This window comes from Juglans microcarpa x Juglans regia, chromosome 5S, assembly GCF_004785595.1.
Source record: "Juglans microcarpa x Juglans regia isolate MS1-56 chromosome 5S, Jm3101_v1.0, whole genome shotgun sequence".
In the NCBI taxonomy this organism is placed as follows: Eukaryota; Viridiplantae; Streptophyta; class Magnoliopsida; order Fagales; family Juglandaceae; genus Juglans; species Juglans microcarpa x Juglans regia.
In genome coordinates, this window is record NC_054603.1 from 6596708 (window position 1) to 6667347 (window position 70640).

Genomic DNA, 70640 nt, shown 5'->3' on the forward strand with positions numbered 1-70640 from the left:
AAGCTGAGAATTCTTGATCAATAAGAGTATGGCCCACAGCACCTAAAGAGGAGAAAAGAGGTTTGGCTTTATTGTAGTAGTCGGTAATGGATTCAGATCCTTTACGCAGAGTTGAAGTTGGTATTGTGCATGAAACACATGGGTATTAGATTTGGGAACAAGTTTTGAAGGGTAGTCCAGACTTCATGGGACGTGCTACAATCTAGAACCTGGGCAAGGACCAAGTCTGAAAGGGAAGAGTTGAGAATGGAGATGCGCAACTGGTCTTGTAAGACCCACTTGTTGTGCTCAGGATTCGGGTTTCCATCAATAAAGGTTGTGGAAGAGGGAATGGAACCATCAACATATCCGTATAGTTGATGACCTTTCAAGAATGAAACAATTTGTGCTTTCCAGAGCAAGAAATTTTCAATGGTAAGTTTAATATTTTCAGACTGTGTGGCAGAGGAGATGAGTAAGGGTAGATGGGAATTTTTTTCTGGTGTTGCCTTGTATTCATAGAAGACGCTAGTCACGGGCTCTAGATACCATATTGAGAAAACTGATATGCAAAGATGGAGAAGAGGTGTTTAAGAATATGCTCGAAACAGAGTCAGACAATAGTTTCGAATTCTCCTTTTATTTTCTGTCTTACTTACAATAGTTACTACAGTAACCTTTTTATAATAATTACAAATAACAACTTTTGATTCCTTCACCATTATGTAATGATAGCTATCCCTATGGAGAGTACAGTTTGTTACAACATATTATTCCTCTAGCATCTTGGTTGTGTTGTGCGCATAGGTTTGCTATGTAAGACTGCAGTGAGTGAGGGACACATCTTGGCTGTGCGCATAGGTCTGCTGTAGTAAGTGAGGGGCTGTGCTCAGTGCGGCAACAGACAGGAAAGAAGGAGATGCCTTAATTAATATGCATTGATCGATCAAACTATGTTTACGCGCTTGTAACCATGCAATTAAAGGTCACAACCACTCTTGATCGTCGTGCATGTGACTTTTTTTAAATATCAAATATCTAGATCGAATCATCTGTAATATCATAGAAGTATCAAATATCTCAGTTGTGCTCGAAATTACAACTCTTGTAAAATACCAACGAGGATAGCTAGAAAACAATAATTGAGTCCTCATGCATCTGTTGAAGCTTCGACAGAGGTGCCTCGATCTACATCTCGACAGAGGTGCCTCGATCTACATCTCTCATTTGACGTATGTACGTACGTCTCAATTAAGCCCGTACGAACATACATAGCAAATAACTACAAGCTACAAATGAACAAATATTCATCGATCTTCTTTTCCAAAGACATGATCGATCAAGGATTAGCGAGGATATGGATCAGTCATTGAAGCCTCATTTTCTGAAGCTTGGAATGATCGGTCTGAAGACATGTCTGATTCAACGATGCTGTGCATTAAGAATGCAGGTCGTGAGGGTACGGACAGAGCCATGGAGTAACTGTTAAGCATTAGGAGGACTGAAGCCATTGTTGGTCTCTCAGCTATGTTCTCTTGAACACATAGTAATCCTATGTGGATGCATTGCATTATTTCGGTCGTTGAACCAACCCTCAATGTTGAATCAATAAGATTTGAAGCTGTTCCTTCTCTCCAGTTTTTCCATGCCTGTAAGATATATGATATTACAGAGGCAGAGACAATATATATTACAGAGAAAATCGGTTTATTGCAAAAGGGAAATATACTTAAAAAAAATACATTGTAGCACTTACATGGCTAAGAAGATTCTCCATATTCTCCCCATTTTGGAAATAATTGTTCTTTCGCCCACACACCATCTCCAAAACTAACACGCCATAGCTGAAGACATCGGACTTCACTGAAAAGTGTCCGTGCATTGCATACTCCGGAGCCATATATCCACTGCATGAGGACGTATATACATCAGTAATGTTGATATTGATTGAAAATCTTCGTGAATGATCCTTTTATTAATTTATAGGGGACAGAAATATTTACAAGATATTAGCATATATACTTACTAGGTCCCGACAATTCTCCTTGTATTAGCCTGAGTTTGATCTAGTGTAAACAATCTTGCCATACCGAAATCTGAAATTTTTGGGTTCATCTCTTCATCTAACAAAACATTACTAGTTTTGAGATCACGATGAATAATGCGAAATTGAGAATCTTCATGAAGATATTGAAGCCCTCGAGCAATGCCAACTATAATTTTGTATCGAATTGTCCAATCCAAATGTAAACGCTTGCTTGGATCTACACATTCAATTAAGCATATATATGGGGTTATAGGACAAATATATATACATATAAATATATATACATATAAATATGTACATATAAATATATATACATATAAATATATATACATATAAATATATATATATATATATATATATATATATACAAGTGTGTTGGAACATACATGCAACTTGAAAAAATGTAATCGTACCAAATATGAAGTGGTCAAGGCTTGCATTCGGCATAAACTCATAGACAAGAAGCCTTTCATTTCCTTCAAAGCAGAAACCTAGGAGCCTTACTAAATTCCTGTGTTGAAGCCTGGCAACTAATAAGATCTCGTTCTTAAATTCTTGATCACCTTGTTCCGAACTCCTAGAAAGCCTTTTCACAGCTATTTCTTGTCCATTTGGAAACTTTCCCTGAATAGAGATGTATTCATGTAAAATGAATCTTGTCCTCCAGTAATTCAAGTTACAGATTCATGACATAGCAAGTTTATCATATGATCATATTGTTCATGAATTACCTTGTAAACAGTACCGAATCCACCTTGCCCAAGTTTGTTTACGTCGGAAAAGTTGTCTGTAGCAACTCTAATCGTGCTGAAGTCGAATTGCAAGGATTCAGCCCCGCTGTTAATTTCATCCACTGTGGAAAGATAAGTCCATAGCTTAAAGATCAGTGAGCAATTTATGTGCATAAAACATCAGCTTCATTCTTCGTTACAACAAAGAATTTGATGTCATTCTTGTTCTCGCCAGCAGTACTGCCTAGAACTAAACCAGCATATATATGCCAAAAAGTGAAACATAATGTCTGAGTTTCCACAGTGTCTCAGTTTTCTTATGATTTCCATATTTAAGATAAACCAAATCCTTAACAGTTAGGAAACAATGAACCAACTTTCAACTTACTTTCAACTTTCTTCCTTTGCTTCCTCATCCTTAGATAGATACAGGTGCAGATGCAGAAGATTAAGACAGCAGAAACAACAGCCGCCACGACTATAATGATAGTTCGAGAAGAGTTACTCCCCTTTCCTGCAGAAACCAAAATTCGATCAGTTCTGAAGCAATGATTCCGAGGCTGAATTGTGAAAACAAACAAAAAATATAATTTTGGAATGTAAGAAGCTGTGCTCCTCCTCGGGGGGCGTCTGGACTAGGTGCATGGGTGATGAAGGATGATAGAAGCGGATGAAATGAAGAGAGAAAATGCATGCTTAATTTGTAATTAAAAATTATGTAAGTTTTTAGATTTTTTTTTTAAATGGAAATATAATTGATATTGATGTTTGTTAAAATGAATAATTAGAGTTGAAATTTTTATTATTTTGTTTAATTAATGTATGTTGTATATTGGGATTTGAAAAAAATGAACAAGTACAAATCGAAATTAGATGGGTTTTTGAAAAATATTGAATTAGAAAATTCATCGAGAATAATAATATAAATAGTATAAGTTATATAGAATAAAAAACTGTAGCCAATTAATTCTTTTGTTGATGTAATTAATAAAAATCATCGAAAAATGATGCACATGATTGACGACAGGGTCAAGTTTGTTCTGGGCAAGTCGGTAAGTCCAGTTAATGTCTCGTTTAAAAAGACCAAATCTAGTCAACAATTCAAACGGAGCGACTTTATCAATTTTTCCCCGTTCCACGTGGAGTATTCCTCCAAATTCTAATCTATCTCATTATTATATTTTTTTTAAAATTTCGTATAGAATAAAATAAATAATTAAATTTTTTTTAATTTCAATTAAATTTTTTTTAATTTTAATATAATAATAATATTAAAATATTAAAATATAATATTTTAAATTTTTAAATAAAATATAAAATTCTCATCTTACCCCTCAAATCTTCCCTTAATCTACATTTTTTTCTTCTAAACTTGAATGATATTTTTTTCCATTTTTCTTTTACTCTTTTTTGTTTTTAATTTTTTAATTTTTTATTTAATATAATTGCTGACATGGTGAGAGGAGTTCGCACACGGGCACATAATTGTGCCTGTCTCTGGCAGTACTGATCTTTGTAATGTTTTTTAAATTTAGAATATCATATAACATATTTTATAATATATTTTATAAAATATTTTATAAAAATACATCTCTTTTTAAAATATTATCATGTAAAATATTATAAAAAATAACCTGTATTTATTATTTTTCTTAATTATTAATATCTTTTTAGAATATAAGTTACGTTGCTTGCCCCTCCTATTGGGGGTTATAATATATTAGTCTCGTACATTTATCTTATTAATTATTAATTATATTATATAATTTATAAATTTATAAATTAATATAATTTAATAATTTATAAATTAATATAATTTAATAATTTATAAATTAATATAATTTAATAATTTATAAATTAATATAATTTAATGTGATACATCAAATTATAAAATTAATTTTATGATAATCAAATATAACGTATGAAATAAAATTATGTTATTTTATAAATTTATTTTTATAAAATATATTAATTGTCATAGTAGTTATCTCTTTTTAAGTAGAAAGGATTCAAAGGAAGAAACTTTCCAGGTAATGAATTTAGAAAACCGTGCAGGATAGAACCTAATTGCATTAGAATATATATAAGCCTATACCCAACTACGACTTACCTTGTATGATATAAATTAACTAGCACGGGTGTCGGAAATACATTTGGACAATATAGGATCAAAGTGGGACACAGCTGGAGTTTCGAACAGATATCTTAAAGAAATCATTGCATGGCAGACTAATTTTTATAAAAATAAATTTATAAATTCATCTAATTTGATATAATATATTAAATTATAAACTTAATTTTAATATAAAATAAATTCAAAATATGATATGCAACACGAAAATTTAGCTGTTTAATTGCAAAACCCACCAGAGAAGGACAAGAATGCTATTAATTCGGGCATATGGCTCAAATGATTTAGCTACAAAAATGTAAATAACTCAAACAGGCGAAATCCACTGACTTTTTTTTTTTTTTTTTTAAAGAAAATATTCTAAATTAAACCAAAAAGATCTATCCACTAACTTGCAGCATTCAAACTTTCGCCCTCCCAACTAAAGGGCACTGGCTAAAAAGATCAAACTTTCTTCGATCCCTTCATTCAAGCTTGCATATAATCTTCCTAGAAGAAAATAGATAGAGGACGACGTACAGAGATATATGGGAAGAGCCGTACCTTCTGCAGGCGGAGGAAGATCAGTACTTGACGATGGCGGCGGGGCCTCGAGAGTGGAACCATAGAAATGGTTGTTCTCATACCTTAAGTTGCAGCTGGGTGTAAGAACTCTCACTCCTAGCGCTGGACCACAACAAGTTGGAACTTCTGCGATGCTCTGATTTAGGCAATCGCTGCATTCCTGCTGATTCAAATCGGGAGTGCACTGCAAAAGAGCATATATATCGAAGTATGGGGAGCTCGCTTTTCCAGTTGCAAACTTGCGAAGAGTCGAAGCGCTAGCTGCAGCCTCACTTCTCAGTCTATCCAGCAACGTCTCTCGCACCTGGTCGAACGTCCCAGTCGGGTCCGTGACATTTACAGAGGCGTAAAGATGTCGCACAGGTTCAAATTGCATGACACCAAATATAGAGTTGTTCGAGTATCGTACTGTACAATTCATGTACCACATGATACCCTCCTTTTGGTTTGGGCATAGAAGTAAGAGCTCGTAAGCAGACATATTGACACAACTCCGGCAGTTGGTCGGCGTAAGGTCTGCTCTACAAAGTGCAACTGCGTTAACTCTGTCGGAGTTTTCTCCGGTGGAGAAATTGTAGAACCCATAATCGATTTGGGTGTTAGAAGAGAGGGAGGAAAGGAGGGTATTGACGTTTTTTCTGTAGGCACTGTTACTGCTAACGTTACCAGTATTGGAACAATCATAGAGCACGTAGGGATCTCGCTGCGCGAAGGCGAGCTTTACAAGGTGTGTGCATATGGCACAGAAAAGGAAAAGCAGTAGTCCTGAAGCTCGCATTCTTATTTTTTCCTCTGTAATCTGTGTACTACTCTTTGTAATTATGTAGCATTCTGCATTCCTTAGGAGGAAGTGATGACGAAGCCGCTTGTGCTGCCACTTGCAAGTCCATGGTATTGTCACATGGTAAACAAGGAATCCAATAATGCTGACCATCCGACTACTGTTCTCTTTCTTTATGCATTTTGTTTTTTTGCATTTTTTTTTTTAGGTGGGCATGTTGATAGGTTTGTGCGGTAGGTTGGGGTAACCACATTGTATTCATATTATTATTTTTCTGGCCTCATTTGCTTATGCTGTTAGGATGAAATGAAATATTTTATTGAATGTTAAATAAATTTTTTAATATAATTTTTATTTTAGAAATTGAAATTTTTGAATTGTTTATTATTATATTTTGTGTAAGAGTTTAAAAAAAATTATAATAGTCCCTCCTAAATCATTTACCTAAATTTGTGATATGTCGGAAAATTCTCAATAACCTCGTAAATTTAGGAACATTCATCCTCGTTTGACAGAGATTTATGGTTCGAAAAAGAGATCGATGTATGTTTTAGTAAAGAACTAACTTTTATATAGATTATTTACAAAGAAAAAAAAGTTGGGATAGAATGAATTTCTGAGCAAGCTGATCATGGTGAGCTCGGAAAACGACAAAACAGGAGCCTCTAATGGCTGCTGCGGCCTGCAGAAACATTTCCCGTTTCCGGTCAATTTTGTTTACATTTGACCGGAAACAAATGTGCGAATTAAGAATGCGTGGCAACTGGAGTGGCGACTGCTGATGGAAAGATGAACCAAAAGACTCAAAAATGATCAAAAAAAAAAACAAGCAGGGTCAAAATCGAAAAGTGGAGGTCCATTAATGGAAAGGGCATGAACCAAATGTGTTATCATTATAATTTTTTTAAATTTGTATATAAAATAAAATAAATAATTTAATTTTTTAAAATTTTTAAAATAAAAATAATATTAAAAAATATATTCTAACAATTTTTTATTTAATTTTTTATCTTTAATTTCAACTCATCTCATTTTATCTCATCTCTAAAAATAAACGAGATCTATTATTTTGACTTACAACTTGTGCATAATTTATGTACAATTTCAAATATAATAATATTTTTATTATATTCGAACTTTTAAATTAAAAATAATATTTAAAATAATATTATTTTATTATATATAATGTAAACAAATTGTCATAGAATAATATTTCTATATTTCCTTAATTTCTCCTCGGCAAATACTAGTTTTTAAAGACATCATGATCATGACCGAACAACTCCTCTACCATTTATTTACAACTTACCAATAAAATAATACTATGGTAGAAAAATAGTAAAGTAGTTGTTGTTTTATCATTTCTCTTTGAAAATTGGCTACTTTTTTATACTTCTTTGAATGATTGCCGTATTTCACTTTTTCCAATTTCCATACTCGGAATACTTTTGGATTGATCAGACGTACTGAGTGGTGGATGGATAAATGTCATGTGTGAACAATATTTATTGGAGAGTTTGGAAGACTTTCATAGATAATGACCCGACACAAACACCTTTATAAAAGTGATAAAATACATTGTTTAATAACTTAGACAAATTTTAATCTTAGAAGATTTTACAAAAAGAAAATATTTTAATTATAAAGAGATTTTATAAAAAATAAATTTACAAACTAACATATTTTAATATGATACGTAAAATTATAAAATTATTTTTATGATAAAATAAATTTCTAGATAAGATTTCTCTTTATATTATCTCTATGTAGTTGAAACGCTTATTTTTTAAGAAAATGATATATATAAAAAAATAAAAAAATAAAAAATCATGGCAATGACTATCCAAAAAACATGAAAATGAATTTATGCATTTACACATGCACCATGAAAAATAAATAAAAAATTCTGATCCTTCAAGTTTTGGTGAATGTGTACGTAGTTTCGCCCCTGATTTTGCTTATATACGTGCTTCTAGAAAACCAAGGCGTGAAAAAAGGGACATAATAATTCGTATTTGCGAAGCCATTATGAGTGTCGCTAATTCCAAGCTGGAATTCAAGGCTAGCTCTCTGTAGTCTGTACTCCTACTCGTTCAAAAGATAGTCAGATCAATTGATTGCATTTGCTTAGCTCTAATTTTTCAAGTACAGAAAAACTAGCAAATAGATCTTGAAAAACTTTGTCTGTCATGAATCTCAAAGCCTCAACCAAAGGGCAGCCAGAGATCAGATTCCTGGTTGTCCTGATCAATGAGGACTTGTCGCATATAAAGTTTTTGCAGATGTGGAAGCTTTATATAACCGCAAGATTTCAACTTACACCCATATAAACCTTAATCCGTTAATGTCTTTGCAGCAAAAACAGATTGGGACAAAGTGTAATGTATGTTTTTCTCGACAACAAAGTGGAGATCTAGCTCTTTCAGGTGGTTTTCGACTGCCAAATTAATCCACTGATCAATATGAAGGGCCAGTTCTAAATCATAGGAGGTAATACGTAGAACCAGTTTACGTATACTTAAATCCAGTTTTTGCTCGAGGTGTCTCTTCAGAGAATTGTCAATGAAGTCCATAAAAGTTCTCATCCCTCAAATCCAGATTTCTCTTTTCTTGAATCTTGTGTTGGTCAAATTTCAAAATGGCGAATGAAGTCCATAGCTCTCTCCACCTTTTGGACAAGACATTGGTTCGAGCTGCATCTTTTGTATTACGAAGGAGAGAGGATGTAACGGATGATGTGATCAGGAACTGGGTGATTAGATTCATGGATTCAACTCTTTGGTGTAGGTTTTCTGCGAACAAGAAGGATCAGAACAATTTCTATCAAAATGTTTCACGTCTTATTGCAGGGGCGCTGAGTAGAGAAAGAAATGGAGAAGGGGAGAGGAAATGGTTGGCTGAGGAAAGGAGAAAGGAGAGGAGCTACTGCGCGAGGGAGGGGGGGGGGGGGGGGGAGAGATGAATCTTTTTTTTTTATCATGCATGCTAGAATGGAGTTTCCTACACCTCCTACGTGGCAGCGCATCATTGGCGGGTGTAAAAGTAAGTAGGGATCATAACCTTTATAAAGATCAGCCCATTATCACAAGAGGGTTGTATTATGTAATAATAATTTTATTTAGATATATATAAAGAAATTTTACAAAAGTAAACTTGCAAACTAATATAGTTCAATGTAAGATGTCAGATCTAGTTTACAATCAGACATGCCATATCAAGTCACGTTAGTTTATAAGTTTATTTTTGTAGAATTTCTTTGTAGACTAAGCATTTTTTGTTTAGTGTTAGAATCATACATAACCCTATTCGGGAAACAAAAAAAAGCATAGAGAGGAGAAGAGAGAGTAATAAGAAAGAGAGAAGATGATAGGAGTGATCTTACACCCAAAAATTAAATTTTCTGAAGGGTAAGAATTGCAATTCATACATCCCTAGTTTCTAGTTTGTACTGATATTAGAACTAAATAGCAAGGAACTTATCAGTGAGATTGATTATTGACTATCCCATCAACAAACAAGAGCTATATGCAAACTAGAGCACATGGAACTTGATCAGTGAGATTGATTATTGACTATCCAAACAACAAAACAAGAGCTATATTCAAATTAGAGCACAAGTTCCGCTACTCACTATCGTGTACTGATTTTGGAGAACACCTTGTCCAGTCTCACATTATCGAGGGTGTATTTCAGTGAATGATGCTTCATTTATTGATTGACTTGGAGATTGATCAGACTCCAGCTCCTGTGTTAGCCTGTTTGGCTTTGCTCTGCTTCGATGTAAAAATGCTGGCTGCTGAGGTAATGGAAGCGTAACAGAGTAACTGTCGAGCATGAGAGCTATTGTTGCCATTGTAGGTCGGTTTGCAGGATCTTCCTGAACGCATAATAAGCCCATATGGATGCACCTAATCACTTCATTTCTTGAATAAGAATGTCTCACTGTGGGATCCAGCAATTCCAAGGGTGTTCTGTTTGTCCATTGCTTCCAAGCCTGCATTAATTCATTCAAAACAGTTGATTCCCTTTTCCTTGTTTCCAAGGCCTCCACCTTAATATGATTATTTGTCTGACGGCAATTCAAAATTAAAACATTAATCCAATACTCACAAAACTCAAGAGGTCCTCAGCATGTTCGGATTGATAGAAACCACTGTTCTTCTTGCCACTTATGATCTCTAGAACCAAGACTCCGAAGCTAAAAATGTCAGACTTCACAGAATATCGTCCATGCATAGCATACTCTGGAGACATGTAACCACTACAAAGGGCAGTACCATCAAGATAGCAATTAAGTAAGGAGAATAGCAGAAATTTCGATAGTCCATTATGGTATCATATATGTAGAACCTAGTAATCAATAAGATGAGATATGTTATGCACATAGCATCTCCAGTTACACTAGTCAGAGAATGAATAGGCAATCTTACAGTAACCATGGTGTATTTTGTTTTTGAGCAGTTCTGAGATGCAATAAAATAAATATATTTGTTGTAAATGATAAGGCAAGGGTAAAGATAGTGACCAAATACTTACTAAGTTCCAACAATTTTACTTGTATTTCCTTGAGTTTGATCCATGACAAATATCCTTGCCATTCCAAAATCCGAAATCTTTGGGTTCATATTATTGTCTAACAAAACATTGCTAGCTTTGAGATCACGATGAATAATTCTAAGGCGAGAATCTTCATGAAGATAAAGGATCCCTCGAGCAATTCCTCCTATAATCTTGTAACGCATCGACCAATCCAATTGTTGTTGCTTTGTAGTGTCTGTACAATTAAATACTCAAGTTAGAAATGCATGACATTCAAATGAATAGGGAAATGTTGTTATTTCTAAGAATCTCAGTCCTTATAGGTGGTTCAATTTACGATAAGCTCAAGACAAATAGAACATTGAAGGATTTGCAAGCGATCAATATCAGCTACTCTTAAAGGGAGGCTAATCAGGCATTCCCTTAGACATGAAATGGGGGCACAAAATATAATTAGACATAAGTTCAGATGGGCCAGACCAAATAGAAAGTAATCAAGGCTTTTCTTGGGCACATATTCGTAGACAAGTAACTTCTCTACTCCTTCCAAGCAAAATCCCAATAGTCTCACAAGATTCCTATGTTGAAGCTTGGCCACCAACACAATCTCATTCTTAAACTCTTCTGCACCCTGTCCAGATCCTCCAGATAGCCTCTTCACAGCAATTTGTTGTCCATTAGTAAGGATACCCTGAAAAATATAAGGGTTAAAATAGTAGTTTTAGTGCATATGAACCTTACCAAAGTTTTGCCTAAACATAATTTTGTACCTTGTAAACTGGACCAAATCCTCCTTCACCTAACTTGTTATCCTCAGAGAACTTGTTTGTGGCAGTTTCTAATATATCCAAGTCAAATTGCAAGGACTCGACTGTTGCAATTTCAACTTCAGCTAAACAAAAAAACAGTGAACGCAATAATTCTTAAATTGAAAAATTCCCTATCACAAATTGCTTGGACCACAAAGACAAAATTAATAATTAGATGTCTGCATCAAACAATCTTGTTTTCTTCACCTTTTTCTTCTGGTAAGGTATTGTATTTCTTCCTTGCTCTTCTCCGAATGAAGCAATATGCCACAAAGAAAAGAACCATAGAAACAGCAATTGGAATGGCAATGGCAAGAATTTTGAGCGATGAAGTTTTGCTTCCTCCTGGAAACAGCAGAAGTATGCATCATTGAAATGCTACATTCATTGTCAGAACTACTTCTTTCCTACATACATTAGATAAAATGTAATGATATACTAGACATAAAGTATGAATCAGTGGCCACCCAGCTTTTAAAGATACGTGCAAGAACCATGATAGATCACATTATAGCTTTTCCAGGTCATGTAGTTTTCTCAGTTCATGCTCGAAGTTAGCGATTAGCCACAAGGAACAATATTTACATGGATATCTGAGAACTTAGTGAAAAGGGGTCGAGTATAAAACTACAACACCGATGCAAGTGGCACAGTGCCTGCGTGATTCGGGATTCTTTTGAAGGATAGCAGATCTTTTATTTCAGTAATGTCTCCATGCCAGCTCTAAAAAAAAAAAAATTGGCGAAGGACAAAGATTCTTCTACTTTGTGCCTTTTAACTACAACTGCGCAAAAGCCAAGGAGTTGGACATGACTCTCTTTCAACTAAAAGAAGTAATAGCCACACCGCATAAGTACTCGGGGGAAAAAAACAGAGAAGAAAAATTGGCAAATCAGAGATCGGGGAAAAAAAAAACCAATGTTTAGGAAAAAAACAACAAACCATATTATCAATGGGGTTATTGAGAATAGTCTTTTTTTAAGGTACCTGGAGCAAGAGGAGGACGTGTAGGCGAAGCAGCAGTGATGGTGTAAAATGGGCTCATGTCATATCTAACAACACAACTGGGGAGCAGAACACCTCCGCGTTGTTTTCTATCGCAGCACATAGGAAGAGTACCGATGGCGCTTTGGAAACATCTAAAGCAATCGGAGTCGGTCAGGTCGGGCGTACACTGCAGCAGGCTATATAGCGTCTGTGAATCGGTGAATTCCACTTCCCCCGTCGCAAATTTCTTGCCCGATTGAGAGTCCGCAGCCCGCCTCGCCAACAAATTCAGCGTGCTGGCCAACAAGTCATTGAACCGATCCCCCTCTGTCCCTCCGATATTCTGCGTGCTGTTTATCTCTACCCCGGGCACTTCGTTAATGGTGGCGAAGATGGATAGATTGGAGTACCGTAAGAAGCACTCGTCGTACCATAATAAAGCCACTTTATCCAACGGGCAGAGTTGTCGTACCTCTTTGGTTGCAGTGGCAACGCAGTCCTGACAGACGGTGGTGTTGACGTCGCCACGGCAGAGAAAGAGCCCGGAGACCACCTCGGCTGGATTTTCACCGGCGGAGGCGTTGTAGAACCCAGTAGTGGCACGGGTGGCGTTAGAGGAAAGAGAAGAGAGGACGATCTTGAGGTTGGATTCGTAGGTGCTGTTGGCGGCGAAAAGGGTCCTGTTGGCGGTGGCGATGGTCGTCACCGAGCAGTAGTGACCGCGGTAAGTGGGTGCTGCTTCACCGGTAAGGCTTAGCAAGGGAATTACGAAGAGAGACAAAAGGAATTTGGAAAATTCGAAGCAAGGCATTGCTGGAGAGCGGTAATCACTAAACTTTGTTTGTGTCAAACGTTCTTCACTTCAGTTGCATGCCTGTTTCAAATTTCTGTGAGCGTGCTTGTCTTTGTTCTTTTGATCTGAGACGAGGTAACTGGATAAGTTCTTCATGATGCAGATACCACGATGAGGACATTGGAAGTAGGTGCTGCATCTGGTGCCTCTTTACGCAGGTCAACAAATGCAACTTTGATTTTTCTGCTTGCCCGAAGGTGGAGAAAATATCTTTTTTCAAGGAAGTTCTCAACTTTTCCAAACCTAATCCACTGTTTTTCCTCTTAGAAATTTATGGGTTATGGAAAATCACGAATTCGGAAAAGACACGACGGCGATTCAGGGGGGACCGTGAGGAATTCGTTGCGTTGGAAGATTGGTGTTGGATTGGTTATTTTATTCTTTAAATGTAATTAATATATAATTTTTTATTTTTAATTAATAATTCAAAATTTAAAATTTATATTGAATTAGTCATCACTCTCTATAATAATAAAATATTATTATTTTTTATTTTTATATTTTTATAATTAATTAATTCTATTTTCATAACCTCTTATAATCTTTAATAATCATATTCATTTTTATTTTCACAATTTAATAAACAAAATTTCAACACACGATATTAAGGAAAAGAGGCGCAGGAGAGAGAAAGAGTTGAAATATAATAAATAATGGGTTTAGACTTGTTATAAAACTTTTCATCTTTAAAAAGAAAAATAAAATTACTGTAACTCATATTTAAGATGAAAAATCTTTGACTAATTCAATGTGGGCCAGTTATTGTTAAAGTTAGTCAAATATAAAAATGAAAAGGCATTTGACCAATCTAATACCAATGCTCTTAGGAGCTTTCTTTTTTCTTAGCAGCCAGAAGACTACGCTCTGTTTAGACGTTGAACTTAACTCACTTGAGTTGAATTCTTTTTCAATGAGTTGAATAGTAGAAAAAATTATGTGGCATCCATCTAAATTAAGTTTAAAATATATTTAAATATTAAGATAAATTTAGTACTTTTTACGTGTAGGAAGATTTTGAATTAAGATGAATTTAATAATTTGAGAATTGAGTGTTTAGATGTTAAACTTAACTTAAAATTAGATTGAACTCAGTTGAGCTCAGCTGAGTACTAGTTTGAATATTCAGAATATCTTATTATTATTTATTATTTTTTTATTATTTTTTATTTACTTTTTACTATTATTTAATATTTTATCATTAATTTTTCACTATTATTTACAGAATACCTGAGAATATCTCACTACTCAAAAGTAATCTAATGTCCCGTTTGGATAATGAGATGAGATGAAATAGTTTTAGAAGTTAAAAATTGAATAAAATATTAATTTTTAATATTATTATTATTTTGAGATTTAAAAAAAATAAATTATTTATTATATTTTATATAAGAATTTAAAATAATTATAATGGTTTCTATATCTAAACGGGGCTAAAAAGAAAGAGAAATGCTGTAAATGTTGAGGAAGTTGAATCTACCCGTAATCAAGTCCAAGGTACAAAATGAATCTAGAAACGATGGTGAAACGAAAATCCAAGATGCAAATTGAGGATGAATTCCATACAAGCCTATCTTGTAATTGTAATTGTATGACTTTGTTAACATCTCTCACAATTATATTCGTTTATAATCTTATCATTTGCTGTCCAAACATATTCGAAAATTCTTCTTATGACATTGAAAGTGTTTTGTAAATGTTTTGTGAGATGCTTTTAGGGGGAGGAAATCTTAAAAAAAAAAAAAAAAGAAAAAAAAAACTTTGAAATAAAAATTAAAAGATTAAAATGTATCATGTCAGCGCATGGCAAGGGATCATGGTATTGGCGATGTTCCAAGTAAGCCATATTCCCATTTCTCAAATCTTCCAATCTGCATTTGCTCATTAGAACAGAAAAAGTTCTCATACATCAATTACAGAAGCCGGCCCCATTTATTTATGCTCGAGAACATATATCATTAGTCACCAAGCATTCGAAGGGTTTGAATACTGCTTGAGATGGAACACTTGTTGGAATCTGAAACAAATAACAAATTGTCTTTGAGTTTCTATTCCTTAAACAAAAGTCATATGCAACTATAGGTTGAGGTTGAGGTTGAGGTTGAGGTTGTGGTATTAGCGAGGGTGTAGTTCAGTAATGGATGCTTCGTTAACAGACCATGGCATTAAATTGCTTGTTGATTGATCAGGCTTCAGATCCTTTGTTGACATGTCTGTTTTGCGAATGAAAAATGCAGGCTGTTGAGGTGCTGCCAGTGTAACAGAGTAGCTGTTTAGTGTGAGAACTATGAATCCCATGGTTGGTCTCTCTGCTGGATCTTCCTGAACACATAATAACCCAATATGGATGCATCTCATGACTTCATCTCTCGAATAAGAATCTCCCAAAACTGGATCCAACAAATCCAACGCTGTACCATCCCTCCAATGCATCCAAGCCTGCATTAATATCTCAATTAGTTCTTCTCTGCACCTAAAAAAGACTAGTTCAATCCTATATATATATAGATGGATAGTTCATACTCACATAGCTCAAGAGGTCCTCAGCACCATCTGATTCATAGAAAGTACTGTTCTTCTTGCCACTAATAATCTCTAGAATTAAGACACCAAAACTATAGACATCCGATTTCACAGAAAATTCTCCACGCATTGCGTACTCCGGAGACATGTAGCCACTGCAAGCCGAAACCACAATGTCAAAGACAATGGGGAATCTTTTTAAGTTTATTCAAATAATTGTAAATGCAACAGTTCAGTCCATATCCTACTGTTTTCAAAGATGATATGATATAAATGGCATTTATGATCAGGGTAATCAAAACACACATTTTGTTACCTGTGTTTGTTTGATTTCAGAAATTTATATGGTAAGAAAAACAATGAATTCACTTGTTAGTTCTAATCATGGGAAACAAAAGAAAAACATTCAGAACTTACTAAGTTCCCACAATTCTATTTGTGTTTCCCTGAGTTTGATCAACACCAAAGATCCTTGCCATGCCAAAATCTGAAATTTTTGGATTCATATCGGCATCTAGCAATATATTGCTGGCTTTGAGATCACGATGTATAATTCTAAGTCGAGAATCTTGGTGAAGATATTGAGTTCCTCGAGCAATCCCGGCTATTATCTTGTAACGCGTTGACCAATTCAGTTGTCCATGTTTTGTAGGGTCTACAAAAGTTAATCAGAATAATTACTCATGTTAGGAACCAAAGACTAGATAAAAAATGAATACAGATTAGAAATTACTATTATTTAAGCACGATGGGAAAGGATTATTGGACATATATTCAGTTGGACAGACCATATAGAAAATTGTCGAGGCTTTTGTTGGGCACAAATTCATAGACGAGTATCTTTTCTTGTCCTTCCAAGCAAAATCCCAATAGCCTTGTTAAATTTCTGTGTTGAAGCTTAGCTACCAATACAACCTCATTCTTGAATTGTTCTGCACCTTGTCTAGAGCTCTTTGATAGTCTCTTCACGGCTATTTCTTGACCATTAGGAAGTGTACCCTGAACATGTACTTCAACCAATCCTTAGAACAATTTCCTCAGCAAAACATGCAGAATTCCAATAAAAAATGCCTTTGCACTTCGAATTACAGATTCAAATATAGCTCAGGAAATATTTCCATATCAAATTAAGACCTTTTATAATAATGATAATAAAACGAAAGAGAGGAAGCCCCATCAGCAATTTCATACCTTGTAAACCTCACCAAATCCACCTGCACCAAGCTTGCTATCATCTGAGAACTTTTTTGTGGCAGCTTCGATTGTACTAAAATCAAATTGCAAGGACTCTACAGTTGTAATATCATTTACAGCTACAAATGCAAACGAGAAATGTAAGAAATTCCACTACACAGAGCAGCATATATATGGTGCAGACATAAGAACATAAAAGCTCCTTTTTATTCTTTACCATTTTCTCCTTTTGCACCATTGTATTTCTTTCTTCTCCTAATCAGGCAACAGCAGCCCAAAATGAACAGCACCGCAGTGACAGAAATTGGAACAACAATGGCGACTATAGTTGTTGTTGAGATTTTGCTTTTTCCTGCATAAACATCATGGTTCTTATTTCAGGACATGCTAGAAATCTATTTATGAACTAAGATCACGTAAATATTGTACTAGTACAAGGAACTTCAATTCATGAAAAATACTCGAACACTAATTAATTTGAGGTTCCCGAAAATTAAAAGTCATATATAGACCGGTGTCCAGAATCCAGAAAGAACCTATGATCTTCTACTGTACTGTATATTTGTTTATTTTTATGGTTTATTGTTTATGGACATAATTCTATCACTCCAATGGCATCCCACTTCACCAGGTATTACTAATGAAAATTGGGGTACGTGCTCTTTGGAAGAAACAAAAAAGACAGAACAATAAAGAATTAAAAGCAGCCAAATTGGTTGTCCACTTCACCTTTTGATCCAGTTGTGGAGCCTGGAGGTGGAGGTAGAGATGGAGCAGGCGTGGGGGCCGTAGCTGTACCTCTATAAAAAGGATACAATTCGTACCTAAAATTACAACTTGGAAAAATTACTCTTCCCCCTTGCTTTCCGTCACAACATCTGGGTAGAAGATTGATCGCTGCCAGAAGACAACTATTGCAGTCGGTGCTCGACAAGTCCGGTGTGCACTGTACAAGGCTGTACAGATTTTGAAACCCGGACATTTTCACTTCCTTGGTCCCATATTTTTTTACACCGATTGGAAAGTTCGAGGCCTGCCTTGCCAATTCGATCAACGTCGTATTCAACAGCCTGTTAAACCCGTCCGGATCCGAGATGTTCTGTTCGTTATACAGCATAAATCCGGGCCTGATGGCCACGGTGGAGATGATAGACTGATTGGAGTAGCGAATCATGCACTCGTCGTACCAAATAACGGCCACCCTTTCCCGGGAACACTTACTGGCGATGTCTCTGGTCGCCGTGGCCACGCATGTCCGGCACATATCGGCGGTGACATCACCACGGCAGAGAAAGAGGCCGTAGACGGGGTCGGAGGTGTTTTGCCCAGAGGTGGCGTTGTAGAACTCGAGGTAGCGGGTGGCGTTGGAAGAGAGGGAAGAGAAGAGGGAATTGAGACTGGAATTGTAGAAGCTATTTTGAGGGAAAGTTGTGTTTTTACAGAAGTGGGAGAGGTAAACTGGGTCGGCTGCATGAGTGGTCAGGCAGAGGAAGCTGACCATGGAAAGGAACAAGATGGGAAGAGAGAGAGAATTCATTTTGATGAACTCTCTTCGTCTCTACGACCATGCAAGATTATTCAGTAAAGTAATTTATGCTGTTTCAGCGAGATACGAGAAGCTTGAGCAGTCAGGACGAGGTAATTCCAACCTTAGCGATGATTTATTATGGTAGCTGAGATCGACAAACGGACAAAGAAAGAAGGTGATGGGAGTGGGAGACAGGCTAGCTAGGTTCTTCACCTGCTTCTGTCATTGTAGATTTCCGTGCCATGTGAACCCATATCCATGACAAATATAGGGAAAGGGTCTGCTAGAGGCAAGTCAAACAAGCAGATCAAAGTCATCAAACAACTTCTTGATGTTTCTCTGTCGCAGTCCGACCGCTGCAGGAAAAAAAAAACTTTGAAAAAAACAAGCAGATCAGGTTTTCTCACGGGAATAGGATCGGAGGAACACCATTGCATTACATCAGCCGTGGTCGTAAGAGTCGCCTTTGGTGATGGAAATTCTGCAATTGATGATATTTAAATTTTTAAGGTTTGTAAGTAGGCACCCTTACCACGCTATACTACCGGTCTACTACTACTGTATCACTTTCCTTTCTAATTTTTTTTCGTCTGCAGGTCATCATAAGCCCAATTCATCCTGCTCAGATCACACTCTGACCGAGGCTCAGAGAAAAGTGTCAGCTTCTGAAAAAAAACTATGAAATTCCTTTATGTCATCATACAAAGAAGAATGGTAGCCCACGAATTTACTTTCTCATTTTCACCGTTATTCTATTTAATTTAAATTTTTAATTTATTTATTTTTATTTAATAATTAAAAATTAACTTTTAATGTATTAATATATTTTTATTTGTTAAAAATATTTAAAGATATTTAAAAATATAAAAAAATTAAAATATAAAATTTTATACTCATAGACACACCTAACCGTTAAAGCTGGCGGCATACTAATACTACTCAAATTCAAATCAATCTCATTTTTATTTTTGCTCAAAACACCTGCAGTTTTATCCTCTTTACATCACCTCTGATGGCCGACTAGTAATCTGAACTCTCTTTTCTGCTCCCTCTCTCTTGCGGGGAAAAGAAAGCTAACAAAAAAAATTGACAATTAAATTAAGAGTAATGTTACAAGTAATTATAAAATGTGTAAATATAGTATAATTATTTTAAAAAATAGTAAAATTTATTATTAAAAAATTATTTTTTATGTAGATTTACTGTCTATTTAATTTTTTTAAAAAAAATTATGCGATACTTATAGACTTTACAATACAAATATCATTTATCTTTAATCAAATGTTGAGACAGTAGATAAATATTGTGGCTGCAATATGCGAATAATTAATTATAAAAATAAAATTAGAAAAAAAAAAAAGAGTTTAAGCCATTTATTTATGTCAACTCTTACCGAAAATGTGTAGACAGAAGAAATGATATAACTGACAGCAAATTTTGAAGTGAAGTGAGCGTGTGCAGAGGCGAAAGAAAATAAAAAAATAAACGGGTAGTAGATCGGCGTAGCAAGGCTATCATTTTTCTTGTAAATATTTAATTTTATCTAATTTTATCGTTATAATTTTTTTAAATTTTATATAAAATATTATAAATAATTTAATTGTTTTAAATTTTAAAATAATAATAATATTAAAAAATAATATTTTATTTAATTATTATCTTTCGTCTAAAACATCTCATCTCACAATTCAAACCGTACTTAAAAGAGCTAAATACCTAATAATAATCTATGCCTCGTGTCAGACTCAACAAACCCTGAAAAGTCTAAATAAGCAAATATTAGATTTTGAGATGCTTAGAGAGTGAGATGAAATGAGATGAAATGAGAGTTTTATAAATAAAAATAAGATAATTTGTGAATAATTGTGAGATAATTTGAGTTAGACTACGTCTAGATGTTGAGATGAGTTAAGTTGTGAATAATAGTATGTTGTGAGTCCTATTGAGATGGGTTTAACTTTGTTAAGTTGAGATGAGTTTAACTTTTTATGTTGAAATGTATGAAATAGATTAAAATGAGTTTAATTTTTTATGAGAAGTTGAAAAAGTAACGAGTTCTATTTATGATTGGTTTGATATGAGTTGAGATGAAATAAGTTTGACTCAACAACCAAATACAACCTTAACATTTTATAGAGTTTTGGCAAATGAGAAAAAAAAATTGGATAAAAAATATTATAAAATTAAAATATTGTTAGAATATAATTTTTTAATATTTTTTATTCGAAAAAACTAAATTGTTTGAAAATTTGAAAAACTTATAATGATGAGTTTGAAAATGTTTATGTTTGAGTGATATTTGAGAATGAAATGAGATAAAATGAAATGAAATAAGATTGGATGAAATAAGATAAGATGAAAGCTACTTCCAAACATCCCTCTTGTACTCATTTGTTTTCACAACCATTCTCATCTCATCTCATCTAATTATTATAAATTTATCAAATTCTCATACAAAATAAAATAAACAATTTAACTTTTTCAAATCTCAAAACAAAAATAATATTAAAATATATGTTCTAACAATATTTTATTCCATTTTCAACTTTTATCTCAACTCATCTCATCTCATCTCATCTGCGAAAACAAACGAAGCCGAATTATGACATGTACAAACTCTAAAGATATAAGTTTTGCACAAGTTTTTGTAAAGATGTAGATTCATCTTGAAAAAGTGTAAAAATAAATTATGAAAAATTCTGGGGAGAAGCCACTGTAGTGGGTGCAGCCGCTGCACACCTTACGTGGCATAAGTCAAATGATGAAAACACCCTATAATATTTATCTCTAAAATTTGAAATTACTGTAGACTGAGAGAGTTGATGAGAGAGAGAAACCGACGATGAGAGAGAGAGCGGAGATGAGAGAGAGAGAGAGTGACGATGAGAGAGATCGAGATGAGTGAGAGAGCTCGAGATGAGAGAGAGAGAGTCGAGGAGAGAGAGACCGAGATGAGTGAGAGAGCTCGAGATGAGAGAGAGAGTGCAGAGATGAGAGAGAGAGAGTCGAGGAGAGAGAGAGCCCGAGATGAGAGAGAGTCAATCTGATGAGAGAGAGTCAAGAAGAGAGAGAGCCCAAGATGAGAGAGAAAGTCGTTCTGATGAGAGAGAGTCGAGGAGAGACAGAGAGGATGAGAGAGATCTGATGAGAGAGAGCACCGAGATGAGAGAGAGAAATGATGAGAGAGACGATGGGAGGGATGAGAGAGACGAGAGAAGTCGTCTAGTAAAAAAAAAAATACATGAACCAAAAACATCCACGTAGTGACACACGGTGGATGCTATATAGCAACTCTCATAAATTATTTCCTTTTAGTGAGACTCATTTTTCTATAAAAACATTTACGTATAACATGTATATTTAAAACTTCTACCTAGCATGTATCCATCTCTAACCCACACTAGTCCAAATAATCCGTATTGTCAGACGGTTCATGATTGATCTAATAATATCATCCTCCTCGATGATGTAGGTACATTGAAGCAAATAGGTTCATTCAAAACACTAGCTAGGACTTATCCCTTGAAACAACTTAATTACAACTCATGTTACGTGTTATACCTAAATTGGACAGTCATCAGGGTTACGCATTCTAACCAACAAGTCTCTGCAATTTCTCTTTCAATTTAATGACCTTGTAGTCCTAGAATCTTTTAGCTAAGCTCCTAGACTTGCATACAACCTCTCAAATGCATCTCAACTCTACTTTCTCCATTATTCTTATTGGATTCCATCCCAATTGCAAGAAGTCAATCAAGATATTTGTTTACAACCTTTTGAGGTTCACAATTGTAATACAAGCCCTTTCCAAGTTTTCTTTTCTCGAAGTAATTCAAAGAATGGATTAATTACACTTTATCTTTCTAAACTTTCACTCAACTCATAATATATATCTGAAACTAATAATTACCTCAAAGTGGACCCTTAAACTTTTAAAACTCACTAATCCCTCCTTCCGTCTACCAGCAGCGTCAAATCTAACAAAAATTTACTACACGTGTTATTCATGTGCATAACATTCACTGTAAAGATGTAATTTCATTTAATTTATTATTATTAACCATATAAAATAATATATGCTATCAATTAATAATAAATCATTAATCATTAAATAATTTATTTATTAATTTATATATGATTAATGAATATCAAATAATTTCATTGTGTACATGGATTATTCATACTTGCTTGCAACTTAAGTATCAAATAATTTTATATATGGTATATGATTTATTATTAATTGATAACATATATTATTTTATATTTTATATAGTTAAATATAATAAATTAGATGAAAATTACATATTTACAGTGAATTTCTGTTAAATTTAATGTTACTGGTAGATGGAAGGGGATTGGTCAGTTTTGAAAGTTTGAAGGTCCACTTTGATGCAATTATTAATTTCAGAGGCACATTGTGAATTGAATGAAAGTTCGAGGGACAAAGTATAATTAACTTAGACTGCGTTTGGATGCTAAGGTGATATCAGATGATCTAGTTAAGTTGATCTAATTAAATTGATCTATGAATAATAGTATTTTGTGAGTCTTATTAGAATATTTTTAAATATAAATAAGTTAATATATATGTTTAAATGTAAGAACTAAGTTAAAAAGATAGTAAATTTTATTAATTATTGTTTTTAAGATGGATTGAAATCATTTTAACAACCAAATATACCGTAAAAGGCATCTACATAGTCATGACAACACCCAATTACATATTTTTGGTTGCCAATTATCGCATTCTCTTTTAAACATTTCAGAAATATATGTGTTGCATTTTTTCCTGCTAAAGCTGCTACCCCTGAGATTATTTCTAATTGTAAATAGAATGTATCAACAAAGCAAAATCCTCTTATCTTTCTCAAAAGAAACCTTCGACCAAACTGCTATACATGTGGGGCCTATATACACATCACCGCGAACACTAGACTAAGCCACCACTTGATGGCTATCTCTTTTGCTGTAGATTTCTCTATCTAGCTACTATCCCTCCTCTCTGTCTTGGATATGGGAAAAACTTCAAATCGGATGTAATGTTAAGCGAAGATTTACACCATCCAATGATATTGTGACACGTATACTTTTTACCAAGAAAAAAAAATAGAATCGACGGTTGATAAGGCTTTCCCATACGCCTCCCCTCTCTCTCTCCCTCTCTCTCTCTCTCTCAAGCCGACTGCGTGAGTGTCCTCCGCATTGCTTCCCTTCTCTTGCTTCTTGGGGTGGCTAATGCTAGAATCCTTGGCCTTTTCACTGGTAGCTCATGGGAGACTGGCCAAACCGCATTGTAAAAATTCTAATTTAAATTTAAATTTAAATTTTAATTTAAATTCATTTCATCTCATTTATAAAAATAAAAAAGATAATTTTTCAAATTCTATAGAAAAACACCCGTGAGAGGGGACGAAAATCACGCATGTCTACTTGGGGAGAAGGAGAGAGGAGGTGTATAGGAGATCCTTACCTGTAGTCGGTTCTACTTTTTCTGTAGTAGAAAACATACGTTTCACAATATCATTGGATGTGTAAATATCAACTCAACACCGCATCCGACCTTAGCTTTTCTCCTTGGATATATATATGATATGGCTCACAGTGCCAGCCAATGACCAAGATCGATCCTCACTATTTATTATTGCAGTTTTAAAATTGCTTTGTGTGGTTCCTTCGTGCTCTCCGCACCAACGCCGTCGTTGTCTTCTTAACGTATCACACTCGTTCCCTCCAGAATCAATTGCTTTGGGCTTTTAACTTTATACTTGAAACTCTTAACTAAGAACAATTTAGGCAATACGATACATATTTTATGATCCCTAATTGTGTATGGGTGAATATATCATCTACGTGTACTTTGTAATGCTTTTATTTGTATAATTAGCTTAATTAATTAAGCATTAATTGCATGTAAAGGAAAGGAAAATATTAAAGAAAAATAACATAATTACAACTTATACACAATTTTGACACAATTATTATTAAAAAAAATATTTTTTAAGTACTTTTGAATTATTGGTTGCCAAAGCTAAAAATATTATTATTATTATTTAATTCGGAGAAGGGGTCTAATCCGAAACCTCCATTTTGAAAATTTAGGTGTTATGACATGTCTTTGGTAAAAATATTTATTTTTTTAATACTAATTATAAATGTTAATATTGTGTATAAATATATAGTTACCACATATATATATATAATTGCTAAAAATTAAGATTTCGTTTGAAAATATAACTCATCTCAACTTATTATTATAATTTTTTTAAATTTCAATATAAAATATAATAAATAATTTAATTTTTTTAAATCTTAAAATAATAATAATAAAAAATAATATTTTATCAACTTAACACACTTTACCATTTAAACGCGCTAATTAAATGAAGGAACATGACTGACTAGCATTTTCTCGGACATCGAAAGGGCACATGATAATTAAAGAAACCAATGAAATTGAATGTACGACCCAATACAATGCTGATATGGTACAAGGAGCTCAATCCGGACGTCTCAAAACTCAAAATGAAATATTCGTCTCTTCCTATTCATGAGTGCTATCTTTTGGGTTGGCCTAACTATCTTTTGGGGACTGGAAAAGCAGCAGCCTTAGCTGCAGCTTGTAATCAGGTCTAAAACAAGCATTTTATTCTCCGACCTCGACAATCAACCAATCAGATCGAACAACACGTGCACTTAGCTAGCTATCATATTTAAATTCTAAGCAGCCAGAGCAATATTTCAGGTCGTCATGTCGGACACTCTACCTCGTTCCTTATCTTCCCACGTACCATTATTATTGTCCTTAATTGTTCAATTAATCAGGGGTAATTATTTTGATCAGTTCTTAGGCCAAAATCAAGTCAACCATTATTATTCTAATTAGATTCAACATAAAACCGCTTTTTAGAAAATAATTATATGTATTAAGAAATATTCTATTCATCATTCTCGTACAACATATCACATATAATTTTTTTATTTTTTAATTTTTAATTTTTAATTTTTTTATTTTATTAAATATGTAGTGTATGAATAATTAATAGAAAAATTTAATTAGCTTAACTTTTTCTGACGATTTTATCCATCATGGATTTGTCCGTAATGTCCCTCATAGATTTTTCCCATTTTGTTTACTGTTTTTTCACAATACATTTTGCCAACAACTCCTCCGCCTCCCTCTCTGAGTGTATATTTAGATGTTGAAATGAATTGAGTTGAATTAAATTGTAATGATAAAATATTGTTAAAATATTATTTTTTAATATTATTATTATTTTAAAATTTAAAAAAATTAAATTATTTATTATATTTTGTATTAAAATTTAAAAAAATTATAATAATAAATTAAAATAAATTAATGTGAGTTTAGTAACCAAACGCACCCCACTTTCCCCCTATTGATGATCAGTCCGCGTGCTGCCAAGGAGCGGCCACCGACAAAAGCTTAACTCAAAGACGACCTCGAGCCAATGTGTAAAAGTTATCATCAACATTAATATAAATCGTCAGCAATTGATAGACATCTTTTATAATTTTTTCGATTTAAATATATGTAGATACATGAATACATGTAAATGAAAAATTCCATCCATTATTCTCAAATTATATACCACATATAATTTATTTATTTTTCTCTTATAAAATATGTAGTGTATGAATGATGAGTAGAAGAAATCAATTAATTTCTAAAGAATAAAACAAAAAAAAATTAAAAACATTTAAAAAAAATAAAAATAATTGTGATATATGGTATGTGAAGATGACCAATAACAAAACTCTACGTAGATATAATGTATTAAAGTTGTATTTTAAGAACATTGTACCGTTCGATGCTTTGCAACGAAATTTTAGTACTCATTTTTGCATTATTAATTTAAGGTTTCATTAAATCTTAAATTTCAGTATCTTTTTGTTGGATTCATAGCTTAAATACATCTAAATATTTGTTAAATCTCATTAATTTTGTTCATGGGGATGCTTTCTAATTGGAATATGATTAAGGTCTGTTGGATAGTAAAAATATTTCATCTCATCTCATTTCATTTTATCTCATATTATCATTAAAATTTTTCCAAATACTCACATAAAATATAATAAACAATTCAACTTTTTCAAATTCTAAAACAATATAATATTAAAAAATAATATTCTAACAATATTTTATTTTACTTTTAAATTTCATATTGAATCATCTCATCTCATCTCATTATTTAAACCTAAAATTTGTCTGCATGTTCATAGGTGTGACAACTTTTATGTGTGCCTGCAAGAAAGAGAAAGAGAAACGATAGCTATTTATGTACCAAAGGGTTTTAGTGCCCACATAATCCTACTTATTCTATTATTTTCAATATAGCATGATTTAGAGAGTTCAAAAATATAATTCTTATGTGGCCTATTTTTTATTTATTTTTTCTATTCTCATCAAATTTTCCAGTATTGTAATTATATAACTAAATAAAACACTAACATAACGTATACCATTGGTTGATAAAGCTGCTGTTACTTAACTTTCTATAGTTTGCTTATCTACCAAACTTGTACGGATCTATCACTTCTCTTAACTTTGTATTAGGTTTACTTTAACTTGTATAAATCTACTATTTGTTTGAACTTTGTATAAATTTAAATTCTCATTTTATTGTTTATTGTGAAATGATAGGTAGTCAAGTAATATCTAATTTGCTATCATATCTATAAATTTATAACACTTATTACATATTATAATTATATTTATTAATAATAATTCTCATATTTTTACAATAAGACGCACGTGCATTGCACGTTGTGCATTTACTAGTGTGTCTGTATGTATATACACACACATATATATATATATATATTCAACTGCAATAATGTTGAGGGAACAAGTCATGTACATAGATTTGGTTGTGAATCTTTATTTTTTTATCTTTTATTTTTTTTTTTAATAATTTGTAATGTAGAACTGTTGAATAGAAATTTTCTATTGTCTTCCCTGTTACGCAACTTCTGGGTGGTTGATGTCACCGACAGAAATACAAATTAACATTATCCTACCTCCGAACCCATATGTCTTCTATGTTTATGTAATTACTTACTGGGTTGTTGACACCAGCAAGCATCATTCAAGGCAAATTCGGAAGACAGCGCCGTCACTAGTCAAAAAAAGTTTTATTGATTGGACAACCGGTTTTATTAATATCAAAAAATCGAACAGGCCGGAACGGCCCATTGAGATAGCCCAAAACTAGATGATGGGATTTGAAGTCCACGATGGCTGTCTCGAGCGTTAATACGCGTCTGTATATATACATCCATAGTAATAAATAAAAAATAAATACAGAAAATATAAATATAAATAGAAATGAAGATAGACTTTTCTCTATCTTTTGCTCATTTTTCCCGATCTTATCCTTTTCTCTTCTCCCTTTTAGCTCCTGATGATGATTAGGGCTTTAGTAGGTTTTGGGCTGGGCCTAGTGTTTGTATTCCCCCAACAGGTTTAGACATTTAAGAGTCAAGAATATAATAATGATTAAATTTACTTTTTATCTATCGGTTTAAATTTTTGATTTTATAAAAATGATTGATTTTGCATAACTTAGATCGCAAGGATTTTCAGTGAAACCAGTACTTCTCATTTCAGTATTCAATATTAATTGGTGCTGCAGGCACTAACGTTTGTTCGTACGAGAAGAAATTAAGGAAGAACATTACTCAAAAGGAATTATTCTTTTCTTCCGGGTTGCATTCTTGCTTTAAATTCCTGCTTTCTCTTGCGCGTAATCAGCTAGCCTTGATCACTCATATATACTTGGCACATGAAAGAAACTATATGCATGTGGAACTTCTACCTTTTCTGTCATGCATACATCATATATATGGCCCTGAAGGAATAGGAGAATCTGTACGTAGTAGAGATCAGTGGGGACCCCTATGAAACATCGATCTTAGATATAATGGATTTGTAATACTTCATATTGACGGATTGAGTATAGAAAATGGTACTGAATTAATGAATCTGTAATTCTTCAAATAATATATATAGTTTGGACCTAATAATTGGATTGTTATGGACATAAGATGCTATTTATGTAACAAGGTACTAAGACTCTAGTGGCAAATTTAAACATGCATGCATGCATGGCTGCTCTCTGACTTTCTGCTTACACAAATGTCAAATCAGCTTGAACAAAATAGACGATGACACGTAGATCAAGAAAAACAAAAAGGAAGAAGAAGCGAGCTTGAGTCCTACAATACCAACAAAATTAAAAAAAACCTTAATTTCAATGACGTTTGGTCATGATCTTGGACGTGTGGTGTAGCTTTATATTCTTCTCTCCTATCATCTTCCCATTTGAATCAACCGACACATAAGCTTCCTTGTATATCCGGTACTGATGCTTTACCTTGATTAATCCGACTATCTTATACTTGACATCATTCTCCATGAAAACCTTAAACTCTTTTGTCCCATTGGTAATATTATTCCCTTTCCATAATTGTTGGTCAGCATTCACAACCACTTCATACGGTGTGGTCTCTTTGTATCCTTGATAGAAACCAGGCAGAGAGCTGGAGCCTATGAGATGATCAGCATCAGTACTACTACTAGTACTGTAGTACAAGGTTATGCAGATGTCACTGTAGTAGATGCTCATCTTTTCGTTGGGGTTGAAGAAATCGAGATTCAAGAAAAATGGGGTATTATGGCTGTGATTTGATGTAGAATTCCTAGCATCGAAGGCTGGAATGTAGGCGTTGGTGATGAGGTAAATGGGACTCTTTGGAGTTACACTTACCCATATTACCACTGAGAAAAATCCCAGAATGATTAAAACTTGAAAAAACAAGCAGCATAGAGAAGATTCAGATTCAGAGTAATCATCGAGCAGAATGGTTCGAGATTCATCAGAGTTGTGTTCTTCGAGATCAGCCATACTGCAGGGGAAATACGCTACTCCGAAGAAAACTGATCGTTGAACATTTGGGATGTAATTTTACTCCACATGATAACTAACATTATACATATGAAGAGCAAAACGATTTGTACTACTGTTTTCTTGTTCACTAATCAAAGACCTTTCCATGAGACAAGTCACAAAACCTCATTGGTTACGCTTTTCCATCATTTTTGAAATAAAAAATGTGATCTTTTTGGGGAAAGCTAAACCTTTTAAGTCACCATGTACAGTCCATCGTGTCCACAGACTGGCACAAAATTCCGTCTCTAGCTGTACTTGTGTTACTTCACCATTAAGAACGTACAGAACAATATGTAGTGGTAAAGATTTCTTAGCCCCGAAGTCCTTTAGAATAACTTTTTCATGGATCTTAATTATATGCCACAAAGAACACGGTTGTAGACCTCAAAAGCACATGAAAGAAGGATTCAAAAGATCACTAGTACTTGTTTTCTCTCACCTTCACTTTAGGAAAATGATCTTACGTACTTTACCCGTCCTTGTAATTATTTTCCATTTTCTATTATGGTCACCAAAATATCAAAATTATCATACTTCAAACGTCCTGAAATTACCTAAATTATAATTTACTCCATCGTTAAGATCCAGTCATTTAAAATTGACGTAAATAATGTAACAAAATTTTAAGGGGATCAATTATAAAAGGGGCGGGTGATAGTTTGAACTTTGAAGAGAACAGTAACAACTTTAGTACCATAGTCATGATCATGTGTTCTCTCATCTTGTTAGCGTTTTCCATAGAAATGTTTTCACCATCTAATTTTAATTAATCAAGGCAACGTATAATAGCTCCATTGAGCTATTTGGTTTTGGTCTTGCATTCTGGATTTTAGTCTTTATGTTTATTTGTAACTCTCAAGTGTTTAGTTGTAATCAATTTTTTTTTTCTTGTTAAAAGTAAGGGTTATCCAAAAGATTAGAGTAGCGTCCTCCTTTTAAAAAAATAAAATATTCTATAATTAATTAATCAGGTCGTTTTGTTTTGCTTGCCATTTTAAATATTCTAAGATCACATCAATGTATTGTTCTTTAAATAGAAGGGAGACATGAGATGAATAAAGTGATCATACAAACTTTAGAAATGAAATAAATATGATAAATCGTAAGCCGGGCAAGAGAGAGAGAGAGAGAGGAAACAATGCCCGATCGATGCCTCTGATCAAGTGAAGTAGACGGGGCATCTCTTGTCTATATAAGTTGGCAAGAGAATGCCGTCGGTGCCCAACGAAACATCACAGTTGGCGTGGGCCTGATGGCGTTTGCTTTGCCACGTGGAGATCTTAAATCGGATGTTCGACGTTATTTCTAGACGCAACGGCACCATCCCAGCCGCACGTATTTCTTTCTTCAACTCCGTCCAACGCTGATCGTTCACAGTCAATGCCGACCCACTCAGCTCGTCTACCACCACCGTCGTGTTCTTCGGCTTCTGGTAAAACGGAAACAGCAACTGCTTCCACGCGAATTTTTGATCCTTGTAGTAAACTGTCCCGTTCATGGAATCATAGTAGATCCCGATGCTCAGGTTCGGGTTCCGGATCGTCACGTTGAAAGATACCCGGGCATTAGTTGCTTCGGGAACCGAAAACTCGTGGATATGGAACCTCGGTCGGTGCGGGCGCAGGCTTAGCCAGAGTACGAATGTGATCAGGCCTAAAAACAGTAGAAATGCCAAGAAAATGGCGCAGACCAACTTGGAGACACGGGTGGTGAGGCTATCCCGGACCCGGTGGACGATTTCACGGGCGGTGTGGTGGCGCTTTATGGGTCGGGAGTCGCGGTTGGATTGGACGGGTAGCTGGCCAGAATTATGCATTCTCTTTTGCAGGGGACAGAAATCGAAGAGTTATTCCTATGGAAATGTCGATGAACAAAGGTGGTATCGAAAGGCCGGGGTTCATGTTTATGTAGGAAATTAAAGTGACGGAAAAGAGATAGAAAGGGTTTACGTGGGAGAGCTCAGGTTCTTTTGCATGGTGAAAGGAAGGAATAATAGGGTGGTCCTTGTTCTACCAATGGGTAACGTATGTATGCAACTTGCTCGATCCCCCCTACATTAATTTCATTAGCACGTAAGAGAATTATATTATATGAATAATCTAGTCACAAAGTGATTATATTAGAATAATTTCATATATAATCTTATAAATTAATATGATTTGATGTGATTTATCAGATTATAAAGTTATTTTTATTGTAAAACAGATCCAACGAATCACATGAAATTACATTAATTTGTAAGATTATTTTGTATAATTCTTTTGTCACCGTAGCACTTCTCATTATACTATATTATACCTTTCCTATGTACCGGCATGTTTTGCTTTGCATTAATATACACTTTTTTATACATTTTTAAAAATTTTAATTATATGAAAATTCTATTTGCAAGTCGGTGTAGATTATAACACACTTAACAACGCGTCAATTACCTTGAATAATTTGATTTAAAAGAGAAGTTTTAAAATCTAAATTTTACAAATCAAATAGTACTATATATGTAATCATATGGTCGGTATACTCTATACACCAATTTGTAAATAAAATAACTCTACATTAAATTACTTATTGTTTGAAGTTGGATTAAAGTATAATATATCAATATTAGACATAGGTTTGGGTAAAGTCATGGTAGAATTAATTTTATTTTAAAAGTAATGATATACATACAACATATTGTACAGTATATTGTACAATAATATTATAAAATGAGGATATTTTTATAAAATAATATTACTTTTATAAGATGTTTTACAAAAATATCTTTTATTTCAAATATAGTTGTGTAAATTGTTATAAAAAATGTCGTGTAAATCATTTTTCAAAAATAATGTAGGTGACGGCCGGTGTTTAATTAGATTAGTCATCATGAGGATCATAAAATGAAACGTAAAAGGAGAGAAACTTCTGTACAAGTTACGAAAAAAATATAGTTGGAGCAATAATTATTAAGATATAATTTAAATAATTTAACTTTAGTTTTTTTTAGATTTAAAATCTTGAGTTATGCAACAGTACCCTGCATTTATGCATATGGATACTTTCGCAGAGTTTTTGGGATTTTACTTAATAATATAATAAAAATAATAAAATCAATCCTTTTTCATTAATTTAAAATTTTGAGACAAGTGATTTATAAATATGGATAATTTTGCAGAGTTTTTGGAATTTTACTTAAAATATAATACAAGTAATAAAATCTATCAATTTTCATTAGTTTAAACTTTTGGGATAATTGATCTATACATATGGATAATTTCACAGAGTTTTTTGGATTTTACTTAATTATATAATATAAATAATAAAATCTATCAATTTTCATTAGTTTAAACTTTGAGAAAAAAATATTTGCAACCGTAAAATACATAAACATCACGTAATTGTTTTGAAAAAAATAAATAAAACATGAAATTCATATAAAAAAAATTAATCTTTTAATAATAAACTTTATTTTTTTTTTAAATTAATTACGTAGTATTTACACAGTTCACTGTTATATATAGAATTACTCTTTCATATATGCTTTGATATACGGTTAATCAGCGCTTGTTTTAAAAGGTAAACCGGTAGAAATGGATAAACTTAATTATTTATATTATTAAACACAGAGCACATGATGATCTATTTTTCTTTTCTTGGCAAATGGAGCAGGGGTCTTGATCTTCGAGGTTATTTTCCATCAAGCTGCATCATCCATGCATCAAATTCAACCTGAGCTTGGTTCGACGGAGAATCGTGCACCTTTCTTACATATACTCTGTCTTCTTTGCTTTATTGGGACACACCATGTTAAGGTTTGGTGTGCCTCTGTTTATTCGGTTGTGTTTTTCTTGTGTTCTGCTTTCTACTGGTTGTATCTATGTTCGCCAAAATACTAAAAATGTATGTTTATCTTGGGAGTAGTTGGCATGAACCTGCAAGAAATGTATGTTTATCTATCTGGTGAGTGGGAATCCCCCTTGCTTAATCGTGCAAATTTGCTCAAAAATTTGTGCAGTTTGATTCGAAGAGTTCTCTGCTTCAAAGAGTACGTTTCTATTGTGTACAATCCAAACATCAGTTGGTTTTCACCTGCTTTTTTCAATGTCTCGTACGTTGATGAATCATAGTCCAGAACCATATAAAATTGTTAAATAGTGCACCGATCGATCCTTCTGTCTAAACGATGTTCAAGTTAGGATAGACTAGGCAAAACTGAAACTGGCACAGAAATTAATTATTTTCTTCCCAGGCATTCATTGTATGAATAAAAAGCAAACTTTTGACTGAAACTACCGTACAAGACTGCAAAACAAATCAAACCAGAATTTATTCTGCAAATTAGGTACAAAATCACAACCATGAAGAAGAATGATGAATCTTCTTGCGTCTCTGCTTGTAGGTATCGATCCTTGTCTCTTAATATATAATTTACTTGTTTACTTTGCTGCATTGTTTCCTGATTTCACCAGCCTTGCCTGTGAGAACTCCAATCCTACCCATTTTGAAGCTTCCTGGGTTCATTTCCACGAGTGTGGTATTATCACCTGGCTTGCATTTGTTCTTCAATCTTTTTATATAATTAGGATCCAAGTTGGGGTCAGTATCACCCTTTCCCGTGAAGTTGTAGAGACGGTAGTTGAAGGAGTAACAGTGAGACGTCCCAACAGTGTGTGCACCTGAATTAATATCAAAAGAATTCATTAAATCACTATTACTTTTTTTTTTTTTTTGGTCTAAAAAAATCATTTTAATTAAGTGTTGCATGCATATCCATGGTGTTATGGTACCTGAAAGAACTACAAGGTCTTTTATGCTTAGCCCCCTTTCTTGAAAACTTCTTATCAATTGGGTAATGTTGGCAGTTGGTGGTACTAGATTCTCATGGGCCTCTATTTCGCTTGAAACCCTTCCATCTTTTCGTCCAGTTTCGACTTCCCAAGATGGTCCCTTGATCTGAGATGATGCAAAAATTTCATGTAATTGATCTTAAATCAAAAGCAACACTAATTGCAGGCAGATCAAGTTTAATCATTACCGTTGCAGTCGCATCTCTAGCTACTAAAGCCAAGATGTCAGCACATGAAACCACACCAGGACATGCCTTTTCCAGTGCAGACTTGACTCTATCGATAATTTGAAATCCCCGAAGGTTTAGATTAGAAGCAAAATCTTTTTCTGCTTGATTTGTTGAAGAGCTCAACAATACTGACCCATCACAACCCTGTAGGTACGTACAAGCAGCCAATTTATGTGTTGAAACAATCTAAAAGCTAGGCATGAAAACGATCGAGAAAGTAAAGATAATTCTTCAAATTAAGCAATCTGAAATAATTGAAGCATCCTTCAGTAGTATTAATCATGCATGCACGTACCCTAACGAAACAATCGTGGAAATGCATTCTTATCAAAGGCGCAGCAAGTGTAGGTGCTTTTGATAAGGTTTCGACCATAACCTTCTTAACAATGGCCTCGGCTTCTGGGCATGATTTTTCATAAAACCCTAATTTCAGACGTTCCTGCCCATAAACGGGGTTAAGAACTACAAACATGATCAACTGGAGGAATAAAACTAAGAAAAGCTTTCGGGTGGCCATCGCGTAAAGATCGAAAAGCTAGAAAACTTAATTTGATCATGTAATTAGTATCGGATGTTGTTCAACATATAACATATGTGCGCTTTTATACTAAACCCAAAGCCACTGAGATTTTGTAGAAAGAAAGGCTGTAATGATCACATGATGATGGCGTCTTGCTAGCTGTTTGCTTTGTTTTTTTGGTACAAGTTGTGACTGCGTAATTAATGGATTAAGTAATTGTCTGACTATTCAAATGTCTTGCATGCACAAAAGTCCCGACTAATTAACGTGCATAAACTTCTGAAAATGAGTTGCTCACAAATACGCGTTGAGTTATTCAAGGAAATCTCCTTAGTCCGATCATAGCCTTAAAGAGTGTAAATTAATACGAGGTTTTGAATTATAGAACATCTGATTTTGTACATGCATGAGTTCCGTCCCAAGACTACTGATCTACCAGCCCTTGGAGTTGATAAATCATTCTTATATATGTCAAAACAACAATTCCCATATATATATCGTAAGAATGATTTAATATCACATGCATCGATCTAAACAACTAATTATTATATATAATCCTACAAGTACGTACGTACGATGACTTTTTTTCTCTTCTTATATTAATAATTGAACCTTCTTGATCTCATGATATATCGCACTAGTTGATCAAGATCACTAGGCCGCCCGCCACCGTTCAAATCGAACCTTTTTAATTATGCTACAATCAAACCCTGCCTGCAGGTAGCTCCACAAGACAGACTTGATGTCCCCTGCATGTACGCTGTAGCTGGCCAATGCAACCCAAGGTTAATCTTCAGTGACTGGTACTGATCGTGTTGAACCATTCAACTCGTACCAACACATGCTAATTAGTTGCATGCTTTGTAAACCACACGCTACTAAGTTCCTGATGATCTATCCAGCATGTCGACAAAGATGTAGGTTTTGGGCTTTTCTAATTATGGTGTTGACGTAATGTTTTCACGCGCAAGTATTATTATTCCCTTCAACGCCCACTTCTTGGCCATGTCGATCGAGGCCATATACAGAACGTGCAGACTAGGTCATGTGACATAGCTACATGTAATATGGGCCCGATATATACCTTCCTGCAGCTATCTAGCACACATGCTTTGTAAAATCATAGTCAAACTTCAGTCGAGAATCTTTCAACTGAGATATTATATATAGCAATCTGCCTTGGTACGTAGGGGTTAGATATTATATAATATAAGACAATGTTAGGCTTACTACTAAATGCGGCTATCAAAAAAACTCATATTTCAATTGAGGATAAATATGAGTTTTTTTTTTTCTATTATTTTTCTTTTAAGAATTTTTTAAATATACTTAGCCATTACAAAAAAAATAAAAATATATGAGTTGACACATTTAATAGACATATTTGATAGTCATAGTATTATCATTTTCCATATATATATATATATATACACACGTGTGTGTAGCTCTCTCAAATTAAAACTACAACAGAAGTAGTTTTTTGCGATGAAAATTTTTGTCTCAAAAATTTTGATTTCATCCTAAAATATTTATTAGGACAAAAAAAAATTGTCACAAGCTCATTCCAATAACAGTTAAGATATTTTAGGACAAAATTATCAATTTTATCCAAAAAATATGATCTTTTGGGACGAATTTGAGCAAAACTGTTTGATTGCATTCAAATGGAATATTTTTTTTGGGATGATTGAGTTTCGTTCCAGAATCACGCTCAAACGGTAAAAACTTGACGTTCAAAGGCCAAATATGTTCAATAGAATTCGATCAAAGGCTTCCTACATTATGATGGATATATTGCCCTTTGGGATCTGATCACACGATTTCTGCTACATGCTGGGGTCTTGCCAGATGTTGCTGAGCGTGTCCAGGAGCTGATTAGGTCGATCAACTCCTCCACCCTATCATGAAACACGAGATACTTGAGACTTCGTCTTCGTGCTCCTAGTCCAAAGCCTGTCAATACCAATGTTTTGAATACCGTACCGGATGCCGTACCGGTCAAGGCATTGGAATGAAATATTTCGATACCGGTACCGTTTCGTGTACCGTTTCGAGATAGTCGATATATGAATAAATTATATATATAAATATATGTATATAAATTATATTTCAAAATAATAGTCTATATATGAATAAATTATATATAAATTCATATATTTATAAATAGCCTAGTCTGAATTGGGGGTAAAAAAATGAGCTTGTAGTGTGAAAAAATGAAAAAAAAAAAAAATTAAGACCTAAATATCGGCCGGTACACAGGCCGATACAGGCCGAAATATTGACCGGTATGAAATATATATATAGTACCTGTACCGGCCTAGTGGCCGGTACAGCAAATACCGGCCGGTACGGTACGGTATTAATAGCAGTGGTCGATACGCACCTGACAGATTGTGGAGTATCGGTCGATGAGACATCTATGCAGGCTGAGGCATTACGCACTGCTACTCATGATGAGATTACAGATATAGTACGTGCAGAGACCTGTGCACAAACATCAGAGGTGATTGATGCGATGAGTATGGAGATCCATATGTAGTGCCATCTCTGACTTACGTACAAAGATTAATACTAACATCTCTAACTTATGTACAGAGATTGATGTCATATGTATAACTCAGGTTACGATTAATACTCAGCTAACACATCTAGAGATACGCCTAGCTGCAGTTGAGGATGTCGTTAGAGAGTTGAGTCAGTAGAGACAAGACCATCTCTATATCTTTTATTTGTATTTTTTTTTTTTTTTGTATAGACAATATTTTATGTTTTGTAAAATTAATTTAATTATGAATGATTTTTTTTTCTAAATTAATTATTGATTTCTATTATATATATATTCTTTAGTTGATTTTTTTAAAATTAATGTCACATTTCGAATGGAAAATATACTTTTCAAACGTTTATCCATTCCCACTAGATATATTTCTGTAATAAATTACCGTTCAAACTTTATATTTTAAGTTTGAACATTAACTAACCTATTAGTTTGAATGGTACATTAATATATATGTTTGAACGATAGCTCTATTTCCCTTTAAATTTAGATACTTAATCTACCAATTTATCTTTCGATCATATATATAATATATGTTCAAACATTGATTAATGTTGATGTTTGAACAACACGTTGTTAATTGTACATTGTTTGAATGGGTAAGTCAATATCTCACTAAATTTTGCCACTTAACGCACTAGATTTTCATTAGACATATATAATATCCGTTCGAATGTTTATTTTATTTTGTTAGAATATTTTTTTTTTATGTTCGAACGGTTATTTTATTAGGGACGGTAAATACCATTCAAACAATATTTTTATTTTATTAAGGACCGTTATTTTATTTTTTATCCCTCCATATGCCGTTTAAACAGTAAATACCTTCCGTCATTTTTCTAGAATGAAATTTAAATTTGATCCCTATATCTCATTTTTTGAGATGATTAAGAATGGTTACAAAAACAAATTTTTGTTGTAATGTTTATAATTCACGTACAAGTTATCATGTCTTGTTTCCACCATGAAAACGACTAGCTTGCAATTATCATCAGTACGGATCAAGTGAGAGCTCGTAAACCAAAGTCTTGGTACGTAGTCTTCTCATTTTGGCCCCTATAGTCTTCGCGCGCCTATCGTTTCAAATATTAGCTTTTATTATTATTGTTCATATATAATTGCGTCTTGATTATGCAACTTGGACAGCTTCCCATCATGCAACAAAAAACAACAGCATCTGGATATAGATCACCAATCTCTCTCTCTCTCTCTCTCTCTCTCTCTCTCTCTCCATGCATGTGTGTACGTATGACGTAGTACGTACCGTGGAAGGAGTTAAAATCATGAATGAATAAATCAGGACATGTCAAATGCTGATTGGTTACGATAGTCACCCCAAAAATTAGAAACTTTGTGGTAGGACAATATTTTTTGATCAGATAGTCGGCCTAGTGCCCCCACATCCCTTTTTCTTCAAAAAAAGAAAGATATTATATGTAACTAATTTCACATGTAGGTCAGGAAATGATTAAACAGAGAATTTGGACGATCTGGATTCTGGAATTGACCAACACAACCAATTCGATCGGTACATATAGACATGATGCATGTTACTGTGTGTGGACAGCCATTGTGTTCTTGTTTCTTAAATGTTTTCTTTGCGGATCAATTACAAAAACAGTTAATTAATTGGGCTGACGACGAAGTTGAAGCTTTCCTTCACAAATCATATAATAATTATGGGCTTTCGAAAGGTTCTGGAGGATACGAAATTGAACTTTCACTTCTCTTTTCATTTTTCAGATAAATAAAATGAAAATTTATATCTATTTTATTACAATAAGTGATTATATAACTGTAAATAATAACTTTTTATTTTTTTTCCTGTTAAATTTTCTTATTTTTTCGTTAAGTTCATTAACTTTTGTTTTACCAAAAGACTCTTAAAACTCTTGACCATTTGACGTGTAGCTCCCAGCCTTTAGAATTTAATGAATGATCTTATTTTACCAAAAAGTCCTTAAGACTCTTGACCATTTGACGTGTAGCTCCCAGCTTTTAAAATTTAATGAAGGATCTTATTTTACCTGAAAGTCCTTAAGACCCTTGACTATTTGACGTGTAGCTCTTTTGTAGAATTTAATAAATGATCATGTTTTCCCAAAAGGCTCTTAATAGCCCCACGACACATGAATTTACATCTGTTTTTCATGTCTTTTTTGTTCTGATATTGTACTCATTTTGCTTTCTTTTTATTTCAGTTTTTTTAAATAAAAAAATTAATAATATTTTATTATTATATAGAGAATAAATAGATAATTTAATATGGATGCAAACTAATGTTCATATTTTGCTGAAGTTTTGATTTTTTCTTTTAATCTTGATTTTTTGTCTCTTTTTAACTTTATATTTTATTTTTCCAAACAAATAAGCTACTGACTTTTTTATTTTTTTATTTAAATTATTATGTCAAGTACATCTCAGAACTAACGCACCTGAAACCGTTATATATATATATATATATATATATATATATATATATATATATATATATATAAACGATTGCATGCATCAGCAAATTAGGCCAAAGGTGAGGGTGTAAACTATTGGCCGAGCAGGTCAGGATTTTAATGAACGAGACTCTCTCCTCGATCTTATCCGTTTTGATTCTAACAGAACCACCCGAATGTTCAAGTAATTATAAAGTGATTATAGCGAGCCATATATGAAGGGGAATTAAACAAGTGTTATTCTATTTTTAAATTGGTGTATAAAACATATCATTCACATCATTTAAATAATTGTATAATTTAATTTATAAGTTTCAAATTTTAAAATTTATTTTTTAAATCAAATTGTCATATAAGTACTTTATTAGATATACTCTATACATTGACTTAAAAATAAAAAATTTCATCAACATAAACCAGGAAAAATGGGGGAGTAACAACCTTAAAAAATAATAATTATAAATCAAAACTACCTTATATTAATTCTAAGAAATTGATGATATAGTGTTCTCATAGATTTGTTACCTGGATAACATGAGTATTGCATCCTTAATTATTTTTTATAGTGATTATGTCTCTCTCTTATATATAGTATTTGTAATACCATCTTAAAAACTTCGCTAAATATAATTTTGAATATCCAAATATATATTGAATGGATCCAGCTCACTACCTTCACAAAACTCAATAAAATCTCCCTCAAATTACACGTTCCTACACCACACATTATACATAATTTTTTTAATTTTTTTCCTTATAAAATTTATAGTGTATGGATGATAATATGTATAATTATTTTAGTTTAGTAAGAATAGATAAAAAATAAATAAAAAAACAGATCAAATGCATGTGGTATGTATGTAATGTAGAGACCATGAATACAATGGCTCTTCATACTATTCATGAAAACTCTTGCCATCAGACAGTACGTACCTAATCAAAAGAGTCAAATTATAAGAAGAGAATAGTTTAAATGCCTGATCAATATTTTTAAATTAAAGTGTTTTCAGGGAAAAAAAAGGCCACATAACTTATTAATAAGAAATAAAATACCCTTTATAAAAAAATCAAATAATAAAAAACACACCACAATAACATGAGTCTGGTGACTCACAGTACCATTGTTGCAGGTTTTTTTTTTTTTTTTTCATATTTCGCTTCTTTAAACTTTTTAATATGAAAGATTATGTCGTACGTGTTTTTGAAAAGTTGTAGGAATAATTTTGATTTTTTAAGGAAAAATGGTACATTTTAATTTTTTGATATTTTGGAAGTGAGTTGATAGTTTAGTGTGAGAAGTAATGGTAAATAACGTGATAATTTGAGGTTCTTCATATCTCTCTCTCTATTTTTCTTGGAGGTTCTCACTCTCGAAGTGAGATTGTTCTTTCAGCCTTTTGAGATTTGTTACAATTGATATTAAAGAGATATCGATCTTTATACTATAAAAAAAAATTATAAAGACAGAAGAAATTCTTGCATCAATCACACCAAAGCCACAAGATATTCCAACAAGAGAGATGCTAGGGGCTAGGCGATGTAATTAAACACCATATTTACACCCTCCAATAGAAGTCTGACACTTAATTTTCTAGGAAGTGTAAAATAGACTTGCTTGTAGGTAATCTCGCATACCTCCCACTTCCCCGGTCGCTCACTCTCTCTCCCCCTCTCCTCAGGTCAAAGCTCTTAAGCCAAAGCTAGACAAATAATTCCATGAGTAGAATACAGTTAGGTTTGAAGACTTTGATGCCAAGCAAGACAACAATTTTCATGATATATTCAAAGGAAGAGTCCCCCTTAGTTGAGTTTTGCCCAAAATAACATTTTGAATCAAAGGCAGAGAGAACAAAAAAGATGGGATTGGTTCAAGAAATTTATTTAAAGAGATGTCAAACTGCTAGAGTTCAACAAAGTTCCTGACTTTTGAGGGAAGTTGAGATCGGAAGGAATTGTTGCCCAATATAATACTCAAGAGACTATTACTTAGTGAAAATTCCAATCCTAGATGATTGTCACCCAAATTCAGCTATTAAAGAACTTCGAGACTTTTAAGATCTGGAATACTCTTATTGAATAAATTATCAGCCAAAACACTACTTAGATTCTTTAATGAAGCACTTGATTAAGGAAGCTATCCATAAATAAGATTTGAGCTAACATATAGCACTTCAAGTGACCAAAAATAGTTGATATGTTGACCATCTGAGGAGAGAGAGATGACGGCTTAGAGATGAGAGAGAGAGACTGGCGGAAATGGAGATTAGAGGGGAGAAGAGAAAGAGAATAGGGGAGCTAAGGGGGAGAAAGGAGAAGGAAATAGGGCTTCGGGAGAATGAGAGATGAAGGGAGAAATGATTTGATCAACACACACACTCATTGTGAATAATGTAAGTTGCTTACATGTCGAGTTTCTATTGGAGGGTGCAAAACACAAATAGGCACCACGTCCAGTTTGAAGATAAACTCTTTTGACAATGTTTAAATGAATTTGCTAACGAATTTACAAAAGACTTCAACTAGTTGCAGTACCATATTTAGGCAATACAGGAAGAAGAAGAATGTCTATGGTTAAAATCTCAGAATCTCCAAAGGAACCAGTGGATTTATCTTCAGTTTCTAAGGTCATCCATTCTGATTACAATAGAGAAACCTCCTAAGGCTTCGTAATGGTGGTGAATTGATTGGGAATTGTTGCAATGGCGATGAGAGGCTGATTGTTGTAGAGTACACGCCTAACGATACCCTAGCCAAACATATATTCCACTCGAAGGATCAGACCATTGAGTGGGCCATGCGATTAAGACTTATCTTCAACTTTAGGACTTTCCTCTTGGATCTTTTGAGTGTGGGCAACTTGTTAGGAACTATGACTGTACCTTTGATAAGCCAAGAGACCGAAAGCGGTTTTGTTAGAGGGGATGTTGTTGGAGCAATATTTTGAGTGGTTTTCTCCATTGAAGTCTTTGAATCTTCTCTTGTTAGGGCTCTTCTAATGATTGGCTTTCTTCACCCATTTTGGAAATTAGACGAATTTGGTGTTGGATGTCTCCTCTACTTGATTGAGGATATTGCAAACATTCTGAGTGGCAGACTTGTTCGCGAGCAAATTGGTCCGACCGTGTTAAGTGTTGTGTAAAGTCAGATGGGTGTTGCTGAAGCCAGCTTTGATGAGATCTCAAACATCTTCGACATTAGTGGAGCCAAGGGTTTGCCAGAAGATTGAGTTGAAAAAACCCCGAAGATCATAATCTCAAAGTACAACAATGTAGATACTTATGGAAAGGATCTTCTCAATGGTTGCTTGTCTTCTCTTTCAATGGACATAGGAAGCAAGCGGCTTTATAGATAAGATGTAACTCACATGGCAGTCATAAAAGACCCTCAGCTTCACAACGGTTACAAGGGTTTAATGGCTAATAGTTGGGATGAGTTTCCCAATAATTGATGATGTGAAGGTAGCATTGTATAAAAGCACTGATGACACAATTAGCAAAAAGGTCATGGCAAATGTTTTCATTGCAATTGAAGCAGTTGAGGAATTTGGCGATATTCTCAGTGGTAAGCACATTTCCCCTATTTCCATCTTCGGTTTCAATCAATATTTGAATGCAGAATATACAATTGAAGGTATTGTTGAGATATTTGAAGTGCTTTATACTTCTCTTCTAATCTCTGGTGGAGGGCAATTGAAAAATCTCATGGGTTTGCAAGTTTTATTAGATAAGAATATTGATCCTCATTGCTCGATTTATTGCCACTTATGGATGTTTTTAGATTATATGGGATAAATCTTGAAATGGGACGGAATTCTTGGATTTTTCTTATAGTGCCTATTTTTCCCATCGAGATCTTTGTAATAATACCTTAACAACCCTTTGATAGAGGAAGGGGAAAAGAACTTGTGGGAAATCATTTAGTGAACAAAACTTTGGATAATGTATTTCTTTGGTTTTGATTTTGATCTTAGAGGGATGCTATTCATCATCCCACACCATGCACTTTACATATTTTAATATTATTTTTTATTTTATTTTATTCTTGTTAAACTAATTGAGGTGTTCTACTTGTTATCCATACATCACATATTTGTTATAGAAGAAATGAAAAAAAAATTAAATTAGATGTAGTGTGTGGTATGTGGGGATGATAAGTAGAATTATTATGGATCTTAACAGAATTATTATGGATCTTAACAGAATTTTATGGAGGGACAAAGATGATGAGTTTCCTCGGCACCTTCCATTTGCCACACTTATGATGAAATATAAGTCCTAAAAGAGTTGGTTGACACAAAGAGTTGGCAATGGTTTTGTAGCATGAGGAAGAAGAAGCCTGTTCGCATAAAAATATATTTACAAGTGCACAGAATTGTAACAAGTAGTAAAGTATTTTAAAGAAAACAGATATCGAACCTAAATTGAATAATTATGCTATTGAGTATTGAAATTGATTAAATTAGTTACTATTTGGAAAATTGAAATTTCAAGAATAGATTATCTAAATTAAATTGAAAACAAAAGCATTAAAATTAATATTTTTAAAAAATAATAAGAATAGATCTAGAACGTTTGATTTCACCTAACAAATCCCACACAATTTATTTTTCCTTGTTATAGAATTTCAATTATCCCAAGTTGAATAAAAATCTCTTAACTATTCAATATTTTTTCTCAAACAATACCCAAAATATCTCCAATTAAAAATTTCATATCTCTTTGTGAATTTAACTAACTGAAGACTCATTAAGTTCTTTGAATTTTTCTTAAAAATCACACTAGTCGCAGTAAAATATCTCTACTTTCACTCAATTAATGGTGCTTAATCCTAGACCTTTAATCACAAATTACCTCTCGGTCTCATTATGATTCAATAGATCAAACAATAGTTAGCTAGAAAATTGGAAGCATTAAGAACAATAAATAAAACACTCAATCATAAAAATATTGAAAATAAAATAATTTAGAATATACATTGTGTGTTCAATGCTATGCCACATCAAAGTTCTAGAAAATAAATTAGTTCATAATGAAATTAAAAAAAAAACAATAAAAATTGTGTCCTTCGTTGGAATCAGTTGATGAAGCATACGACTCTCGCCTCTGCTCCCTCAGATCTGTCTCATTGAAAGAAACTCAAATAATAAACTCTGAAATATCGAAACTTAAACTCAGACTCTCTAAAACTCAAAAACTCTCATATTCATCCCACAAGACGAGATTAAATAGATGTTAAAACTCAAATCCGAAAACAAGATAAATGTGGCTACAATCTAACTTGAAAATCTGGAAAATAGTTTCTAAAGATAAATATTAACATAAAAGGAATTATCCCAAGAATAACGAGATTATTTAAAATGGAAGATTTAGTTAGATGTGGCTTGAATTGCGGAGTGTGGGAGGATTTGGTCGTCAGCAGCAGATTGATCTTGGTCGGGAGGAATTATCCCACCGAGTAAATGCCGTGTGCGTTGAATATAACTGGTCTCCTCACTTACTAAGTGGAAAAATTCCCGATTGGGATGATAGAACCATCTCGCCAACCTACCGAGCGGTAAAACTGCTCACCTTTTATCTCGTTGTTGCCAAAGATGTCGTTTAGGTTTATCTTTTAAGTTTGTCGTTTGACTAGTCGCCCAATCTAATCGCCTAGAGCCTGTCACTAAATCTTCGCGCCTTTTGGTTGTGAGTCTCCTCGCCTACCGAGAGGTAAGTCTTTTCGCCTTTGGGTAAGAGAAATCTTTTTGCTGCCCACGGGACAAGGCTCCTCGCCCAATCTCATTTGCTTTCTTCAGATCTCGCTACCTCTTATTGGTCTAGACTCGTAGTTTTTTCTTTTGTATCAAAATGCTCTCCCTTTGTACTAAATCCTCTCATTCATTCAAATCTGAAAAAATAAATAAAAATATATAGAAATAAAATAAAATCAATAGTATTGAAGGAAAAATGACACTTTTCATAAATAAAAGAGTGATAAAAATCATATAAAAATAACACTAATCAAATACCCCCAAACTTAACCTTGCTCACCCTCTAACAAAGAAGAAAAGAAAGACAATTAAAACAAGTATTGATTTGATTCATAAAATTTATTACCTCAAAAATTGTCTAAATTCTATAATTTAAATGAATCATTCAAGATCAATCAAGTCCAAAAGTTAATTCAAAACTCAATTCCACCGCATTATCTATTCTCATATTCATGCATACCTATCACTCTCATTTCATCATTAGCTCTCTGGATAATTTTATGCAAATAAGTAAATAAATAATGGATCTCTAAAAACTCCATAGGCTTACCTTTCAAATCACTCTCTACTAATGTAGAACAGAGACTATCTCCACAAATCAATAGGTCTTTATTAAGCTTATAATGTAATGCTAGGGTGAGGGCTACAAAGAAAATGTATGATTCAAACAAAGCAAAAGAACTTAAGTTTGAACGCCAACAGAAAAATAGAGCATTCTCACTTCTCACTTCTAACACAAACATCTCTTCTCAATCATGAGAGAAGGTAATAGATGCTTTCTTAATTGTTTTCAGTTTTGCCAATTGAATATTTTCCTTGAAAGTGCAGTTGTGTACTCTTTATATCTCTTCTCCTCTTCGTTCTTGTAGGATGAAAGAAAATGAATAATACTAAGCAAAAATAAAAATTAATAAAATAAAATAAAAAACTTGGGTTACCTCCCAAAAGCGCTTTATTTAAAGTTTATAACTAGACATTGTCCTCTCATTATTTATTATTGGCGAGATCAATGGAATACTTTTCCGAGTTAAAGTCTCCATCCATATTGGATTTTAATCTCTGTCCATTTACTTTAAATGTGTCGTTTGTCTCGTGATGGACTTCAACCGCCTCATAAGGAAAGACACGAGTCACCAAAAAGGGTCCCGACCATCGAGAGCGCAGGTTTCTTAGGAAGAGTCGAAATCTTGAGTTAAATAATAGAACTTTCTACTTGACTTCGAATTCCCTTCTCAGAATATGTTTATCGTGCCATCTTTTAATTTTATTTCCGTAAATCCGAACATTCTCATAAGCATCATTGCGGAACTTATCCATCTCATTGATTTGCAGTATTCTCTTCTCCCCAACCGCTTGTAAATCAAAGTTCAGTGTTCTCGTCGCCCAATAGGCTCTGTGTTCTAGCTCCATGGGTAGATGGCAAACTTTTCCATCAACAAGCCGATAAGGTGACATCCCGATTGGTGTTTTGAATGTTGTCTGATAGGCTCATAATGCTTCATTTAGCCTTCTCGCCCAGTCTGTCCGAGAGACACTCACGGTCTTCTCTAGTATGCACTTCAGCTCCCGATTAGACACCTCAACCTGGCCGCTCGTTTGAGGATGGTATCCTTTCGCCATGTGATGTGTAACGCCATACTTAGTCAGTAATGCTTCAAATTGGCGATTGTAAAAATATTTCCCGCCATCACTGATTATGGCCCTTGAAGTGCCGAATCGGAAAAAATATTCTTCTGCAGGAAATTCACTATGACGCTAGCATCATTGGTCAGTAAGGCGATTGCCTCCATCTATTTGGAGACATAATCTACAGAAAATAAATAAATTTATTAGAATATAAGGATGGAAAAGGACCTATAAAATGTATATCCCAAACATTAAATAATTCAATCACTAAAATATTGTTTAAAGGCATCTCATGTTTTCTACAAATGTTACCAACACTTTGACAATGATCACATAAATGAACAAAATTAAAAGTCTTTATAAATATTCGGCCAATCAAAGTTGCATTATAAAGCTTTCGTTATTGTTTTTGCTCAACTAAAGTGGCCACCCGCTTCTAATGAGTGGTAATGTTTGAGTATGCTCTCCATCTCCTCATCGGGCATACATTTCCTGATTATCTGGTCTGCACAATGCCGATATAGAAAAGGTTCCTTCCAAAAATAATATTTCAAGTTGGAGAAGAATTTCTTTTTTTGTTGATATGTCATCTCAGCCGATAGAATTCTAGATACCAAATAATTTACCACGTCAGCATACCATGGAATGACTTGTATAGCCATTAATTTCTTGTCCGGGAATATCTCATTAATCAAAAATTTCTTCATGCTAGCAACCACTTTAAGCTCAAGACGAGATAAGTGGTCAGCCACTATATTTTCGGTACTTTTCTTATCTTTTATTTCCAAATCGAACTCTTGTAATAGTAGAATCCATTTTAATAGTCTTGGTTTGACATCCCTTTTTGACAACAAGTATTTAAGGGCTGAGTGATCGGTGTAGACGACCACCTTCGAACCTATCAAATAAGAACGAAATTTTTCAAAGGCAAACACAACTACTAACAATTATTTTTCAGTAGTGGCATAATTAAGTTGAGCTTCTGTTAAGATCTGACTTGCATAATAAATAATATGAAAAATTCTAACTTTTCTCTACCCCAAAACAGCCCCTATAACATAATCGCTAGCATCACACATTAATTAAAAAGGTAAATTCCAATCCAGTGATACAATGATAGGTGTTGAGATTAATTTCTTTTTCAATGTATCGAAAGCATGCAAGCATTCATCAAAAAATTCAAATCGAGTATATTTAATCAACAAATTGCAGAGAACTTTAGTAATTTGGAAAAAATCTTTGATAAACCGACGATAGAACCTGACGTGACCCAAAAAACTCCTCACGCCCTTCACATTGGTGAGTGGTAGGAGTTTGTCAATAACTTCTATCTTTATTCGGTCGACCTCAATTCCCTTAAAGGAAATGCGATGGCCGAGTACTATTCCCTCCTCGACCATGAAGTGACATTTTTTCAATTTAATACAATATTTGTCTCCTTGCATCTCTCCAAAACCAAAGATAAATTAGATAAACAATTATTAAAAGAGTGACAAAAAATCAAGAAGTCATCCATGAAGACTTCTAAAAAATTTTTCACTATATCTGAGAAGATGGACATCATGCATCTTTGGAAAATAGCTGATGTATTGCAAAAACTAAAAGATATGCGCTTATATACAAAAGTGTCATAAGGACAGTTGAAAGTAGTATTCTCTTGATCCTCGAGTTCAATGATTATTTGATTGTAACCGGAATATCCATCTAGAAAACAATAGTAGGCGTGGCCGGCAAGTCTTTCTAGCATTTGATAAATAAAAGGTAAGGAAAAATGGTCTTTCCAAGTTGCATCATTCAGTCTTCGATAGTCTATACATAATCGTCATCCAATGACCGTCATCGTCTGTATGAGTTCATTGTTATCATTCTTGATCATGATTATCCCTCCTTTCTTTGGGACGACTTGTACTGGACTTACTCAACTCTCTGAGATTGGATAAATGATCCCGGCATCTAGAAGTTGCAATACCTCTTTATGCACCACTTCTTACATTGATGGACTAAATCTCTACTAGGGTTGGACGATCGGTTTAAAATTTAATCTCCACTAGGGTTGGACGATCGGTTTAAAATTATCCTCCATTAAAATCTTGTGCATGCAAATTGAATAACTAATTTCTTTAATGTTCAAGATGGTCCAACCCAAGGCCATTTTGTGTTCCCATAAGACTCTCAACAACTTCTCTTACTCTACATCACTCAAGGAACTGTTAATAATAATTGGAAAAGTAGAGTCTTAGCCCAAGAAAGCGTACCTTAAATTTGATGGAAGCAGTTTGAGTTCAAGCTTGGGTGGTTCCTTACTTGGTGACATCAGTTGAAATGAGTTTAGCTCTTCCACTTTCAGTTTTATTGAAAGAGAAATGGATGTTGCTGATTCCAAATATCTCTCACACTCTCTAACATCTTCATCTTTGGATTCAATAGATGTAGAATGAGTAAGACATACCTCAAGTGGTAGCTTTGGAAATTCAGCATCATAAGTCTCATCAGCCTTTACCATGTTTTGGTCACTTATTTGAAAACATAAATGTACCTCGAAAGGAAATTTCATATATTTAAATACGTCAAAAGTGACCTGCTCCTTGCCGCCCCTCAAAACAAGTTTCCCTTGCTGGATATCAATTAAAGTTCTCTCGGTCACTAGGAAAGGTTAGCCCAATATCAAAGGGATCTCATCGTCCTCCATCATATCAAGCACAATGAAGTCAACCGGGAAGATGAACTTATCAACTTTCACCAGTACGACCTCAATGATTCATCGCGAGTATTTAATAGATTTGTCTGCCAATTGTAAAGAAATGGTGGTCAGCTTTGCTTCTCCAAGACCTAGTTTCTTGCAAATAGCGAGAGGCATTATATTAATACTTGCCTTTAAATTACATAAAACTTTATCAAAATAAAAATTTCTTATAATGTAAGGGATCGTGAAACTCTCCAGATCATTCAACTTAGGCAGTAGCTTCTTTTGTAAAATTGCACTGCTCTCTTCGGTCAACATCACAATCTCATGCTCCTCCAACTTCCGCTTGTTTGATAATATATCCTTCAAAAATTTTTGAGACATTTGCCTTAAAGTTTCAATGAGAGGAATATTAATATGCAATTGCTTAAATATACTTATAAATTTAGAGAACTGATTATCAATCTTATTTTTTCTTAATCTATGCAGAAAAGGAATTGGTGGATCATAAATTGAAGAAGAATAAGTTTCAGACATAAACTCCCTAGATTTCTTGGGTTTTACAGCCCCTTTATTCTCCTTAGTCAGTTCAACTTGCTGGTCGGTCACATCCCGATCAGTTTCTTTCACCTCGTACTTGGTTTTCTTCTTCTCGGACTCTACATTTTCGGCAACTTCTGCATCTCACTCGGTATTTACCGACTGGTCACTGCCCACTTCTCAATATTATGGCTTTGACATGTTCTTTTGGATTGGTCACAGTATTGCTCGGTAAAGTCTTTGTTGTCCTCTCAGTAAGCATGTTTGTTAGTTGACCGATTTGCACCTCCAGATTTCGGATTGAAGCCGAGTTGTTTTGGATTGTTTGCATGTACTGCAAAAGCATATCCTCAAGTATCGGCTTTTTCTCTTGCTGTGAAAACTGTTGAGGTGGTCTAGCCAGCACTTGGTTATTGCTCCATGAAAAGTTAAGGTGATTTCTCTATCAGGAATTGAATGTGTTTGAATAAAGATTATTTTGACGTTGAAAATTGGACACATAATGAGCTTGTTCATGACTCGGTTGGATTAAAGGATTCCCCACTTGAATGATTTCCTACGCAATGATCATAAACAACATTAGTTTGAATAGCATTAACGTTCATCTTAACTAGTTGTTATGATAGATTTGCCATCTGCGCCGCCAATACGGTAATAAAATCAAGTTCAAAAATCCAGCCATCTTTCTTGGTATTGCTCTCTCCGCAGACCTTTGATAATTGTTGGATGCCAATTCTTCCTGAAGTCCATATGCGACTTCATGGGTTTTACTCATTAATGTTTTTCCTGCGGCTGCATCAATCATAGATCGATTTGTGGGTCTCAAGCTATTGTAAAATGTTTGTACTTGAAACCAGGCGGGGAGGTCATGATGTGGACACTTGCGCAATAAGTCCTTGTATTTCTTTCATGTCTCATATAATGATTCACTCTCAAATTGGGTGAATGTAGTAATATCATTCTTTAACTTTGATGTTTTGGCCGAAAGGAAATATTTTGCTAAGAATTTATGTGCCGCCTCCTCCCAGGTGGTGATGATGCCGGGCGACAAAGAGTTCAACCAAACTTTTGCTTTTTTCCTAAGTGAGAAAGGAAAATGTCCTAATCGAATCGTATCATCGGTCACTTCGTTGTGTTTAAAAGTATCACAAGGAAATTTGCAATATGGACATTAGGATCCTCTTGTGACAACACCCCAAACTAGACGGTTTGTTGAATCATTTGAATGGTGGCCGGCTTGATCTCGAAGTTATTCGCTTGTATAGCTGGCCACTTTATGCTAGATGTCACCCCATTGACAAAGGGCATAGCATAGTTTCTTAACAAATTGTGCACCTGATCGGCCATATTAAATTTAGACGCACCGACCTCTTTCTTATTCTCTTTATTAATCTGACGTAAAGTTATTTAAAACTCGGGATCGAAAATCTCTAATGATTTAGATCGGTGCATGCACTTCTGATTCCTGAAAAAAAAATCAAACTGAAATCTAATTTAAACAAATAAAATAAAATCCAAAGTAGTAAAAATTTAGCTTGCAACGATTTCAATAACAAATAATTAATCCCCGGCAACGGTGCCAAAAACTTGCATAAAAATATATCTGCAAGTGCACAGAATCGTAACAAGTATTAAAGTGTTTTAAAGAAAATGGATATCGAACCCATAGGAAATAATTATGTTATTGAATATTGAAACTGACTAAATTAGTTACTATTTAGAAAACCGAAATTTGAAAAAGGGATTATCTAAATTAAACTGATTCAATATTTTTTCTCGAACAATACTAAAAATATCTCTAACTAATAACTACATATCTCTGTGAATTTAACTAACTGGAACCTTCAGCTCAACCAGTTACCAAGATGGGAGATTTTGGAGTATCATCCAAAGCTGCTGAAAGAGTACTTGGAGGGAGCAGAGCCAACAAAGTTTTATGTATCCAAGTGTTGTTGACCATTTTAAGAAGCAATTTGCTTATCTTGAAGAGCATTATGGAAAAGATGTTACTATTGCTCCACCTGAGAGGCAACATGCGTCATTATCCAGGCCATGTGTATTATATATTCGGATAATGCAAAACTCTTGAACAACAGAGGAAGGTTAGAAATCTAGCCAGTACAACTCAATATTCTGCTTCAAATTGCTCGCGTCCAAGAACATACCCGCGCACTTTGTGGGCAACGTGCTTTCAAGGGAGAGGGTTTGTCACAGTTAGATGGTGTGAAAGGAGATCTGACCTTATGGCCATGGGCCACTATGTTTATTGAGTTATTTTCATTAGATTCTGGGTTCATGTTATTTTAACCGGACTTTAGTTGTAGCTGGCTATAGGGCTTAGGCCCTTTTAGTACCTTTCCATTACATTTTGTCATTTTAATGTTTTGTTTTCAGCCCAAGGGTCATGTGAGGGATAACAGTTGTATGGTCATGAGCTTTCTCTCAACCCAAAAAACTAATTCAAGATGTGAGATTTTTTGAAATACTTATAAACTGACCACTTGTCCGTTTCATAATAGATGTCAGACAATCCCAACGTCAAAGCAGCGACAACCATTTTCTCCGACAATAACCAGTACTATATGTACTGAGCCAATGGGGGCTCTACGAGAATCAACCAAAAAGTAATAGAAAGCATTTTCATCTTCTTTCTTATTCCTCATCTCTCTTATGTTTTTCTTTTCTAGGTTCTCACCTCAAGTGAGATTCTTCTTTCAACCCTTTGGGATTTGTTACAAGAACGAACGGTTAATTCTTTCTCGAATCATAAAGGGTTTACGACTTTCAACCAAGTAGCCGAAGCAGTTGAAGAAGAAGAAGAACAAGAAGAAAAAAAACATATGAAAAAGAGGTGGTTGTTGGTTAAAAGTTTATTTCTTATCGTTCCACTGCGAGTTTGTTTATCTCAATGTTTGACTTGTGGCAATGGGGTCCCTTCACTTTATTATTTTTTCTTCCAACAGGTAGTAGATTGCGATTGCCCCATTCAGTCAGCCAGAGCGACGCCGTAGACTTTCGTCCAATCCTCTGTAGGTTCCTCCACAAGCTAGAGAGACATGATATCCCCTGTACGTAGCTGGCCAATGCAACCCCCCAAGTTCTTTGATCCGTGGGTGCACGTGGTCGTGTTCATATATCCATTCAACTCGTACAAACACTTGCTAATTGCTTTGTAAACCACACGCTATATATGTTCCTGTATTAATTAGCATGTCGATGAAGATGTGGTAGTTTTTGGGCTTTTCTAATGGCGTTGACGTAATGTTTTCACGCTCAAGTATTATTATTCCCTTTGACACCCGCCTCATCTTGGCCATATATAGAACAGACGTCATGCGACAAAGAGTTACCTGTAATATGGGATACCTTCCTGCAGCTATCTAACACATGATCGATGCTTTATAAAATCATAGTCAACTTCAGATCGAGAATCTTTCAACTGAGATAGTGGATATATAGGGGATAGATAGATATATGTAGCTCTCTCAAAGTCATAAGTTATGTCTTGTTCCACCATGAAAACGATCCTAGCTATGCTCAGTACAGATCAAGTGAAAGCTCGTAAACCAAAGTACTCTTGGTATTTCAGTCCCTATATATAGAGTTGACGCTGCAATTCCTTGGTGAAGAGGGTAAGACAAGGCCACATCCTACGGCCTCTTAGTTCTATATATTCTCTTTTAGGTGGATCGCGCTTTCACAGTCTCTTTCTGGTTTCCTCTTCAAGTAAAAGCCGTGCTGAGTGCTATGATGTCATTCTGCCTAAACTTTGAAAACAGAGAGTGCAAAACAAAAGGCGCCAAACTACAGATTATGCGCTTTTCAGATCAAGCAGGTTCCGAAAGCGTCATCATGGCGCTCTCTCTTCTCAATTCACTCTTGTATTATGTCTCTCCAGCAATTTGGGATTTTAACACTAACACACTAACTATTCTAACACACACTAATGACAGATATTTTATTTCAAGCTACTTTACATGCAAATCTGGCAATGATTTTTGCCAAGTTCCATGCCAATTGGAACTGCACGCGCAAAGTAGTGAGAAAAACTGAACACAGCAAATTAAGCAAAATATTCATGGAACCTTCCCCATCATTGACCTATTCACTCACATACACCCAACCAAGAAAGGCGAAGCTGTCATTTTGAATTGGAATTCACAGTTCTCAACCTGTCAAGCAAAAGCTGATTAAAGAGACATATCAATATTGGGGATGGTCGTGATAGAACAACTATCATTGTTCACATTGTATCCCCACATATTAATAATTGCTTCTTGATTATGCAACTTATACAGCTTCCCCATCAAGCAACCAAAAACAACAGCATGTGGATAGACCAACCTCTCTCTCTCTCTCTCTCTCTCCACAACAATCACGCTATTTCTGTTTTTTTTTTTTTTTTTTTGGTACTGATAAATTATATGCACACCATGTCACAACAACAGTTTGGTTAAGTGCGGGAGGTATAATGATACCCCCACAATCTGAGTCTCTCTCCCGGCCTTGTGTGTATCACTTACCATGGAAGGAATTAATGCAAAATAATAAATCAGGGCATGTCAAATGCTGATAATTGGTTACGCCAGTCACCCCAAAAAGAAACTGCATGTGTTAGGATTTGCACCGACCAAATCGGTGGAGATTAAATTATTTGAACAGATAGTCGGCCTAATGCTCCCCCAACCAAAATAATAAATTGCTTTATGCCAAAGTCATATGGCGTGAAGGCATAACATCCAAACCTGGTCTTGAGTTTGACCCCCCTAACTCAAAAAAAAAAAAAAAAAAAGCTTTATGAAGAAAAATACGAGTAGCAAGTATATGTTACAGAGAAAATGATATATGCGTATAAGTCCTAAATGCATAAGTCTCGTTCAAACTATTTATAAAAAGAGTATTGATACTGTTACACCTCATTTACTATTGTTTTACTACTTAACTATTTTTTTTTTCTTTTGCACTTTCAATCTGGATTAAAAATATCAGAATATAATTTTCTTACATAATCTAGAAGAAAATAAATTGAATTAACTAATATAATAATATAATTTAATTAAAAATAAATTCAATTTAATAAAAATATCCCTTTTTTTGCTCTTTTAGTTTCAAAAACACTATCAGAAAGAAAGAATCCCCTTTCGTAGCACTTAAGTGTGTGATATATATATTGTAAATTATAAGGGGAATATCAAACTTATAATTTTTTTTTATAATTTTACATTAAAACAGAAGATATTTATATAAAATTGAATTTTCTCAGTAACATATACTTTTTCTTGTTGGAAGCTTATACAAGATTTGTACATATGCCAAGAAAATATATATATATATATATATATATATATTACACGTGCTTAATTTCACAGTCGGTACATACATGTCACTGGCCGGTGTGGATATTCATTGTGTTCTTGGTTATTCGATTGTTTAGTAATCTTATACACTACATTCTCATATTATTTTCATCCTATTAAGTAAGACGAGACATATTTATCATCATTAAATGATAAAGAAGTATATAATAAATAATTATTTAATAATAATAAATATACCACATCATACTTAGTGAGATGAAAGAGATAATAACATGATATATATAATTTTCTTTGCAAATTAAACAAGTTATAAATTAAGTGGGCTGACGAAGCTGAAGCTTTTCCTTCAGAAATCATATAATGGACTTTCAAAAATGGAGAATATGCGATTCAACTTTCACTTCTGCCCTTTTTTATTTTTCAGATAAATAAAATGAGAAATTATATATACTTTTGTTTTATTAGGATTCCAAGAAGAGTAGTGATAGGATTACTACTTTATTACTACTTATTAATTATAAGTGTATTTCAAATTTTTAATTTATTTATCATTTTTTTAAGTATTTTTTTTTAACTTTCTTAATCATTAAGAAAAATTAAAAAATATATAACTTTACTAATATTCACTTTCTTAATCATTAAGTAAAATAAAAAATTAAAAAAATCAAATATAAAAAAACTAATAAATAGATAATAACAGAGTAATAACTTTACCATTATTTTTCTAAAAAGGATTGTGGTGGATGTTTTTGATCATGTGCAAAACGATTGCATCGGCATTCGGCAAAGGCCAAAGATGAGGAAACTACTGGAGTAGGTGGGGAACTCGAATGAACCAAGACTCTCCTCCTTATCCCTTTTGATTCTAACAGAACCACCCGAATGTTCAAGTTTTTAAGAAATTTATATGGGGGAATCAAACTTTTGTACCCTTCAACTTTTCTTTCTAACCACCGTTTTCGTCTGATATAAACGAGACTTATCAATAAAATTGACATCTCGTCTTCTTTTTTTTTTTAACAAAAAAAATCAAACATAAATAAAAAAAAAATGACGAGTTTTAAGTTTTTGATATTTTGAAAGAGATTACTAATTTAATTGAAAGTTTGAGAATCACAAAGGATCATTGTCCATTTTTTATGTTAGATAAATGATATTATAATCGTGAGTGTGCAAGTGACATGCAATCATTTTAAAAAAAAAATGAATTCATGCGAGACTTATATAAAAAAAATTAATTTTTTAGAAGTGAATTCTACTTTTTAAAGTGATTGTACGATATTTATACACTCTACGACTGCATACAGCATTATTTTTTACATTATCCTTTTGTTTAGATTAATTTTTCAAGGTATCAACTTTCAATTGCCCAAGTTCCAAAAGATGAGACAGAAAAATTATCCAATATATATATTATTTTATTTTAGCCTTTAATTCCATTCTTTGGGATTGAAAGCGTTCTGTTCTCTTCTATTTCTGGTCCAAACTTTAACCCATGAAAATAATATTAAAGCTGCTTGGAGTTGGGACAAAGCTTTCTGAATTTGGAACATGCTTTCATAAATCAATTATAAATAAAAGTTTGAATGGTTTCTTGAGAATCAGTGATGCTAAGGATCATAGAGGGCTATATTTTTCTCAAATTAAACACTTGGTTTATTGAAAGAACGCCCTTTTTGTTTTTGCTTTTCTGGTTAATTTGTTAGAGAAAAACACATGAAATTAAATACTTATTTAAGTAAATATATAAAAAAATTAGAAGAAAATAAATTTAGTATATACAAAAAAAATAATTAAGAGAAAAAAAGAACTAGAGAATGCAAAACCGAATTATTAGAATATTAATAATATTATTATAGTGAAAATACTTTCTACATAGGAAAATGAGGAAGAAACTCATAAAGCACTACCACCAATGCATCACAGGCGGCGCCGCACCTGCTTTTTTCTTTCTTTAATGTCATTCGCTTATAATATAAATAAATTAATGGTTCTATAAAGCTCTTCACGGTTTTTTTCCTCCTAATATCTTAATTTTTGTATTTGCTTTCGGCTGTTTAAACTTTAAATAGTTGTGTTCTTTTTACACCGTCTTTTTTATTTTCATAATATCTCTTAATTTATTTCATCTTATTTTATTTAATTATTATATTTTTTAAATTTTTACACAAAATAAAATAAATAATTTAACTTTCTAAATCTCATTATAAAAATAATATTAAATTTTTTTTAAAACTATCTTAGTAAAACATAGTCGAGGGTAAAGATATATTTCGGCACCCAGTTTTTCCAAAAGAGAGCAAGATGTTTAATCCTATTAAACTCAATTTCTTGTAATCATAAAGAATTCATATGCGTAGTTAGTAGGCTGGCAAGCATTTGAAATTATTATTATTATTATTATTATTATAAAATACAAATACAGTTGGGGCTAGATTGTCCTCCAATATCAATAACTTGTTAGGTTTTGAGAATTCTGAGGTAACTTATAGAATACGTTTAAAAATACAATTGTTTTAAGATTTTTTTTATATTATTATTATTTATTATTTATAAATAATTTATGATTATTTATATTATTATTTATATATGATATGAAATATTTTTAATATTAAATGAGAGATTAAAATTAAAAAGGAGAATTAAATTGCAATAATAATAATAATAATAAAAAGAGTATAATTTCTTTTTATGGGTAAAAAGAGTATAAATCGGTTGGTCTTAATCGCCGCGAAATAATGGTGTTTAGATCTAACTGAAAACAGCAATAGCGTGCGTTACGCCAACACGTAAGGCTCAGTATTTCAATCACAAATACAGGAAAAAATTAAAAAAGTATGATGAGTCCTCTCCTCTTCAACATCCAAAGGAACAGCCTATGGCCCATGGCGCCTGATTGCGGTTCGACCCCCCTTCCCCAGTGTATAAAAACAAATAAATAAATAAACATCGAAAGATTCAAAAGACTGTCCAAATCATCCTCAATAAAGCAACACACGCACACGTTATCGACTCCTTCCACAACCATTCAGCTACCCCGACACAATCACACGCCTAATCCTCTTCCACATTTTGCTCTCTCTCTCTCTCTCTCTCTCTCTCTCTCTCTCGCTCACTCTTTTGGGACTACTCAACGTTATCATCATTATTATTAGAATTTGTTTTCATCATCCTTTGATCACAAGTTGAGATCGACTGTAATCTTGATTAAGATTCGTCCTTATCTCTTGTTGAAAATGATTTCTATAGTCAAAAAATAATATTTACAATAGTAAGATATGCCGTCCTACATACCTTTTTTAAAAATCATTTTTTTTTTAATATAGATCCTATTTTTTTAAATGAAGTATGTAGAACATACATACTATATGACTATATCTAACACTAATCTTTTCTAATGTTAGAGAAAGTCTACTTAACACACTATTTTTTTAACATACCCAATACACCGTTGATATAGAAGGTTGGAAACTTTTTACATTAGTTATGCTAAAAAATAATTAGTGTTTTATTTTTTTTTTAAAGTTAAAATGGGTCTTATTATAAGTGATGTATTAACACACCAATTTATGTAACAAAATTTGATTTTTATTTTTGTCATTCTATTTAAACACACATATATTTAAACATTAAAATAGAATAAAACAAATAAAAAATTACATATTAATTAAATAGAGATGTATGGTATAAAGTTTATATGTAAAATTTTTTAAATTTAGGACATTCTATTTAAAAATAAATAGATAAATCTTAAAAAAACTTATTTGGTGGCTCACTATTTTAGAAAGGGAGTATCTGCCTCATACCAACAAATAATCTAACAAAAATGATGAGTAGACATACTTTCACGTGCGCATATAGAGATAGAGATGAACAATAAAATTAGGTCTTGAATGTTAAGTTGAATTGAATTTTTTATAATAGTAATCATGAGTTGAAATAGTTAAGTAAGTTTTGTAGGGCTCACCTAATATGAGTAGATATATTTAGACGTTAAAATGAGTTTAGATATATTTATAAGAAGTTGAAAAAAGTTGTGAGTCTCACGTTTAAAGAGGTGCTGAGTTAAAAAGATTATCAGTCTCACGTATAAAGAGGTTTTGAGTTAAGATGAATTTAATGATTTGAGAATTAAGTATTTGGATGTTAGATTCAGTTTAAGATTAAACTGAAACGAGTTGATTTCAATTTAATCTACGTTCAAAATCGGTTAGTCTTAATTCATGCGCGTGTACGACTCATAATCTAAATGTGAATTAAAGTAACATCTTATTTTGAAGGTAGAATTTGCTCTTGTTACATGTTGAATGACATAATACTTGCTGTTCTAAAAGATCGGTTTGTGAATAAGTTTTTTAGAATGTAATATCAAAAATTGACTTGAGAGTATCTTCTCTCAATAATTTTAAAAAACTATAATTTAAAAACTAGAGTCGAGGAAGTACTTACACGTGGTAACCCTGCGTGCAATAATCACAAAAGTACTAATAAAACGTTGCGAAACTGGCATAAAAAAAACACTCATCATGCCGTATAAAAAAGCCAGAGAAAGCCGAAGCCCCAGAAAATACGAAAATTCCCAGTGTTTCCAACGTTATAGAGACCCACAAGATCATTCTCTCTACCCTTTTTCAATCCCACCGCGGTTTTCTTCTTCCGGGAAAGAGTCCCCGATCGACTCTTTTTCCATCCCTTTCTCCGTATCTCTACCTCCCAAGTCACGAGAATTCTCTTCACGATCAGACAAAAAAAGAAAGGCAGTGTTTATAGGCAGGTTGATCGACAACGTTTCTCATGAAAAATAACATTAAATGTTTTAATTTGTTTGATTAACGTTGTTTGTTTCTCCTTTGGGATAGGTCGAGGAAGAACAAATTAAGGTTGCCCCCGATCGAACAGTTAGTCCTTTCTCGGATTATAACGGGTTTGTGATTTTCAACCAAGTAACCGAAGCAGTTGAAGAAGAAAACAAGAAGAAGAAAAAAAAAAAAAAAAAAAAGAGGTGGTTGTTGGTTAAGAGTTTCTTTGTTATCGTTCCGGAGACTTGTTCCACTGCGTGTTTGTTTATAATCTCAGTGTTGACTTGTGGCCAATGGGATCTCTTCTCTTTATTATTTTTTCTTCCAATCAGGTCTAGTAGATAGCGATTGCCCCATTCGGTCCGCCACGGTGACGCCGTAGACTCTCGTCCAGTCCTTCTCTGTTTGCATTTTGTTTTCTACGAACGACTTTGTCTTCCTAGAAAGTGACGGAAATGGCGGACAATACAAAGTTGGTGAGCTTCAGTTTTCTGGGATTTTCTTTTGTCTATTTAATCCAAAACAAAACACATAAATTCTTGTAATTATCACCTTTTATTTCTTCCCAACTGTTCCATTGGGTTTGCATCTTTTCGTCATTCATATTCATTAATGCTTTGATTCACTGCTCTCTCTCTCTCTCTCTCTCTCTGTGGGAATGTTTTCTGGGGTTGTTGGTTGATTCTTGATAGGTTTGTGGCTTAGAAGAGAACATTGCCGGCAGCCAGAAAATCTCGATTTCCGATCATATAAACGGATTTCAATACACGACCGATGAATCCGATAGCTTTGTTATTGACATGGAGCGCTTCTCTCGGGGCACCAATAAAGAAAATACTTCAAATTCAAGAATTACGGTAAGTTTTTTTCTCTCTTTTATATTTTTTAATGGTTGGTATCTTTCTTTTTCTTTTTCTTTTTTCTTTTTTTTATTTTCACTTTGATTGAATCGAAAGCACACGTGTTCAACGACGTTGCAGATTTTCCTTCGAGAGATATTTTCGAATTTCGTAATATTTGAATCAAACCATTCGTTTGTTATCTTTTATGGTGGCGTGAATTTCTCAATTATTGGTTGACATCCTTGAAATGGATCGAGGAAACAAGCATGTTTCTGAGATAGCACGTTAGCATTTGATGCAAAAGTATACAAACGGGGATAATGTCTATCTCAAGCGTTCCTATCTGCCACCATTACCAATGCACTTTCCCTCCCTCTTCTTTAATAATATGCCTTGAAAAAAGCAAACAATTAAGACAACTGAATTATTCTTCTTTCTTAAAAGGAGGGTCTGTCTTTGCCCTGTTTAAATATTCTTGGTTTTGACGCATTCTCATGGATGAATTAAGTTGCAGAGAAGCCTTTCCCGAAAAGGGTCTCAGCGTGGTGGCGAGAAAAAGATTACTCAAACTACAAATACAACTGCAGCTGCTGCTAACGAAAGGGAACATACTGTTGTTACTGCTACATCCTCACCCAGAGGTACTAACATTTCGAAATTCCCAGTCACACTGTATAATGATCTCTAATATTGTTTTTGTTGTCTTTAAGTATCAAAAAGTGATACGATGAATTGGAGTTTTCCGGTTCCAACTTAACATTTACTAGGAAAGTTCAACGTTTTTGTCCAAATGGGGACGAATAAGACTATTTAAGATTTTCTCTGTGCCAATATCCATTGAATCAATTGGCAACATCTTGATTTTTCATTAAGAAAATCAAAGATCGAATCTTTCTTTCTCATGTATTTTTTTTAAAAAAAAAAAAAAGATTTTCTCTATGTGGTGTAAAATATAATATACATTACTACCTACCTCTACTAGCCTCACAAGAGGTTCATGTCTCCCGACTCCATTATCAACTTATTATGTTATGATTGTTATCATCATCGTCGTTGTTGTTAACATATTATATTTGACTAAAGCTGATGTATTACCAGACTGCAGGGTAGCTTTGCAGTGTACAGCAAAGAAATGTGGGACAAATATTAATGTCTATTTTGTTTCTTTCTGTTTGGTAGAAATAGGTAACACATTATCTTTCCATTTTAATTGTTGGCATACATATCAGTGAGGCAGGCATGTGCAATTCTGATGTTGGAGGTTTAGGTGGCGTAGATGATCTTCTTGACTAGCATGTTGTATGAATTATATGATAGGGTCTAGCACTCCTGAAAAGTTGGCGGCAACGGTGGCAGCCGGGACCATGGATAATTCTAGCAGCCCACAAGTTCATCATCAGATTACCATCACCACCAGCAACATGATCGGCACTCCCACCGAAAGCAGATGCATTTCTAGGAGAAATAGTTTCAGGCGTCCTCCATGGGTCCTTGATCCTAAGAAGATTGTTTTTTTCTTTGCTACCTTGTAAGTCTGCAATTTCTGCAGTTCTCCTTGGAAAGTATTTTATTTCCACCAACTTAAGGGTTTTCTTTTGTTCTCTAAATTTCATTCTTTGGTGGCAGGTCGAGCATGGGAACAATCTTATTGATATACTTCACCCTTTCAATTGGCAAACTCCATGCAAAAGAGAATGGTCTGGATTGGTAGCACTGTTGGTTGGCATTTTCCTCGAGAGACATGAGAATCTGATCAGCCAAATCAGGACAGAAACAGATCTGGAAGAATGAAATTAGTCAGTTCGTGGTGGGGATCCATTTTGAAAATTTGGAGGTATGGGGTTCTTTTCGATGGCCTTCTGAGACAAAATGCAGGACATGTGTAAAGAACAAAACAAACTCCAAAAGTTATCAACCAGAAACTTACACGGCCCCATCACAGATGATAATTCAAGTTTTTCTCCGGGTGATAAAGGAATTTACCGATGAAGACAATAACAGATTGCATCGTGACAATAAAAAAAAAAAAAAAAAAAAAAAAATCTTCTAACATGAATGGCAGAGATCAATCAGACGAGCTTTTATTTTTTATTTTTTTAAACTTGCTTGTATTTGCTGTCTTTGCATAGCTTAATGGAGGATCAGAAAGTTACTTTTTGCACTGTGTATTGATCCTTTTTCTTTCACAGTACTTTCTATATGTTTTGCGTTTGCTTATTTGGCACCCAAACTTGAAGAGTCTTTTTTTTTTTGTTGTATATGGCTTCCATGTGATGTGAGTAGGAAAACCAGCAAAGGGAAGAAAAACAATAATATTTGCAAGAAATAAAGTAATGACGTATGTACGTGCGCAGGCAAGACAGACAGGCAGGCGCACTTGAGTCTTTCACTATTTTCAGAAACATGGGAAGGAGAGGTTGGCTCTTTTCTTGCATTGAATAAACTCACATTTGGTAGACCTGGAAAGTTCACGACATCCCCAACCCATCATGTGTTTTATGATTACTTTTAAAGCATTTGGAAGAAGAATGAAGTCATGCTTAACATGAAAGTACAACTTTAAGAGCGTAATACCCTGCATTTTAATATATTTTTACTAAAAAATTATTTTTATTTATTTAAAAATTTATTTTCATATTTTAAAATTAGTTGAATTTTTAGTAAGTTTATTTTTATAATTTTAATTTGGTGAAAATTAATTTTTATGTGCTTTCTTATTATTTATTTATTATTGTACATTTAAATTACTTTTCATATTAAATTAATTACTGTGGGATTTAATTATTTCAATTTGACTTTACCATTATGTTTAAATTATTTTATTTAACTTGCTGTTTTAAAATCTTTTCTGTTGGATCATTTTTGTGACCCAAGTTATGAGGATTAAATCTCATTTTTTTCTCTGCATTTTTCTTTTCCTCTTTTCTTTTCCTTTTCTTTTTCTTTTCTTCTTCTTTCCTTTTTCTTTCTTCTTCTTCCTTCCCTCCCGCGCGACCCAGCCCCCCTCTCTCCTGTGCGTCATTCTTCGTCCGCCCAGCCCACCGCCGTGTGCCGACGGTGGTTGACACCGCCTGGCTCCCTAGCTTCCCCAACCACCAGCGACGCTATCCCTCCGATCTCAACTCCATTCGCGCTGCCGTTAGCCACCACGAGCCCACTGAAGCCGCGGCATTCTTTCCGCCGCTGCGCCGTCGTCGCACCACCATTGGCCACCATCTTCACACCACTTCATCCTCGACCTCTTGGCAACCCATTGGACCCAACCCCACCTCCGATCCGTCACCGGTGAAGCACATCCAACTTCATTTTCATTTTGGGTATATTTGGCCTAAAAACACCCCTTGCGCCGCCACCCACGGCCAACCTTCACCACCATTAGCTTCACCGATCTCCCTAGGCTTTACCCTATCAATCTTGAGTCTTCGTTTGCACCCGTTGAAAAGTTGGATATTGTGACCCATGGCCACAGTGTATTTTACACTGTAGTGTTGCTCAGACGTCGCCTTTTTCAACTTCGTGATCCTTCGGAATTTGCTATATAGCGCTGTAAGTATTTCTCCAAAGAACTTTCGTAATTTAAATGTATTTTTGCACTAACCCATTTCACTGTATTTTTTGGCATGCCGGATTGAGTCCGAAGAGTTCGGGGTTCGGATGGATTTGTGATTGGAGTTGTTTGGTTGGTTTGGTTTATTTGGTTTGGTTGTTGATGAGTTGTTTTGATTGGATTTGTTGGGATTGGTTCTGGATGGATGTTGGATCAGTGTTGGTGCATGTTTATATCATTATTTCATGCATGATCATGTTTGTAAAAAAAACTGGATTTTCATGCATTGCATTCATGCTCATGTGTGATTTGAAAGGCTATGATTTTATGTGATAATATTTTTGGGTGAGTGTGTATCACGACCCCGAGCCTAGATGGGGCATTAACTCAGTGGAGCTCCTCTGGTTACTCGGGAGCGGAATATACTGAGTAACGTCCCCTGAGTTGTCGCCGGGCGACAATGGGATCGAACGAGATGGTCTCGTGCCGACTCTGTGGTCCTTCTGCTGGCGGGGACTAGAGGATGTCTGGCCATGTACGCGTTGGGCGCGGAACTGGGCATCGCTCGTTGCGTAGTGTGGGTGCTTGGCCATGTACGCGCCGGGCGCGGAACTGAGCACCGCTACGAAGCCAGGACGTGCGGATGGTCCATAGGGGAGGCCACGGTGCATATGGAATTAATGCATGGTGCATATAGAGTTAATACACTATTTTCTGGGAAAATAGTGCGAGTTGGATTTCTAGGTAAATCATTTTCTAGGAAAATGTTTTACGGATATTTTGGGCCAAAATGAGATTTTGGCGTGTGTTGAAATAATTATTTTCGAGGAAAATAATGTGTCGAGTAAAATGCATATTTTTCATGTGCATGCATGTTAGTTACATTTAATGCATTTTATATTACGTTGTTATTTGGGGTCATACTTACCTGCGATACCATTTTGTGGTAACGCAGATTTTGATGCAGATGAGGAGGAGGAGGGCGAGCCTGAGGAGACGGCTCGGCCCGAGGAGTGATCTGGGATCACTCGTTTATTTATTTGAAAACTATTGTAATATATTTTTATGGATGACTGTATAACTGCTATTTAAATTTTTACTGATGTTTGATTGTAAATAAATTCTGGTACTTAGTTGACTATCCGCTGTATTATTTTATTTGTACACTATTGCATGTACACACACTTGGCACTTCGTTGGGATGCGTGACCGTATTGTCATCATCCCGGTGTCTCGATCCTCGTATTTTTTTTATAAGGAGAATTGGGGCGCCACAAAGAGCTGCTCTGTAAGAGCTGACAACACTAGAGATATCTCCATCTATGTAAAGTTGGGCAGAAGTTTAACATACAGTGTAAGCAATAAACAAAACAGCAAATTATTAGCTAAAAGTATGCATATGCAGGCTCGGCAAATACAATTCAATTGTACCAGTAACAAGATCTAATTACTTGTCAATGGTCATGCAGTGTGGTAAGGATTAACCAGTCAGACGACAACATGAACATTGCCCCAAAATCCACAAAACTTGTGCCTAAGCCCGGAGATTAGTTAGCAAAATCTATTTACTGTAACTTTGAACAGATAATCGTGTGGGACGATACAGGCAGCAACGATTTTTTCCCCCTGATAATTTATTAGGACATCAAGTAACAGAAAATTGTCTACAAACCTTGAAAGTATCTTGAAAGATATAGATTTCAGCTAAAGAACCTTTACAGCTATATTAGACATTATTGCACGGCTAATAAGCAGAGAGAGGAAAAATAAATTAGAATATTATATACAAATTTATACAAGTTTATAGATACGGATATGACAACCAAATAACCGTACCCTTCAGGGAGACTTCACCGCTAGGTGTGGTGACAAATTGTCAGATAGCTATCTGCTACTTATTTTTCCAGACATTTCAACCATTGCCCTGAGGTTCGATATAAGCCGAATTCTCTACTCTGCAATATCAGCATCTCATCCCTACCTACTTGCGAACAACTTAACATCTTTAGTAGCGTTTCGAGATTCTTGGCATTGAACACCTGTGCTTTCTGTCATGGTAAAGCCTCAAAACAACCGCTGCCGTTTCTTCTATTGCTTTTCCTGTCACTTCTGAAATTGCAGGAAGTAACAATATGCAAGATTCGATTAGCAGTGAGTTTCATTTGTTAAATTGCAGGAAGTAACAACTCTTGCAGTTTCTTTCAAGCCTTTATTGTAATGTTTTGCCATATCAACTTCATTATTCAAAACTGAGACATGAATGTTACTAAATCCAAATCAAAGATAAGAGCGAATTCAGAGAAGGAGATTAATGAAAATTTGAACTCTTACCAATTACTGGCCAGACAGGGTTTTGTGCGAAAATCCTACCAGCCACTTCCAGTTCCTCTCTAACATACTCCATCTCCGAATAGTTACTCCTTGTTTCTTCACTGAAGCCCAGACTCCTAGCTCTTGCTTTCCTGATTGTTTGCAACACTAAAGGATTTATTGTCAAACCAAAAACCTTCTCTGGGTCTACCTCAAACAGACCTTTCGGTAATTCTACACCCATTACAATAGGCACATTGGCCACTTTGTATCCTTTCTGTGCCATATAAATTGATAATGGTGTCTTCCCAGTGCGAGACACACCAGTAAGAACAATGTCAGCTTTGTACAGATTTTGGGGTAGCGCCCCATCATCTTGCTTTATGGTAAATTCAATTGCTTCAATCCGACGGAAATATTCCTCGGAAAGGGGAAAACTTCTGCCAGGAGCCCCACGGGGGAGACCAGATGGTGAGACACCTAGATGAGAAGCAATTGCCTCTGTGATTGGGCCAAGTATGTCTGTGGAGGGTATACCCCACATGTTGCAGGCTTGCTTGGCAGATTCAGCCATTGACGGATCAGCTAAAGTGTACACAAGCATTGCACCTTCTTTGGCTGCTTGCTTTACAATCTCCATTAACCGTTCAACAGCATCAATCTGGCAAGTGTGTGGATGACAGGGCACAAAAGTCAGTACAAGTAAGGAAATTTCAGACAATACAATTCAATTGTCACCTGACATTAACACAAGATCTACCACAATACTTGGCCAATCCAGGTTTTAAGTTCTAATTGGGAGGGCTCCTAACTATTGAAAAATTTTGGAAAATTATTTCCATTATATGACTTTCAAAGGAACAGCTATTGCTACTTTTACTTATTAACCAAAAAAAAGGAACAGCTATTGTTGAAGGAACTCGAGATGACAATGCTGAACGGATAACAAAGTTAGCATATGAGAGAATGTGCGCTATACTAGACCAACTCAGAGATAAAGTAAATGATGTAATACTGGATTTTGGTTTAAAGCTGACTCGACTGTACCTCTTTGTCAAACAAAATCAGGTTGGGATAGGAGCATATCTGATTCCCAACCGCACCCCCCCCCCCCCCCCCCCCCCCCCCCCCCAAAAAAAAAAAAAAAAAAAAAAAGAACAAAGATCTTGTCTACATGAAGGCTTTCATCACTGTTGCCCTCCTACAAATTCACAAACAGCGTGCCTCCTCTACTACGTCGGACTTGGGACCCAGAACAACTTTTTTCACCCACAAAAGCTTCTAGAGAACTTCTGCTTATTGCAAATGCCCTCAAGATCACTACAGCCTACAGGATGATCCAAGGCAGCTTGGCTTATAGTCGGATAGCTTAAAAGCAACCCAACCCGACGTGCAGATTAGCTTAGTTGATAAGATAGACAAATGCTGGGGCACGATATGAAGAAACTTAACTTAGCCTAATAATCTGTTGGCTGCCTCATTCTAAAATCCCACCCCTAGGTGGCTTCTCCTAATTATTTTATGGGCTGCTTCCCCAACCATCAACCCAGCCATTTCGCCATTATTAAATGGGACTATGTATAAAACCAAAAAGCTGTTTCAATTCAGCTTATAATCAGCTTCACAAACAGGAGTCCAGAGCTTTTGCAAAAGGAAAAAAAAAATTATTATTGGGTTTTAGATAAAGTTACTCGATTATCCCAATTTCATATCAGAAACTTACTATGACTCCCCAGATACCTTACTGAATACTGAAGAACCATTCAAAGACTCAAAATTTATACCACATTAGTCCATAGGGACTACAGGAAAGTTACCAATAAGCAGTTCAAAAACTTATAAAATAGAAGAAAACAACTGAGGACAATGCGAGTTAGTAGCCCATTACTCGGTTAAAAAATAACCTAGAAGACAGACATCTTACCCCAGAAAACAAATGGGTATTTACAGGACATCCCCGGTCCACCAAGCAGTGGTCAAACTGCCCCAACGCCGCGTTGACAGAATGCTCCACCGTCCACCCAGTCCCGTCAGAAACCATGTATATCGATTTCGCCCCTCTCATCTCCACTTCACCGTCTCCGACACTTCCGGTAACGGAAAAAAGGTCTTGGGATAGGCCATCTCTCGGTCGAACCGGAGGCTTCGCTTCCACCAACTGGGCACGATTGCCCGGCCGCTCCAACTTGCGGCCGGACCTTATAGCTCGGGCCCTGGACCACCGGTTCAGCTGACCGCTGCCCTTGAGTCTCCGAACTCGTGGCTCGGGGTCGGGTTCGGAAGGGACTTGGTTGGATGAGGCAGGTGTGGCTCGCAAGCTCGAGAGACTCAGGGTCGATGAAGCTATCATGTTTCTCCTTGTTTTTTTTTTTTTTTTTTTTTTTTTTTTTTTCCCCCAATTTCTTTTGTGATTTTCTTGCTATGTGGACCCACCAATCAAGAATCATTGGATTTTTTAAGATTTGGACTAACTTTGTTGGTAGGTCTCGGCCCAGGCCCTTCCAGTTTCTTCGTCATCGTAGTGGTCCGGTCCGGGGGTTTACAGATCCAAAATCTCGATCCATCATTTTTTTGAAATCAGACCGAACCGATTGTTCCTAGATCAGATCAGACTTTTAGCTATCGGTCCAATCGTTTCGATTCGGTCCATGAATATTTTTTTTTTGACAAAAAAATTAATATAAAAAATTAGTTAAATTAGTAAAATTAAAATTAAATAAACTCTTTGATGTAGATTATGTAACTAATAATTTCATTATATATATATATATATATTATATTCTTCATGTTTACTTGCAACTTAGGTATTTAAAAAAAAAAATACCTAATTACTTTAATTAGGTACAGATAGTAGAATATGTATTTACGTATAATAACATGATTTATCATTTGATATATTAGTTAATTGATAACATATTTATTTGACATTTTATATGGTCAATGGTCATCCCTTAGACCAGACTGATTACTGAATTTTTCTACATGTTGGGACCGAGACCGACCTATA

At 34.3% G+C, this 70640-nt stretch overlaps 8 protein-coding genes and 1 non-coding gene across 13 annotated transcripts; 2 read left to right on the plus strand and 7 right to left on the minus strand.

The window, feature by feature from the left end:
* Positions 1–1180: 1180 nt before the first annotated feature.
* LOC121268187 (cysteine-rich receptor-like protein kinase 29) lies at positions 1181–6406 on the minus strand. The gene is made up of 7 exons (XM_041172326.1): positions 5432–6406; positions 3146–3271; positions 2758–2879; positions 2440–2650; positions 2006–2243; positions 1736–1886; positions 1181–1628 (listed from the first exon to the last, which is right to left on the minus strand). The coding sequence occupies exons 1-7, from the start codon at positions 6384–6386 to the stop codon at positions 1326–1328; spliced, it is 2106 nt and encodes a 701-aa protein (XP_041028260.1). The 5' UTR covers positions 6387–6406; the 3' UTR covers positions 1181–1325.
* A 3191-nt stretch (positions 6407–9597) lies between these two features.
* LOC121268190 (cysteine-rich receptor-like protein kinase 10) lies at positions 9598–13774 on the minus strand. Of its 2 annotated transcripts, none has more exons than XM_041172333.1 (7): positions 12569–13774; positions 11789–11926; positions 11543–11664; positions 11253–11463; positions 10770–11007; positions 10344–10494; positions 9598–10227 (listed from the first exon to the last, which is right to left on the minus strand). In XM_041172333.1, exons 1-7 carry the CDS (start codon positions 13377–13379, stop codon positions 9907–9909), a joined length of 1992 nt encoding a protein of 663 aa, XP_041028267.1. In that variant the 5' UTR covers positions 13380–13774; the 3' UTR covers positions 9598–9906. The 2 variants fall into 2 exon arrangements, with proteins under 2 accessions (XP_041028267.1, XP_041028268.1); XM_041172334.1 differs by lacking the exon at positions 12569–13774 and adding an exon at positions 12213–12353.
* A 1557-nt stretch (positions 13775–15331) lies between these two features.
* On the minus strand, positions 15332–19232 carry LOC121268191 (cysteine-rich receptor-like protein kinase 25). Its single transcript, XM_041172335.1, has 8 exons — positions 17865–19232; positions 17353–17487; positions 17133–17254; positions 16730–16940; positions 16359–16596; positions 15946–16096; positions 15517–15857; positions 15332–15470 (listed from the first exon to the last, which is right to left on the minus strand). Exons 1-7 carry the CDS (start codon positions 18670–18672, stop codon positions 15534–15536), a joined length of 1989 nt encoding a protein of 662 aa, XP_041028269.1. The 5' UTR covers positions 18673–19232; the 3' UTR covers positions 15332–15470; positions 15517–15533.
* A 9702-nt stretch (positions 19233–28934) lies between these two features.
* LOC121267033 (NDR1/HIN1-like protein 6) lies at positions 28935–29588 on the minus strand. The gene has a single exon (XM_041170915.1). The coding sequence runs from the start codon at positions 29586–29588 to the stop codon at positions 28935–28937; it is 654 nt and encodes a 217-aa protein (XP_041026849.1).
* A 1056-nt stretch (positions 29589–30644) lies between these two features.
* On the minus strand, positions 30645–31704 carry LOC121268194 (NDR1/HIN1-like protein 2). Its single transcript, XM_041172337.1, has one exon. It carries the CDS (start codon positions 31447–31449, stop codon positions 30793–30795), a length of 657 nt encoding a protein of 218 aa, XP_041028271.1. The 5' UTR covers positions 31450–31704; the 3' UTR covers positions 30645–30792.
* Positions 31705–33841: 2137 nt separating this feature from the next.
* On the minus strand, positions 33842–35300 carry LOC121268192 (peroxidase 27-like). The gene is made up of 4 exons (XM_041172336.1): positions 34988–35300; positions 34651–34836; positions 34403–34568; positions 33842–34291 (listed from the first exon to the last, which is right to left on the minus strand). The coding sequence occupies exons 1-4, from the start codon at positions 35207–35209 to the stop codon at positions 34044–34046; spliced, it is 822 nt and encodes a 273-aa protein (XP_041028270.1). The 5' UTR covers positions 35210–35300; the 3' UTR covers positions 33842–34043.
* A 16380-nt stretch (positions 35301–51680) lies between these two features.
* LOC121268725 lies at positions 51681–51787 on the plus strand. Its single transcript, XR_005941236.1, has one exon. It is a non-coding gene; the product is annotated as a small nucleolar RNA R71 (small nucleolar RNA).
* Positions 51788–60644: 8857 nt separating this feature from the next.
* On the plus strand, positions 60645–63933 carry LOC121268196. 4 transcript variants are annotated; one of them, XM_041172342.1, is made up of 7 exons: positions 60645–60905; positions 60995–61137; positions 61267–61410; positions 61627–61791; positions 62285–62417; positions 63094–63304; positions 63403–63933. In XM_041172342.1, the coding sequence occupies exons 3-7, from the start codon at positions 61390–61392 to the stop codon at positions 63485–63487; spliced, it is 615 nt and encodes a 204-aa protein (XP_041028276.1). In that variant the 5' UTR covers positions 60645–60905; positions 60995–61137; positions 61267–61389; the 3' UTR covers positions 63488–63933. The 4 variants fall into 4 exon arrangements, with proteins under 4 accessions (XP_041028276.1, XP_041028277.1, XP_041028273.1 ...); XM_041172343.1 differs by having other exon boundaries at positions 62291–62417; XM_041172339.1 differs by having other exon boundaries at positions 60645–60909; positions 60995–61410.
* Positions 63934–66983: 3050 nt separating this feature from the next.
* On the minus strand, positions 66984–70008 carry LOC121268195 (probable pyruvate, phosphate dikinase regulatory protein, chloroplastic). Its single transcript, XM_041172338.1, has 3 exons — positions 69558–70008; positions 67655–68294; positions 66984–67432 (listed from the first exon to the last, which is right to left on the minus strand). The coding sequence occupies exons 1-3, from the start codon at positions 69981–69983 to the stop codon at positions 67329–67331; spliced, it is 1170 nt and encodes a 389-aa protein (XP_041028272.1). The 5' UTR covers positions 69984–70008; the 3' UTR covers positions 66984–67328.
* Positions 70009–70640: the final 632 nt, after the last annotated feature.

What these genes read in the sequence shown, in the direction of transcription:
- LOC121268195 (XM_041172338.1), bottom strand. Translation starts at nt 69,983, where the DNA reads ATGATAGCTTCATCGACCCTGAGTCTCTCGAGCTTGCGAGCCACACCT. An exon ending in ATACCCATTTGTTTTCTGGG is followed by an intron (nt 68,295 to 69,557) that starts GTAAGATGTCTG and finishes CACACTTGCCAG; the next exon opens with ATTGATGCTGTTGAACGGTT. An exon ending in CCCTGTCTGGCCAGTAATTG is followed by an intron (nt 67,433 to 67,654) that starts GTAAGAGTTCAA and finishes CTGCAATTTCAG; the next exon opens with AAGTGACAGGAAAAGCAATA.
- LOC121268187 (XM_041172326.1), bottom strand. Translation starts at nt 6,386, where the DNA reads ATGGTCAGCATTATTGGATTCCTTGTTTACCATGTGACAATACCATGG. An exon ending in TCTTCCTCCGCCTGCAGAAG is followed by an intron (nt 3,272 to 5,431) that starts GTACGGCTCTTC and finishes TGGTTTCTGCAG; the next exon opens with GAAAGGGGAGTAACTCTTCT. An exon ending in TGGAGAATCTTCTTAGCCAT is followed by an intron (nt 1,629 to 1,735) that starts GTAAGTGCTACA and finishes TATATCTTACAG; the next exon opens with GCATGGAAAAACTGGAGAGA.
- LOC121267033 (XM_041170915.1), bottom strand. Translation starts at nt 29,588, where the DNA reads ATGGCTGATCTCGAAGAACACAACTCTGATGAATCTCGAACCATTCTG.
- LOC121268191 (XM_041172335.1), bottom strand. Translation starts at nt 18,672, where the DNA reads ATGAATTCTCTCTCTCTTCCCATCTTGTTCCTTTCCATGGTCAGCTTC. An exon ending in AATAGAATTGTGGGAACTTA is followed by an intron (nt 16,097 to 16,358) that starts GTAAGTTCTGAA and finishes TTCGGCTTGCAG; the next exon opens with TGGCTACATGTCTCCGGAGT. An exon ending in CTGAGGACCTCTTGAGCTAT is followed by an intron (nt 15,858 to 15,945) that starts GTGAGTATGAAC and finishes ATATTAATGCAG; the next exon opens with GCTTGGATGCATTGGAGGGA.
- LOC121268194 (XM_041172337.1), bottom strand. Translation starts at nt 31,449, where the DNA reads ATGCATAATTCTGGCCAGCTACCCGTCCAATCCAACCGCGACTCCCGA.
- LOC121268196 (XM_041172339.1), top strand. Translation starts at nt 61,390, where the DNA reads ATGGCGGACAATACAAAGTTG. An exon ending in CTTCAAATTCAAGAATTACG is followed by an intron (nt 61,792 to 62,284) that starts GTAAGTTTTTTT and finishes GGATGAATTAAG; the next exon opens with TTGCAGAGAAGCCTTTCCCG. An exon ending in GTTTTTTTCTTTGCTACCTT is followed by an intron (nt 63,305 to 63,402) that starts GTAAGTCTGCAA and finishes CTTTGGTGGCAG; the next exon opens with GTCGAGCATGGGAACAATCT.
- LOC121268192 (XM_041172336.1), bottom strand. Translation starts at nt 35,209, where the DNA reads ATGGCCACCCGAAAGCTTTTCTTAGTTTTATTCCTCCAGTTGATCATG. An exon ending in CTAGAGATGCGACTGCAACG is followed by an intron (nt 34,569 to 34,650) that starts GTAATGATTAAA and finishes GCATCATCTCAG; the next exon opens with ATCAAGGGACCATCTTGGGA. An exon ending in AGACCTTGTAGTTCTTTCAG is followed by an intron (nt 34,292 to 34,402) that starts GTACCATAACAC and finishes ATATTAATTCAG; the next exon opens with GTGCACACACTGTTGGGACG.
- LOC121268190 (XM_041172333.1), bottom strand. Translation starts at nt 13,379, where the DNA reads ATGCCTTGCTTCGAATTTTCCAAATTCCTTTTGTCTCTCTTCGTAATT. An exon ending in GATTTGGTCCAGTTTACAAG is followed by an intron (nt 11,464 to 11,542) that starts GTACAAAATTAT and finishes TATATTTTTCAG; the next exon opens with GGTATCCTTACTAATGGACA. An exon ending in AGTAAAATTGTTGGAACTTA is followed by an intron (nt 10,495 to 10,769) that starts GTAAGTATTTGG and finishes TGCCCTTTGTAG; the next exon opens with TGGTTACATGTCTCCAGAGT.